The sequence below is a fragment of the Pelmatolapia mariae genome, linkage group LG3_W (assembly GCF_036321145.2).
Source record: "Pelmatolapia mariae isolate MD_Pm_ZW linkage group LG3_W, Pm_UMD_F_2, whole genome shotgun sequence".
NCBI classification, from domain to species: Eukaryota; Metazoa; Chordata; class Actinopteri; order Cichliformes; family Cichlidae; genus Pelmatolapia; species Pelmatolapia mariae.
Window position 1 is genome coordinate 52,278,320 of NC_086229.1, and position 72,089 is coordinate 52,350,408.

At 39.7% G+C, this 72,089-nt stretch overlaps 2 protein-coding genes across 3 annotated transcripts; both read right to left on the reverse strand.

Moving 5' to 3' along the window:
- Positions 1 to 6,951: 6,951 nt before the first annotated feature.
- On the reverse strand, positions 6,952 to 33,686 carry LOC134624632 (NACHT, LRR and PYD domains-containing protein 5-like). 2 transcript variants are annotated; one of them, XM_063469646.1, is made up of 12 exons: positions 33,434 to 33,686; positions 27,885 to 27,952; positions 25,909 to 25,975; positions 20,487 to 20,558; positions 20,200 to 20,295; positions 19,787 to 19,870; positions 14,809 to 15,017; positions 12,581 to 14,369; positions 12,217 to 12,390; positions 11,842 to 12,015; positions 11,205 to 11,251; positions 6,952 to 10,934 (listed from the first exon to the last, which is right to left on the reverse strand). In XM_063469646.1, the coding sequence occupies exons 3-12, from the start codon at positions 25,968 to 25,970 to the stop codon at positions 10,402 to 10,404; spliced, it is 3,240 nt and encodes a 1,079-aa protein (XP_063325716.1). In that variant the 5' UTR covers positions 25,971 to 25,975; positions 27,885 to 27,952; positions 33,434 to 33,686; the 3' UTR covers positions 6,952 to 10,401. The 2 variants fall into 2 exon arrangements, with proteins under 2 accessions (XP_063325716.1, XP_063325715.1); XM_063469645.1 differs by having other exon boundaries at positions 25,909 to 25,978.
- A 7,750-nt stretch (positions 33,687 to 41,436) lies between these two features.
- LOC134623654 (protein NLRC3-like) lies at positions 41,437 to 49,266 on the reverse strand. The gene is made up of 8 exons (XM_063468685.1): positions 49,205 to 49,266; positions 48,387 to 48,470; positions 46,646 to 46,752; positions 44,450 to 46,238; positions 44,098 to 44,271; positions 43,625 to 43,798; positions 43,051 to 43,097; positions 41,437 to 41,960 (listed from the first exon to the last, which is right to left on the reverse strand). Exons 1-8 carry the CDS (start codon positions 49,264 to 49,266, stop codon positions 41,437 to 41,439), a joined length of 2,961 nt encoding a protein of 986 aa, XP_063324755.1.
- Positions 49,267 to 72,089: the final 22,823 nt, after the last annotated feature.

A 72,089-nucleotide genomic window follows, 5' to 3' on the forward strand; every position in this document is an offset into this window, starting at 1 on the left:
TGTAACAAAGAAAAAAAATCTCTTTTAACACATAATATGTGTTGATCAGTATAATGACACTGAAAAGAAAAACTGGTGCATCTTGAAAGAGTGTAGTTGTAGAAAATGAAATGTCTGGTAATGGACAGATGCAAGTTTATGGATAATGAGGATGGTTAAACCCTAAGGCAATAAAGAGGGTGATGATAAAGTGGCAAGACAGGAGTTACTTAAACATATTTTATATTTTCAAAAGCATCTTTTTTTCCCTTCAGGCTTTTAGCCGAGTCATCATTAGTGAAGTGTTCACTGGAACCTTTTGTGGCTGGTATCTGGAATTGGTTGGATTATAGGAACTCGATAAGTAAGTATTAAATCTGGTTCTTGACATTCTTTCACTGAATAGAGAGAACACAACTCAGTTGGTCAAAACATTTATAATTATTTATTCAGTCATCTTCCGGAAGAGAGAGCCCTGCACAGCCCAAAGCCAGTTGCAAATCTCTAGCATTAGAAACCAAAAATGTGTATCATATAAGTGTTATTTTGGTCCTTTACACGTCACACATAGATTCAATAAAAAGAACTCCTTCTGGGCTGACTTGATGTGTGTGTGTGTGTTACTTAGTTCCGCTTTTTCTCTCTGTACTGGTTTTCTGTATTATATTACAGTTTTTCTCAAATGCTAAAACACAAAAGCCAATCCTCTAAACCAAATGACCAGTTGTCTAAACACATTTACTAAATCTAGCCATCATTTACCAATATCATAAACACATGTCACATGAAGACACAATTCACAGAACACAATCCTTCGTTGTCATAAATCTAAACACAGCTTTCCTTGCTAAAACACAAGTTGCAAAAGAACTCTGCTTATATTCTCAAATGAAAGCTCATGTGATGCAACATGCTTGCCACAGTCAGCAATATTTGAACACAATGAACACACTTGGCGTCATTCATTACACACAACGACTCAAAATTGAAGACACTTGTTGCTAATGCTGTGACCACATGTATAAAAGCAAGTTCAGAGTGCACGGTATGCTGAAGATTCCAAACAAACACAATGGATGAAGGCAGAGTCAGGGGCCCTGGAAGAAGAGGAGCAGGCCAACGAGGAAGAGGAGTTCAAATGAGAGGAGGAAGAGGAGCAGGTCAACGAGGAAGAGGAGGAGGCCAACATGGGAGAGAAGGGCCAGGAGGGAGAGCAAGACAACCTCGCACCATCATTACGGACGAGATGCGAGCAACAGTCATTGACCATGTTATTGTCCATGGCATGACAATGGCTGAAGCAGGACTAAGAGTCCGCCCAAACCTGAGTAGGTTCACCGTGGCCACCATTATCAAGGCATTCAGACAACACAACAGGTATTGTACTCGATTGCTTTTACAAACCTGTGAAAGCAGTCTATTGGTTTCAAATCAGTTGTGACTGTATTGTAACATATGTCAATTGACAACACATGTTTCTTTCTTTAGAGTTGAAAGAATGCCACATAGAGGTGGGAGGGTTGCCATATTTACAGCGGCACAAGAAACCCTCATTGTGGATATAGTTCGTGGGAACAACCTCATCAGACTCCGGGAGATCAGAGACAAAGTCATTGCCGATAATGTCAACTTTGAGAGCATTGACGATGTCAGCTTGGCCACAATAGACCGAGTTCTCCGGTGCCAAAAGACGTGGATGAAACAGGTCTATAGGGTTCCCTTTGAGCGCAACCCTGCGCGACACAAAGACCTACGTTACGAGTATGTGCAAGTAAGTATACATCCATGTTCACAGTACAGTTAGTGGACATACTGTGTTGCTCAGTGGCCTACATTACTTCTGGACAATACTGTGCTACCTGATTGACTGTTGTTCTGAACACCTGTGCACTTTCACATTTTCACAGAGGATATTACAGTTTGGACGCGATGGCCAGACCTCATGAGTACCTCTTCCTGGATGAAGCTGGCTTCAACCTGCAGAAACGAATGGGTTCGGAGGGGCTTGTCCACCAGCATGCTGTCCTTGGGTCTTACAACACCCAACGTCTCCTCACCTTCCTAGAGGAGCTAAAAGACATCCTCCTGGACCGCCAACAACACCATCCTGGGCCCGCACATCACATTTATGTGATCATTTGGGACAATGTCCGCTTCCACAGAACAAACCAGATCAGAGAGTGGTTCACCACCAACAGTGACCACTTTTTAAACATCTGTCTGCCACCCTACTCCCCTTTCCTGAACCCTATAGAGGAGTTCTTCTCATCGTGGAGATGGAAGGTTTATGACAGACAACCATACACAAGAGAGAACCTCCTAAGGGCAATGGAACTGGCCTGTGTTGACATCCCAGCGGAGGCCTTCCAAGGATGGATTCGCCATTCCAGGGCGTTTTTCCCGCGGTGCCTGGCGAGAGACAATATAGCCTGCGATGTGGATGAGGTGATGTGGCCCGATGCAGCTCAGCGACATGATGCTGCACAGTGATTGTGGTGTGTGTGTGGTGTGAATAAAGTAAATAAAAAAACTTCACACCCTGATCATGTTTTCAAGAGTACTGTTGTGTGCAATAGGTTCTGTTTTTGCATTGAGTTGTGTTACAGTAGTGTACGTACATGCAGGATTTTCTATAGATTTATACTCTTCATATGAAACTCACAAATCTAAATGCTTAATCCTCTGCAGAGATCTACCACGATCCGTTACTGTAAAGTTTCTAAAAATATGCATTGGCAGTTATGAAACGAAGAACCTTCTCACAAATTGAGCATTGTGTTTTCAATTGTTTTGCTGTAGTGTGTAATGATGTGTATAGTGTTTACACTTTTGAAAGCTCCGAGCTGCTCTTTTGGTGTGAAAGTTTGAGTTTTGCAGTGGGAAGGTGTGGTTGTGTTTATGTAGCTTTAGATAAGGGTGTTGTGTTTAGACATTGGGGAACATGGTGGAAACGCTTGTGAAATGTGTTTTAGCATTTGAGAAAAACTGTAATAAGCCTCTGCAGCTCTGCACTAAACTCCTTGTTTCTCAGTCTCCAATTGATCTTTCTGAGTTAACTTCAATAATTAATTCCATCAACGTGTCTTTTAGACCCCATTCCTACAAAACTGCTCAAAGAAGTCCTGCCATTAATTAATTCTTCAATCTTAAATATGATCAACCTATCTCTAATAATCGGCTATGTACCACAGGCCTTCAAGGTGGCTGTAGTTAAACCTTTACTTAAAAAGCCATCTCTAGACCCAGCAGTCTTAGCTAATTATAGGCCAATCTCCAACCTTCCTTTCATATCAAAAATCCTTGAAAGAGTAGTTGTCAAACAGCTAACAGATCATCTGCAGAGGAATGGCTTATTTGAAGAGTTTCAGTCAGGTTTCAGAGCTCATCACGGCACAGAAACAGCTTTAGTGAAGGTTACAAATGATCTTCTTATGGCCTCTGACAGTGGACTCATCTCTGTGCTTGTCCTGCTAGACCTTAGTGCAGCATTTGATACTGTCGGCCATAATATCCTATTAGAGCGATTAGAAAATGCTGTAGGTATTACAGGTACTGCGCTGCAGTGGTTTGTATCATATCTATCTAATAGACTCCAATTTGTACATGTAAATGGAGAGTCCTCTTCACACACTAAGGTCAATTATGGAGTTCCGCAGGGTTCAGTGCTATGACCAATTCTGTTTACATTATACATGCTTCCCCTAGGCAGCATCATTAGAAGACATAGGATACATTTTCACTGCTATGCAGATGATACGCAGCTCTATCTATCCATGAAGCCAGGTAACACACACCAATTAGTTAAACTGCAGGAATGTCTTAAAGACATGAAGACCTGGATGGCCGCAAACTTTCTGCTTCTTAATTCAGATAAAACTGAGGTTATTGTACTCGGCCCTGAAAATCTTAGAAGATAAGATAAGATAAGATAACCTTTATTAGTCCCATACGTGGGAAATTTGTTTTGTCACAGCAGGAAGTGGACAGTGCAAAAGTTATGAAGCAAAAATTAGAATAAAATAAAATAAGAATAAATACAGTATACAACTGTACAGAATAGAATAAAATAAAATAAAATACTATATACAGTAGAATAAAATAGAATAAAATATGCAATAAGATAAAAATAGAATACAAGTGCTATATACAACTCAGTAAAAATACAACGATGCCAGAAAAGATTATTGCACATGTGTGAATGTGTGTGTTGATCAGTTGGAGTCTTTGTTGTGCAGTCTGACAGCAGTGGGGAGGAAAGACCTGCGAAATCTCTCCGTCCCACACCGTGGGTGCCGCAGTCTCCCACTGAAGGAGCTGCTCAGTGCTGTCACAGTCTCATGCATGGGGTGGGAGATGTTGTCCAACAGGGATGACAGCTTGTGGTATATGGTATATGGTAAATATGGTATCTAACCAGATTCTTACCTGGATGGCATTACCTTGGCCTCCAGTGACACTGTGAGGAACCTTGGAGTCATTTTTGACCAGGACATGTCCTTCAATGCACATATTAAACAAATATGTAAGACTGCTTTCTTCCATTTGCGCAACATCTCTAAAATTAGAAATATCCTGTCTCAGAGTGATGCTGAACAACTAGTTCATTACTTATATAGCACCACCCCTACACTATTTATATATACACCTGGTGGAACTGTAATAAATACCAACTGTGTTCCTCTAAGCTTCTGAGTCCTGCGTATAAGTCCTGAAGCGAACCGTGACAGATGAAGGATTTTTTCTCTGCTGACACTGATTAACTCAGGCTTAACAGTAAACTCTGATCAGCATAGGAAGCTCGAAATAGACATTTCCACACCAATGTGCAAGTTTTTCCAAACACTAGTTTGACGCATGGTTCACACCCAGGTCACGTGACATTGACAAACTCCAATAATACCCTCTCTCTAATTGGGGTTTCTGCTGTGGATTGTGAAGACTAATATGGACATTTTAATCACTTAAACACTGGAATCAAAAGTGCAAAATAAAAACTCGTCCGCCCGGGCAAGCCTGGCCTGTGTTGGTAATAATGTAATAAGGCTGCAGGAAAGTTGGTGCCAGTCCCTGGACAGATCACTGGTGCATCTCAAGGCCAACATAGCATAACGTTTGCTCTTAAAGTTTACTCAATCCTGGGAGAGTGACTCTTAAGTTGCTTCTCTTCAGCTCTGCTGAGAATCATTAAAGTGATGGTTGCGATTTCCAGTCAATCAATCAATTAAAAGAGATTGTTGTGGATTTCAAAATCTTATTTGGTTTTCATATTTACCCTATATTTGACAACAGCACAATAAAACTGAAAATTCTGTTTTCGATGTGCCACCCCTACAGAAAAATTCAGGAGACACCCCTGGTGGTTATTACAGAAGCCTTTCCTGTGTTTTACTTTATAAACTGATTTATTCAACATTAAAGGTAACAGATGGAGGATTTTGCTGACGTACGCTGATCATTATAGTCACAGTTTTTTTGTCTTTAACAGTCTTAATATTTGTCTTTTCCTTGTTTTTGTGAGGATTTCTATGAACATGTGATTATCACAATTATTGGCAATCTTGTATAATAAGTAGCTTTATTTGGAGTTGTGCAGGACTTGTCTTGTGTCATTGTTTCACCAACCAGCATCATCAAGATGTGGTGAGTCAAATTGACCAGCAGATGTCACTGTGCAGCTGGTGTCAGATTGTTTCCTGCACAAATGCTTCAAATGTTTCATTGTTTTCAAGTACCTGGCGTTGCCCATAACTAGTTGATCAGCTGGTTCTGGTACAGGAAACCCACTAGCTGAACTCAGAGTTTGTTGAATGCAGAGTTCATGTTGTTTTGTTACGGCGATAAACAAAGCAATTTCATCGGCACAGACTCCAACACAATATTTCACATTTTTATTTGAAAATGGGAAACGATTTAACGATTTTATTGTGCTAATAATGAACAGAATACGAAAATATCTGTAACACGCTGTTAGGCTGAAGATGCTGGGCATAGATAAACTGTAAACTTTACTATGAAAAACCGTGAGAAACTTTGGTTGAATTTTGTATAACTTAATGTTGAATTTACAACATACTGGGGGGAAAAAGCTGTTTTGTACAATTAATCAAAGAAAAGTTTACTGCATTGAAAACTGTTCTGTTCTCCCTGTTTCACAAAGAAACAAGAAAAGCCTTATAGCGGCATGATCTTTACAAACACCTCCAGCAGCTCAAAAACCCTGCTCATGTGCATGTTTTAAATAAAAAAAAATTCTCCAGGTTCTCAGTAAGGTTTAAAGAGATTATTTAGGAGCAGATTTGTACTGGCTGGAGACATGATGTCATGTATGTAAACCAATAAAAAATAAACCTCTGTGGTGCAGGTTTGAATTACTGCTACCTAAACTACCAACTGGAATAAACTGTACTGGTCAGAGATATGGACCCATTTTTAAACAAGATGAATAATTGAATTTTATTTTGTTGGCAGCATCCAAACATTTTAACAGTGATGTGTGGGCCTTTGTAGTACAAGTAATTTTCTAAAGATACTTGCTGTAATTTCTTGTGTTTAAAAAATTGTTTAAATTGAATTAAATAACCAAAGCCGTTAGTGTATGGAATTAACCAAAACATCTATTCTGTGTTTAATGAACTGAAGCTAAACTAGTGGCACGCTGGAGTCCGTTTTGTGTAATACCAACTTGTAACACAAGATGGTGAAGTGATGACATAAACTGAAAATGTCACTCTGACAGGCATAAATAAAACTTTGAAATTTGCAGTGTAATTAAAAAAGAATATCTTAAAGCCAGATATGTAAGTCTTCTGTGTAATTATTGTTTTTTCATATTATTAAAGCTGGCACAGAAATTAATGAATGCAGCTTTTCAGTGGATACAGGATAAACTCACTTCTTATCAAAACACGTTTTAGGAATCTAATGATTTATTTTTAACTGGTACAAGAAATGCACAGTAAAAAATACAGCAGGTAATGTGGAAAAATATTTATTTTACATACTTTTAATAATAACAAAGAAAGAGACACTTAAACCGAAAGCTACTCTTTGAAGAAGAAGTGGATCAAGAAGCATTTAAAGAAAAGGATTTCATATCATTTGGGTTCTCTCTCCTAAACCGATCTCAGCTGAATCTACACAGAGCAGCAGAAGCTGACAGCAAGCAGATCATGTTCCCTGCAGTCATAAAACATACAAATATAATTGATGTGGGTGGGGGAAAAGATCATGTGTCCACATTTGGAGAAGTCCTCATTAACTTTATGAAATTTTACCTTTCACTATTTTGTCAATAATCTGTTTTTATAATAATTAGTTTTTTCTGCAGGCCTGAGTGGTCGGAGTAATCCATTGTAACAGCATGCTGCCAAAGTATTTCTTCCTCATAAAGAGTGTGTCACCTCGCTGCCTGTTCCACTTTTACTTCATGCTGAGAGAACAGCTTGAACTATCAAATCAGCACTCACATTCTGCCTTTAAAGTGCCGAAACCTGGATCTTATTTACTGTTAATATATCAAATCTCATTACGAAACATTTTATTTTTGACCACAAGTAGCAAATTTCAAACACTGCTGAAGTAGATAAGAAGTGCTTAGGAGACATTTCTTGTTTTTGCTGACGTGCATATAGACGTTATACCGTTAAACATAGTTAATGATGTAACACACGCAGTGGAAAACAGTTCATCTCTAAACAACAAAATGCAACAACAAAACTTTAAAGTGAACTTCTAAAATAGTTACAAACACAGAAATCACACAAAATACTGTTGGTGGACAAAGCAAATGATAAATTCACGAATAATCATTTTAGCAGCATGGCTCATTGGATAAGAACACCTTTGGTATTTAATTTAATGGTTCAAATTTTTATTTTAGGAGAAGCTTTTTGGAGAGATATTTATAATCGCCCATAGAAAACACCTCCTGGATTTATTTTGCTGCTGCCATTTTTAAAACTTTTGGTCTGAGCCTTATATTTCAAGTTTGTTGACTTGGTTTTACTTCCAACTTTTGTTTACTTTTGTTTAATTGGATAATAATAGACAATAATTATTCAGTCAGCATCAACTTCTAATAGCTTTTGTTAATGTGCTAAGCTAAATCTATTCAGTCATATAATGTGTCTATTATTACAGGGCTGTTCTAAGAAACACTTCCCATTAGACCCACCTCCCTTTTTCCCCAGTTCAACAAGGTGTTACTTGTTTTTACTTTACTATCATTTTTATCAGTGTGAAGTCTTAACACACATTTTCTGGTGTTGTGTGTTCCCAACAAAAACTGCTGACCAGTTTCTTTAACAAAACCCCCCCCCACAAAACCAATAAAAGTCTTAGCTTACAATTCCCATTCAACTTGTACACATTAAAACAGCCAAATAAATGTTATTGTTAACAATAATGAAGTAAAAGACAGAATAAGTGGGAAGTAAACTGCCTGCTGTCTCTGTCTGTCTGTCTCCCCTCCATATACGCAGCTCCACTTTTCTGTCGTTATCACCGCACATTTGGTTTACACCTAAATATCCTTGATTTGATCCCGAGAACAGACAAAAATCTGCCAACACAAACCTCTTCTTACAGCTCCCAGGTTTATCAACCTAAAGAGGTACTTACATGGTAGTTTACATCTATATATAATAAAAAAACTCAAACTTCAAAGACAGGACTAACGTGCATGTCAACATTGTCTCATAATACAAGAAACCAGAAGATTTGCAAATGATACCTTTTACAATAAATCTGGTTGACAAAGGTGCAGAGCTGAAAGAGTTGAACTAACAAAACTACAAAAATACAAATGTGTTGGTAAAATCCAAGCAAACACACATGTATAATGTCACTGCAGTGCATACCTCAAACACCAAGACAGGTCTGTTTGTGGTTTTATGCATATTATGTATTATTGAAGTACAAGGATTAGCGCAAAGCATAGCATTTCAGTAAAAGTAGCTGAGCTCCAACACCAAAATCCTAAACCTGCTTGTTGGCAGGTTTTCTCTCCCGATTCCTCACACTGTGCCCAGACCAGCTGACTGACACTCTCATTCATTCCTTCATTTTGAGAAGTTTACATTTTTACAAACACTGACATCACTGCACATTACTTTTTCTCTGTATACCTAACATCACTTACATATAACATATTTACAATGATGGAAACAGCAGTTACATCACCGATTTATTATCAGCTCAGAATAAAAGTCTCTAGTCTTCATCTTTCTAATTCTGTGACTCTGTGAACAATAATGCAGTCAGACTATGAGTTTCCTTCCAATAATTTTCCATTATTCACAATGGCCTAATTTTTCCAACATGACCTGAGATATTTATTTAAAATGGCGCATCCTTGTAAAGCTTTACTGAAATATTAAAAATGTATGAGACCTGTGAAATTTCTTAGAACATGTTTGCTTTAGTGATAAAACTTTACATTCATTAAAGACTTGGAAAACTGCCCTGTATTTTTTCAGGTAAAACCTGATTATTTACAGTAAGTAAGTAAAACATCTTTGCTGTGACTGTAAGAGAGTCATCATCTGGTGAAGCTGAGATTACATCAGATTATAAATGGAAATATTAAATATTAACCATTTATATTGAGTAATATTGAGTAATACATGTTTTTTAGTGAATAATTATTTAAATGGTAAAATGGCTGTAAACTATAGTAAAATCTGTTCATAAAAAATGGCATAAAGGGGATCAGGTTGATTAAAATGACTCTTTTCTTCTCCTGTTTTTATAGATAACCATCATCTTCAGCACTGACCTTGTTTATTACTTGTTGCCATGGTGAGTTGTAGCATGAGAAGGCTTTCTTTCTTTACATGCTTAAAACAGACTGAACATACTCAGAGTTGATTAAACTCGGATCGGTTGTTGTGGAAAAGGAAACTCAAGAGTTTATTTTTAAACTCAGAGTTTGTTGGTTCCTGGGAAAAGGTACAGACCAGATACATCAGCATATAAATATAAAAGCAAACAGTGATCCTGCCCACTAATCTGTAGGTTTCACCTAGAAATTAAGTATTAAGTAATTAAGCTGCCAAGCAGCTTAATTATGTGGGTGTGTGTGGAAAATGGATTTTAGTTTTAAAAAGAAAGTTTTGGGCTTCTGTTTCTGAAAGTGGTTATTTAAATACAGAATAGTTTTGGTGGTTTAAATTCGGCTTTAGGCTCCATGTTCTGGTTCAACAGGCCTACATTAAGCTGGTGTGTTGGTCCTCTTTATTTGCATCTCTAGATTTCAGGTCTTTCTCTGTCTACTTTTCTCCTGCTGAAAAGAAATGATTACTGGGAGCAATGTTTAGAGCGGACTCACTAACTAACTAAGGTTTAGTCATAGATAGTAATTGCTCCTATTTCTGTGAAAATCTACTCGTTTGGCTGTTAACCTGCCTGCAGTGAGAGATGTTTTTATGTTACCTGACAAAACAATACAGATGACTGAGGGTGAAGAGCAACAGCAGGGTAGAGGAGATCAGTGAAGGTTGTTTTGAAGGTGTGGAGGCGGATGATACTGTCAGAGGAAACTCTGTAAAAGGACAAACTTTTGGCCTCCGAATCCAGATACACCCCGACCCGACTAGAGCGCAAGGCCTGAGGAGTTACATGGACCTTCTCTTTGTTGTGCTGAACAAAAAAACCCTCATCAGCAGAAATCAGACACCACGACTTGTCATTGTGTCCCAGCTTGCAGGCATCAACATCCCCTTTCCTGCCAATGTTTCTGTATGTTAACCCAACACAGAAGGGCCCTGACACCTCCAACTCAAAGTAACAGCGTCCTTGTAGTCCCTGTTCACACAGCACCTGCTGACAGCGATTAAACCTCTCTCTGTGATCAGGATACGGCTGCTCCTCCTCCACCCAGGTCACCTTTCTGTTCCCTTCAGAGAGCAGCAGGTTCTTGTGAGATGTGCTGGAGTTCAGAGTGAGCTCACAGGCATCTGGAGGTAAGAAAACACTTATGTAATCAGTAAATACAGTTTAAGTCCACTGTTGGCAGCACTAAGTATATAGCTCCTGGGAAATAAGTCAGAGACTGAGGGAGCTGTTCTCTGGAAGCACAAAAGCAAAAGTCTGTGTGTGACAGTTAACCTGTAGAATCTGTTTAACAAATAAATACCTTGTGTAACACTGTCAATGACTCCTAAAGAACAAACCGTAAGATTTAGACATTACAACATTCAGCACTTCAGATTTACACAGATACTCACATTTCTTGAACCCTGGTTTCTTCCGGTGACTTCCACCATGTTCTAAACTGTGGAGAAAAATTATAGTAGTAAAGTATTAATGTATCTGTTGCCATATTAGTAATATGTGCATCTATTGTTTTCAGCACCCAGTAATGATATCTTGCACATGATCAAAATTTACTAACAGAAAAGTTGAAAAATATAGCACTTCACAATTTTCAAAGCCTGAAACACCAGCAAAGAAAGCTCAAGGATGTGATGTTGGACTGATTTTACTCAAGTGAAAAACCAAAAAACAAAGCCTGTAAACACTTCAGATGGAGCAAAGATTTAAGTTCCTCATTATGGGAAATGACCTATAAGTAGCTGCTAAGGCAGAGAAAACATCTATTGATTTTTGATGGTTTGTTAGAGCCCCGATTATTTTGAGTCTTGTTTGTCAACAACCACAAGGAGAAGCATTACCTTATTTTAATTTATTTGGTTATTCATTTTTTTTACCATTAAAAATGATAATTTTAGGGAACAGAGTTGTATTAGCCAGACCACATCCTTTAAAATCAGCAGAAATAGCTTCCTGGGGCGTTTATATGCTAACTGTGAACTTTGGGACCATCTCCGTTACAGTGAATGCTACATAGATACAGTTAATTACTTGAGCTGGCTGAGCTGGTATTGTTTATCATCCTTCAGCTCAGAGAGCTTCTTTGCTCCAGTTTCTCCTGGATCGTTGTAGCTCAGGTCCAACTCTTTCAGGTGTGAAGGGTTTGACTTTAGAGCTGAGACCAGAGACTCGCAGCCTTTTTCTGTCACCAGACAACCGGATAACCTGAGAAAACACAATATTTGATACATCAGAAAGTATTTTAAATAAATAAAATAATGGCAACGAAAATGAGGTTCTACATAAGAACAGATCATGTTCTGTTCAAATGTCTAAAGAACAGGCTCTGCCAATTATGTTAAATTGCTGCAGGTTTGGTGGGTTGTTAATCCATTGTGGTGTTGAATATAAGCATTAAACATGTACCTCAGAGTTTCCAGTCTGCAGCACTGACTCGACAGTCCTTTACACAGCAGCTCCACTCCTGAATCTCTCAGGTCATTGTTGCTCAGGTCCAGATGTCGTAGAGGTGAGAAAGGGAAGGTGAGACCAAAGGCCAGATGTTCAACCCACTCTTCAGTCACTTTACAGTCTGCTAGTCTAAACAGGGTGATAGGTTTTTGAAGGAAAAAAAACAGTTTAAAGCTGTACATAAAAATACATAATGAAGGCATCATTTCCATTGGGGACAGGGAGGATCTGTTCCCTCTACTTTCTATTAACATTCAAGCCAACAATCTTTCGTATTGTTGGCTTCATTAAGGGTTAAACAGTTAATCTGTTTACTTACAAGGCTGTTCTGCTGCTTCTCACTGCTGGTATCAGCCTCCATCTGCCCTCATCTGATGTGTTGTAACTCTTTAAGTCCAAGACTTCCAAATCATTCTTCGATACCTGCAGCATGTAGGCCAGTGCAGAGCAGTGCAGGGGAGTCAACTCTGTTTTTGAACGATCTGACAGTTTGAGATATTCCTGAATCTCATCTTTGACTTTGTGATCTCTCATCTCAACCATAGTCTGGAAAAGGTTGATGCAGCTGTCTGGAGAGAGGTTCTTCCTTCTGATAGTCTTGAGGTAAGTCAAGATTTTCTTGTCAGTATCTTGACTTTGATCTGGTGGAGCCAGCAGAACCTGAAGGACTCTGCGATTGGGTTCAACCAGGAGGCCAAGAAGGAATCTCAGGAAGAAGTCCAGGTGGCCATTTTTCTTCTCCAGCACTTTATCAACCGTCATCTTTAACAGATCAAGTAAAGAATATTCTTGGCTCTTTAGATCGAGGAAGCTGCTGAGCTGTCTGGTATCATTATTTATGAAACAGTGATAGACGTGGAGAGCTGCAAAGAACTCCTGCACAGTCAGATGTACAAAGAAGAAAACCTTTTTCTGGGAAATGATTTCTTCTTCCCGAAGTACTGTGGTGCAAAATCCAGAGTAGATGGATGCTTCTTTAATGTCAATGCCAAAGCCTTCCAGGTCTTCCTCATAGAAGATGAGGTTGTTCTTCAGCAGCTGCTCAAATGCAAGCTTGCCGAGTTTCAGAAGAAATTCTTTGTGTGTCTTCAGAAGCTTTTCTTTGTTTGTCTCAACCTTCTTGTCATATTTTCTGCTTCTACGCTTTGTTTGTGCAAACAGGAAGTATGACATCATCTCTGTAAGAGTTTGAGGAATTTCAGTTTCAGTTTCTCCTCCAAAGACTTCCTGGAATAACACTGCAGAAATCCAGCAGAAGATCGGGATCTGACACATGATGTCGAGACTCTGTGAAGACTGAATATGTTTAATGATCCTTTCAGCAAGACCAGGATCATGACTAAATCTCCTCCTGAAGTATTCAGCTTTTTGAGGATCATTGAACCCTCTTATCTCTGTCACCATGTCAACATGTTCTGCAGGGATCTGATTGGCTGCTGCTGGACGGGAAGTAATCCAGAGCTTTGCTTCAGGAAGAAGCTTACCCTGGATGAGGTTTGCTAGGAGATTACTCACAGATGTTACTTCCTTGACAGATGTTATAGTCCTAAAGCCTTCAAAGTCCAGCTGAAACCTGCTTTCATCCAGACCATCCAGGATCAGAACAATCTTGGTTTTGGTATAATCCACTGAATCTTTGAGTTCAGACAGTGTGGGGTGAAATAAAGTCAGGAGCTCATGTAGGCTTTTCTCTCCTTTAATCAAATTCAGCTCTCTGAAAGCAAGACTGAAAACAAAGTCTACATCCTGGTTTTCCTTCTCTTCGGCCCAGTCAAGAATGAATTTCTGCACAGAAAATGATTTTCCAATTCCTGCAACGCCCTTTGTCACAACTGTTCTGTGAGGTTTGTCTTGACCAGGCAACGGTTTCAACACATCATTTAGATTTATTATTTGTTGTTCTGAACGGTGTCTTATCAGTTTACGTTTGAGCAGCCTGGCTTCATGCTCTTCATGTGACCTTTCACTCTCTCCAGTGGTTATATGAAGCTCTGTGTAGATGTTGTTCAGTGAACTCAGCTTGTCACCATTACCTTCAGAGACTGAGGAAAATGTCTCTTTCATTGCTTCTTTTAATTTCTTCTTTGTCTCCAAAAGATCAATTTTACCTGTAATGCAGTGAAACACATCAAAGATGCTCAGCTGGTTAATACCAGATCGCTTTAATTTGGTCAGAGAAAAATGCGAGAAATTCCTGACCTGATTTGGGGGTTTAAATCTTCTTAAAATTTTGAAAAAATTGGTTTGTAAATTACATTAAATGGATGAAAATCGTATAAAGGTGCTTTATAAATACAGTCCAGTTACCAAAAACCTGATACTCTTGGATTTAATGTGTGTTTTTAAACTTAACTTAAAATGTAACATTTCTTAAAAGATCAAATGTATTTTTATTTGGTTCTTTGATTTATTTATTGTCATGCAATCTTTCTTTAACCAAGTCATTAAAGACTAAAAGATGATTCCCAGCAGTGATTATGCAAAACTCTGTTAACACATTTTTTTGCAGTAACAGAGATAGTAGTGACATAAAGTATGTCAACTTACCAATATGTGTTTTTGTGTCTGTCTCTTGTTTTAATGTTTTTCTGGATTTCTTCCCACACTGAGGACAAAGACAGTCTGCTGTTGAATCAGACTCATCCAGGTCTGAGCTGAGACACAGTTTGCAGCACCAGTGTTCACAGCTAAGCTGAACTGGATTCTTCATAACATCTTTGCAAACTGGACAGGTGGATGGCTTCTCAGTTACTGGTCTGTAGGAGGGTTTACAAATTAGACCTTAATTTAATTACTATAGCATGATTTTAGCTAATGGATAAATGGTACTGGTAGTTGAATAAATTGGTATGAAAACGGATAGATGTTTGCTCTTAACTGTGTTACAATAAAATTTGAGAGGACAAACTTTTGTCACAGACAAAATTTGGGACATTTCTCAGAAATCACACAAATTACTTTCTTAAAAGCCCCACGTAATTGTTTTTTTTTTTTTTGAAAGTTCAGTCTCTGCCCTACAAAGGAGTATTTGGGCCACATAAAAAAGTTGATCATTTTGAGATTGAAGTCGAAATGTAGAGGTTACAGTTGTTGTTTCAAGACAAACTGCCACAGCTGCTGTAACCTCTGCAAAATGGCTTGTTTAGATGAATTAGTGAAGCAAACTGATCGGCCACAACATAAACCCTCTTTATTGGACGACGCTTTAACCATCGATACTTTTGCAACTGTCCATTACCAACCATTTCATTTTATACGAATCCCCTCTAAGACGCAGCTTTCTCTAACATCTATTCATTGCCCATATATTTATCACCACACTGCGTTTATGTGCTAAAAGAGCATTTCCTTCCTTGTTGCTAAAACTGACTCTGAAGTATAATTTCACTAACTCAGAGGGTACAACAAACATGGTAGTTTATCTTGAAACAACAGAGGTATTCTCTACATTTCTTTTTTTTTTTCTAAATAGAATTACTATTTCAACTCTATCCTCAAAATGATCAACAATATGTTTTTTCCCTAATAATCCTCCGTACTGCTCTGCCTCATGTTTCCCTGTTTGATATCATTCAGCTTCCTCTCCATCAGCTCTCTCAGCTGGATGTGATATTTCCTGTTTTCCTCTGCAGTCTCACTGAGCTTAAAACAGTTAAGTCACAGTTAAAAACAGTTTCCCCTTCCCCAGTGGTTCTAGTAATAGTTGCTCATGAACAGCAGACAGTCCAAGACAATAAAGTTAGTCTAAGTCTGCAAGATGAGAGAATTATTGGAGAGAGACTCAAATAAAAAAAAGAGAACCAAGCAGGGTAAAGCAAAAACACACAAATATGATGGAACTAGGTATTTAGGAGTAACTTACATTTTAAAACCCCAAACAACTGGAACAAAAATACATTTAAACAAATGATTATGAGTAATGGCCTTGAGCTGAACTTTATGCCCACAACAAATTCACATGTAATCATTTGGTCACATGGGTCTAACGAAATCTGCGGTGTCCACTACATTTCATATAGTGGAAAATAATTATCACAATATTGCCCTAAATGACTGTGATATGACACGTGATCGAATGTTTCGTCCATACTGTCCACTTTTATCTCTAATACACGTTTCTCTGAGCCTGTTTGATTCAACACGTTTGCCTCAGAAGCAGCATGAATGCCAGTGTCGCCTCAAACCAAATTTGTGATCATTTCATTGTACATGCAATTCAATGCACATAAATTCAAACCAAACTGGATCACTGACCTGTTCTAACCTGTTCTAACTCATAAACCTAACTAATCACACTGCTCCTCCTGGACCTGGCATTAGCTAATTGTTTAGAGCTCCCTTTCTAGTGGCTGTTCTTTAAGCTTGAGTTTCAGTAGTGTGATAGAGGCCCTTAGTAACTGCGGTCTAAACACCGGTGCCTCTTTGTAAAAGCAGGATTCACAAACCCATTATTTTTGTAATCCGCACCGTGGACTCATGTTCTACTTGTCGTTCCTCAGACAGCATTCAAACCATAGCAGAGCAAAATTCAGAATTATTGCATTTCCTCTGCCTTAATGGGCTGCATCCCAATCTGCTTCAGTCATTATTAACTTTGTGGAAAGTACAGTCTTCCAATATGCCCTCATATGCTGCTTCTGGGGCAAACCCCTCAAATTAAACAGTTTCAAATTCAAGGTTTTGTCTGCTCCTCTCTCCTCGCCTTGGTGTTCATAAGGCAGAAGTGCTGAAAACATGATTACAAGTAAATTATGAATTCCTTTCGTCAGTTGCTTTGTATCCAAGCTTAAGGGTGTCCAATAACTAGTCCTCCAGGGAGAGAGCCCACTAATAATCAGGACTGCCAGTACATCTGTCAGATGCCATAGCACCAGTCTCCTGCAAGGCACTGCACTGCTCTTTAATTTAGTTCATGTGATCAGTCTTAATCTGGTACATCACATTGGACAGATTCATAATGAACACCCTCATCCCTCATAGAGACAAATACATTAACACTATGGAAGTCCATATCAAGCACTAAGTATAGCACTAAATATAACATTGTCAACCTGCTTAAGAATATTTGTAATGCAAGATATTTCACTCACTCAGTAAATCAGAATTACCTTTGTCTCTCCGTCTTACCAACGTTCACCAACGTTATTTTCAGCAAAATAACGTTGGTGAAGTCTGGAGAGGCCTCAGAACCATCTCGGGCCACAAACATCAGAACTCTCTGCCTGGGAGGGATGTGAGGTGGGCAAATGAACTGAATCATTTCTTCAACAGATTTGATTCAGCCATGAGGCAGTCTCCAACATCGGCTGCAGACTCAACCACCCCCACTGCTGCTGTTCCACCTCTGACACCTCAGACACTTCACACCTCCTCTATTCACCCTGCTCACTCCTCCCCACCCCCAACAACAGCATCCAATACACAATCAACACAAGGCTCCAGCCTGTCTCTCTCAACCACCCAGGTTAGGAGGGAACTGAGGAGGATTAATGGCAAGAAGGCAGCGGGTCCAGATGGCATCAGCTCGAGGGTCGTCAGGTCCTGTGCAGACCAACTGTGTGGGGTGATGGAGCACCTCTTCAACCTGAGCCTGAGGCTGGGAAGAGTCCCACAGCTCTGGAAAACCTCCTGTGTTGTACCAGTGCCAAAGACTTCACGCCCCAAGGACCTCAACAGCTACAGGCCGGTGGCTCTGACATCCCACCTGATGAAGACCCTGGAGCGGCTGGTCCTGGCTCAGCTTCGGCGCCTTGTGAGCTCATCACTGGACCCACTTCAGTTTGCCTACCAGCCTGGCATTGGAGCGGATGATGCCGTCATTCACCTCCTACATCGCTCCCTTGCTCACCTGGAGACCGCTGGGAGCACTGTGAGAATCATGTTCTTTGATTTCTCCAGTGCCTTCAACACTATTCTTCCCTCGGTTCTGAAGGACAAGCTGGAGAACTCAGGAGTGGACCATCACCTCACTACCTGGATTTTGGACTACCTCACCGACCGACCACAGTATGTGAGGACTCAGGGCTGTGTGTCGGACAGGGTCGTCTGCAGTACGGGGGCCCCACAGGGAACGGTTCTGGCTCCGTTCCTCTTCACCATCTACACTGCAGACTTCTCCCACAACTCCACCCAGTGCTTCCTGCAGAAGTTCTCTGATGACTCTGCAATCGTCGGCCTCATCACTGATGGGGACCACAAGGAGTACAGAGGACTGACTCAGGACTTTGTGGACTGGTGCCAGCTGAACTACCTCCAGATCAATGCCAGTAAAACCAAGGAGCTGGTGGTAGACTTCCGCAGGCACAAACATCCTCCACTGCAACCACTGAACATCCAAGGTATGGACATTGAGACTGTGGACAGCTACAGGTACCTTGGTGTTCATCTGAACAACAAACTGGACTGGACTCATAACTCAGACGCCCTCTACAGGAAAGGGCAGAGCAGGCTGTACCTGCTGCGGAGACTCAGGTCGTTTGGAGTGGAGGGCCCACTCCTGAAGACCTTCTATGACTCTGTGGTGGCCTCAGCCATCTTTTATGGTGTGGTCTGCTGGGGTGGCAGCATCTCTGCTGGGGACAGGAAGAGACTGAACAGGCTGATCCGAAGGGCCAGCTCTGTTCTAGGATGCCCTGTGGACCCAGTGGAGGTGGTGAGTGACAGGAGAATGGTGGCTAAGCTGTCATCCCTGCTGGACAACATCTCCCACCCCATGCAGGAGACTGTGACAGCACTGAGCAGCTCCTTCAGTGGGAGACTGCGGCACCCACGGTGTGGGACGGAGAGATTTCGCAGGTCTTTCCTCCCCACTGCTGTCAGACTCCACAACAAAGACTTTAACTGATCATACACACACATCCACAAATGTGCAATAACACTAATGTGCAATAATCTTTCTGGCACCGTTGTATTTTTCACTCTGTTGTATATAACATTTGTATTCTATTTTTATCCTATTGTATATTTTATTCTATTTTATTCTACTGTATATAGTATTCTATTTTTATTCTATTCTGTACAGTTGTGTACTGTATTTATTCTTATTTTATTTTATTCTAATTGTCCTTCATAACTTTTGCACTGTCCACTTCCTGCTGTGACAAAACAAATTTCCCACGTGTGGGACTAATAAAGGTTATCTTATCTTATCTTATCTTATCTTAAAAACGAAGGGCTCAAACTTGGATCTGTCGCTCCTCAGCAACATGGACCCAGACAACGCCGTCAACTGTGAACTAGACAGAAAATAATTCATATGAAACATTTTGATCACAAATCTTCACAAATGCATTTGTCAGTCTTGGTTATTTCAACCCCCCAGAATGCAGCTGTAGTCCAAGATGTTGGAGTCAGCGTACATTTGCAAGATGAGGGACTTAGTGCAGCAAGGACTGAATGGCAGTAATGACCTCGACAACAACAACCTCTCCACTGAAGATAGGAATAAATCAATAAACAACATGATAGGCTGAGAGTAGAGAGTTAGGAGTGAGTGTTAGGTACTTTTAAAATAAATGAGAATTACCTTTGTGTCTTAAAACCGAGTGGCTCAAACTTGGATCTGTCACTCTTCAATGACATGGACTCAGACGAAGCCGTCGACTGTGAACTAGACAGAAAATAATTCTATGAAACATTTTTGATAGCGATATCATTTCACTGAATGTGTCTCATTGTGTCTTACTGTCTGACAGTTCAATCAAATTATGACAACACACCCCAAACACACTTTCCATAGCTCATTCTTGTAGATATAAACATGTTCACAAATACGTCACTCTTAGCAATTTCAACCCCCTGTACTAAAATGAAACAACGACCTCCACAACAACAACCTCTCCATTATGAAGGATTAAATCAATACACCACATTATGGGCTGAGAGTAGATAGGTAGTGGTGGCTGGAAAGTACTTTTTTTTAATATAAATGAGAATTACCTTTGTGTCTTAAAACCAAGTGGCTCAAACTTGGATCTGTCACTCTTTAAAGAAATATCGCTCGGCGCTGCAGATCCAGGTCCCGTAGACTGTGAACTAAACAGAGAACAGTCTGTTTACTGACTGACATCAATTTATTTAATTTATACTGTTTGTCAGATATCAATTCACCAAAACTTTCAATATAATGAAGCATTTTAATTTTAATTTGAAGCATGTCCACAACTCCACATTCTTTTCAGAAGGTACAGTGACAAGACATTTGTTAGGGTTCATAGATTTACAACCTTTCAAAGCCGAGGGGCTCAAACTTGGATCTGTCACTCTCACTCATGCTGGGAGTGGTACTCATCTGTGAACTAGAAGGAGAAACGGTTTTAGGTCTCAAACATGCCAAAAAAACCCCCCAAGATGATCACTTTGATAAATGCCCTAATTCATAAATGTATGTTAGAGTTAGATTTTTTGTGCTGGAGATGCTGGATGAATTTCGGTAGGGTTATCTACCTGAGTGAAGTTGGCCCCCCCACCTTCTTCAAATCCAACAAAAGTGGTATCAAACGTTTGTGCTACGTTTGTGCTGGTTTGTGCTGGTTTGTGCTGCAAAAATTTTCGTTTGTGCCGCTATCATTTTAAAGATATTAATAAAAATTTCTAGAGGTCATCAGAGGTCAACCAGCCCCCCCACATTAATGGAATCAAACAAAACTGGTGTCAATCAACTGTGCTACGTTTGTGCTGGTTTGTGCTGCTAAAATTGTCGTTTGTGCTGCCTCTGTTTTAAAGATATTAATGAAAATGTAAAGGTCAAAAGGTCAACCAGCCCCCCCACATTACCCAAATCAAACAAATTTGATGTCAAAAGTTTTTGCTACGTTTGTGCTGGTTTGTGCTGCAAAGATTTTCGTTTGTGCTGCTATCATTTCAAAAATATTAATAAAATAATGTCCTGATGCGTGCTCAATCATCTAGGGAAGTAAATTCCAAAAGGTTGATTCTGTTCATCCGGACATTTTCAGTGGAAGAAACATTTTGTCACTCATCCAGGTGACTTCTTCAGTCTCAGCTGACTGCAGGTTTCCCCAAGCTTATAAACAGTACATTTGCACAGTGAAGGAAACTACCACCACTGAATGAACAATGGGCTGGGGGGTTAATTCCATGATTGTTAGTATGCAAATTTTTATGACCATTGATCAACGACTACTAATCAAAGACACAGATTCTCAAATGGCCATGAGTACCATTCACAGAGAGTTGGGGAATGGCTGCAATCACAGCATTGTAAGATGGCGAAAGATGTACCCTTGGGCCCCCCTTCTCGATTCAGAGATGGTCAGCATCCTGACAGCCTGATGGACGAAGCTGTTTCTCAGTCTGCGGGTTCTGGCCCGGAGGCTCTTCAGTATCCTTCCTGATAGCAGCAAACTGAAGAAGCTGTTGAAGGGATGAGTGGAGTCACCTGTAATGGAGAGGGCCTTCCGGATGAGGCAGGCGCAGTAGATCTCCTGGGAGGGAGGCAAGAGAGGTCCCCACAATCCTCTCCGCTGCTCTCACTACCCGTTGTCATTGTTTTCCTGCAGGACCCAGTGCAGGAGTCATACCACACAGTGATGCAGTTGGTGAGGATACTCTCAATGGTGCCTCTGTAGAAGGTGCTCATAATGGGGGTTGAATCTCTTGCGCTTCTCAGTTTGCAGAGGAAGTAGAGTCACTGTTGGTCTTCTCCACATTCAGGGACAGATTGTTGTAGCTGCACCACTCTGCCAGATGGTTAACTTCACCCCTGTAGTAGATATCATTATTGTTGCTGATGTGACCTACCACAGTTGTTTTGTCTGCAACTTGATGAAAAGGTTGGAGCTGTGTGATGGTGTGCAGTCGTGGGTAAGCAGAGTGAAGAGAAGGCGGCTCAACACACATCCTTGAGGAGCCCCCGTATTCAGTGTTGTTGGGCTCGAGGTGTTGCTGCTGACCCGTACTGTCTGCTGTCTTCATGTCAAGAAATCTAGCAGCCAGTTACAGTGGCTATTTGGCCCCCTTGAACTTTTCCACATTTTGTCACATTACAGCCACAAACATGAATCAATTTTATTGGAATTCCACGTAAAAAACCAATACAAAGTGATGTACACGTGAGAAGTAGAACGAAAATCATACATGATTCCAAACATTTTTTACAAATAAATAACTGCAAAGTGGGGTGTGCGTAATTATTCAGCCCCCTGAGTCAATACTTTGTAGAACCACCTTTTGCTGCAATTACAGCTGCCAGTCTTTAATGGTGCGTACACACTGAACACGATAGAGGCGGCCAGAGCGTCAGGTTCACATGTAAAGTCAATGGAAAGAGCGCGATGACACGCGATTGCGCATCCGGCGAAAATGCGGAAGCAGATTTGCGTCGCGAAAACGCCAAAACCCGTGAAACGCGCGTCAGTGTACCGCGTGGGGCGCGTGTGACTCGCGAAGAAAACCACGCGTGTCAGATTGTGTGTTGCATTTTGTGCACACGCTCGAGTTGGAAAATATGAACTCCGGTGTCAAATCGCGCCCCGACAACCAATCAGGAGGCCGGTGACGTGGCTGTAACTAGGTCAAAGGGGCAGATCCAGCCAAAGCCCTTCATTCGTCATTCAGTATGGAGGAAAAGCTCATCAGTGCCGTGGCTAATCATCCAGAGCTAAATGATGCTAGTTACTACTTCTACCGAGACAGGAATAAAACAGACCTAGCTTGGAGGCACATTAGTGAGGAGATTGGGCAACCTGGTAAGTTCATTCATTCTGCTTTTTAATTTCCAGACTGACCCGATGAAACCGTGCAAAAGTTAGCAAGCCCGCCTACTGTCCCGATATTTTCCCACTGATGTACAAATACCTTTCCGCTAACAAGATAATGTGTTTATTCAGAGGACATCTGCAGCACAACACATCTGGCACAACTTCTTCCCACATTTCCGGTCCACGCGCGTGGAAAGATGCAATTTCGAGGCGCGGTGGATTTTCCCTGGATACGCGTTGAGGTGCGAATGTGCACGCGTCACATTAGGGGCGTTTGGGGCGTTTTCGCTCGCCTCTATCGCGTTCGGTGTGAACGCACCGTTAGGGTATGTCTCTACCAGCTTTGCACATCTAGAGACTGAAATCCTTGGCCATTCTTCTTTGCAAAACAGCTCCAGCTCAGTCAGATTAGATGGACAGCGTTTGTGAACAGCAGTTTTCAGATCTTGCCACAGATTCTCGATTGGATTTAGATCTGGACTTTGACTGGGCCATTCTAACACATGGATATGTTTTGTTTTAAACCATTCCATTGTTGCCCTGGCTTTATGTTTAGGCTCGTTGTCCTGCTGGAAGGTGAACCTCCGCCCCAGTCTCAAGTCTTTTGCAGACTCCAAGAGGTTTTCTTCCAAGACTGCCCTGTATTTGGCTCCATCCATCTTCCCATCAACTCTGACCAGCTTCCCTGTCCCTGCTGAAGAGAAGCACCCCCAGAGCATGATGCTGCCACCACCATATTTGACAGTGGGGATGGTGTGTTCAGAGTGATGTGCAGTGTTAGTTTTCCGCCACACATAGCGTTTTGCATTTTGGCCAAAAAGTTCCATTTTGGTCTCATCTGACCAGAGCACCTTCTTCCACATGTTTGCTGTGTCCCCCACATGGCTTGTGGCAAACTGCAAACGGGACTTCTTATGGTTTTCTGTTAACAATGGCTTTCTTCTTGCCACTCTTCCATAAAGGCCAACTTTGTGCAGTGCACGACTAATAGTTGTCCTATGGACAGATTCCCCCACCTGAGCTGTAGATCTCTGCAGCTCGTCCAGAGTCACCATGGGCCTCTTGGCTGCATTTCTGATCAGCGCTCTCCTTGTTTGGCCTGTGAGTTTAGGTGGACAGTCTTGTCTTGGTAGGTTTACAGTTGTGCCATACTCCTTCCATTTCTGAATGATCGCTTGAACAGTGCTCCGTGGGATGTTCAAGGCTTGGGGAATCTTTTTGTAGTCTAAGCCTGCTTTAAATTTCTCAATAACTTTATCCCTGACCTGTCTGGTGTGTTCTTTGGACTTCATGGTGTTGTTGCTCCCAATATTCTCTTAGACAACCTCTGAGGCCGTCACAGGGCAGCTGTATTTGTACTGACATTAGATTACACACAGGTGCACTCTATTTAGTCATTAGCACTCATCAGGCAATGTCTATGGGCAACTGACTGCACTCAGACCAAAGGGGGCTGAATAATTACGCACATAATAATTCTCTTCACTCTGCTGACCCATGACAAGAGATTCAACCCCCATTATGAGCACCTTCTACAGAGGCACCATTGAGAGTATCCTCACCAACTGCATCACTGTGTGGTATGACTCCTGCACTGGGTCCTGCAGGAAAAAAATGACAACGGGTAGTGAGAGCAGCGGAGAGGATTGTGGGGACCTCTCTTGCCTCCCTCCCAGGAGATCTACTGCGCCTGCCTCATCCGGAAGGCCCTCTCCATTACAGGTGACTCCACTCATCCCTTCAACAGCTTCTTCAGTTTGCTGCTATCAGGAAGGATACTGAAGAGCCTCCGGGCCAGAACCCGCAGACTGAGAAACAGCTTCGTCCATCAGGCTGTCAGGATGCTGACCATCTCTGAATCGAGAAGGGGGGCCCAAGGGTACATCTTTCGCCATCTTACAATGCTGTGATTGCAGCCATTCCCCAACTCTCTGTGAATGGTACTCATGGCCATTTGAGAATCTGTGTCTTTGATTAGTAGTCGTTGATCAATGGTCATAAAAATTTGCATACTAACAATCATGGAATTAACCCCCCAGCCCATTGTTCATTCAGTGGTGGTAGTTTCCTTCACTGTGCAAATGTACTGTTTATAAGCTTGGGGAAACCTGCAGTCAGCTGAGACTGAAGAAGTCACCCGGATGAGTGACAAAATGTTTCTTCCACTGAAAATGTCCGGATGAACAGAATCAACCTTTTGGAATTTACTTCCCTAGATGATTGAGCACGCATCAGGACATTATTTTATTAATATTTTTGAAATGATAGCAGCACAAACAAAAATTTTTACAGCACAAACCAGCACAAACGTAGCAAAAACGTTTGATACCACTTTTGTTGGATTTGAAGAAGGTGGGGGGGCTGGTTGACCTTTTGACCTTTACATTTTCATTAATATCTTTAAAACAGAAGCAGCACAAACAACAATTTTAGCAGCACAAACCAGCACAAACGTAGCACAGTTGATTGACACCAGTTTTGTTTGATTGCATTAATGTGGGGGGGCTGGTTGACCTCTGATGACCTCTAGAAATTTTTATTAATATCTTTAAAATGATAGCGGCACAAACGAAAATGTTTGCAGCACAAACCAGCACAAACGTAGCACAAACGTTTGATACCACTTTTGTTGGATTTGAAGAAGGTGGGGGGGCCAACTTCACTCAGGTGGATTACCTATATTATAAGCTCTCTTTTTCAGCTGTAATAACACCAGCGAACAGCACAGATTGATTAATTCTCAACACACCATGTGCAACCCCAATCTTACAATCTTACTCCATAAAGTGAAGAACGGTTAATCAGAATTTGAAGAATCAGTACTTTTTTCAGACTGTTTCTCTATATGAAGATGCATTTGCTGAATACTGACAGTCTAATTACTAAAGGTCTTAATGGTTAGATCATCCATTAAGCTGTTTATTACCTGCTTGGAGTCTCACTCGATGACTCAACAGACACAGATCGCTTCCTTTTCTTCTCAGTCATTGTTGCTGCTGGGGTGGACAAACATGGCATTCATTGGAAATAGGTATGTAACACCTGTGCAGTTCTGTTCTTACCTGAGGTTTCGGCCACAGACTTGTAGAGTTATGCAACTGAACAAATATGTGGCTACTAACAATCAGCTGAGTCTGTCACCAGCTGATTTTCAGGGTTTGTTTTCCATTTTATTTACCTAATTTAGTGGTTTGCATTCTTGTGAATTCACAAGTAAATAATCAACTTGTAAAGCCCCATATCCTTAAATCCAGAATTGTAAGTAATACTTTTGTTTACACTTTATCAGAATCAGTTCTCAAATGTTTTTGTACAGTCTAGGGGAAAAAAGAATTCCCCCCCCCCCCCCCCCCCCCCCCCCCCCAAAAAAAAAAAAAAGTCTGTGAATCTACAGTTAATTGTACAATAACAAATCACAAGCCAAAACAAACTGAGTAACAGCCAGGGTCTGATCCAGAAAGCATGTTTAGCTAACAACTCTGACTTTGTTGATCAGATCTAGATCTAATCTGGTGCCCTGACACAGTCTGTATTCATTATTTACAATGGCTCATGTTTCCCGAATTATACTGAAATATCTCAAATCTAGCCAAGTAACATGTAGACAGCCGTATTAAAGCATTCACTTTCTCTAAAATGTTTGCCTTACTGATAAAACTTTACATTAAAGACTTGGTGCCTGCATGTGTTCTTTTAGTTTAATGTCTAACAGTTAATATTACTAAACTCTGACTGTTAACAGTGCCTCTGTTATCTGAGATCAGATCAAATTACAAACACACACACTGGAGAACATTAAAGAAGTGCTTTTCTGTAAATCTCATAGGTGACTTTTTATCTACTAATGGCAGAAATAATGAAATCAGTAGATTAGATTTCTGCTGAACATTAATGAAACTGTCATGAACTGCAGCAAAAACAGCTCTTATTTAACAGAAAACTGACTTTAGCGTGGATCTGTCAGTAAACTGTGTGTTTCTCCATATTTTTATTTTTGGTTTCTGTTTCCTACATTTGTTTCTGTCAGGTTAGAGCCAAAAAATAACATTCAAAAATCAAATATGAAATTTGGATTCCAGCGTTAAATAAAGAAAATTCAATGTAACAGACAGCATAAAAACATGTTACATGTTTAATTTAAAATTTTATTCATTCTATGGTAATAAAAAAGTAAACTTGACTGATTAAAAAGACTCTTTTTTTCACTCTCGGCTTTTAAGATAAATATCATGGTCCTCACTGACACCTGCTTATATTCCCCGGTCCTATGTTCTTCATTTAAACACCTGGTATCAGAGCTCCACTGATAATGGCTTTCTCGTCTGTAATCACACATGTCATTAACTCAGAGTTAATTGAACTCACTCTAATCTGCCTTTTAGGAACATAAACATAAATAAGTCATCGAACAGGAAACTCAAAGTTATCAACCTCAGATTTTGTGTTTTGTTGAACTTGCTTCCTAGAATAGGGCCCAGGAGGATAAAGGCAATAAAATGCAGTCAGAGGGAGGAAAAGACAGGGAATCACTGAAGACAACAGGAAAATATAAACAGAAAAACTCAAGATTACAAATGAAATCAAAACATCATAAATACTGTGCAAAACCTGGAACCATAACACAGTTGTATGCTTCCTGTTACAACTGTTTCTCCTCTGGAGCATGACTCGATGATTGCGTTTACTCGTTTATATATGTTAATGCTAATTAATTCGCACATCCTAACTCATTATAGCTGTAAAAGTTCTAAAACAGATGAAAAATCTTGATGCGAATGTTCACAAAGTCATGGCCCAACTGCAGGCAACCTTCATGAGGAGAAAAAAATGCTGTTTTTCTTTCTGGTGTTGCTCTTTCCTGAACGGCTGATTTAAAGTGACTTCATTCAGTGTTTTACTTACCAGAGTTTGTCGGGTAGAAATAGGCAGATTAATCGTCTAGCTACTGATGCAGTGTATTAGCTGGTTTTCTAGAAGAAAAAGAAGATCTGTATGATGATCTACAAAGAAAACTGCATATATGTCAGATCAAATCGGAAACATATTCTGATAGCTGAAACATTTGCACCTCTGCCTCACTTTATTCCTTATGAGGCTAACATTAAGTAACGTGGTTCATTCTACAGGGTATCGAAAGGAACCTGCTTATTAAACGTGGCTTATCTCATTATTGCAGCTGCCTGATTTTATCAAAGGCAAACACACCCAGGAAAGCACCAAAAAAACCCAGAACTACAAGTCTAAATGCTGCAACACCATAAAAATAATGTACACAGAAAATATTAAATGCTCTGTCTGTAAGAATAGGATATGATGAAAACAGCTTAAAACAGAATTCTGTTGTTGTTTCTAAAGTTGTGTAACGTTATGTTAAGTTTCTTGAGCATGTGACCACGTTAGAGCTGAAGTCTCCAGTTTAATCTCTGCCTGTCTGACCATCTTCGTCAGCCACTACATACTCTGCAACTGTGGTAGAGGATCTGTGGTATCTCTCTTTTCCTCTTTTAGTCTCAGAACTTATGAATTTTGATAAAATGAGTTCAGAGTTTTGCAAAACACCTTCCTGTAACTGTTTACCAATAAAACCTTTATAGTTAAAAAAAAGCATCTCTTCATAGGACTGAAATGGGGATATTTTGCTTTTTTGGTAAATGTGTAAACTGCTTTAGCTGAAGTAAATACAGTAAGTCACTGATTCTGCAAATTATTGCATTCTAACTGTTTTATACAGTATGAAACTGTAAATTCTACAGCAGTTTTCGATACAAACACTATTATCTAATTAATGCCTGTGCCTGTGTTCTCAATATATGAAATAGAAATAACAAATACAGAATTAGCATTATGATACTGTAAATCTGAATTACAGTAACTTATATTGGCAAATTAAGTGTAAAAGGAAAAAAACTAATCCTAGTAAAGTTCACATTTCCTTTTTATGCAGCACTCCAAACAATGAAAAGACATGTTCTTTATTTTAATTTGATTAATTAACATGTAGATATGAAGAAAAAAAACAATTTGACTACAGAGGACAGCAGTTTTAATGCGAAATGTTTCAACTTGAGTAGCTCCAGCTTATATAACACTGTGACAGCCTTTATTTCCCCTATATGTAATGAATAAACAGATTTGTGCTAAAAGGGCACGGTGCCAGCAGTCCTACTACAGTGCTCTACTTTAACTGGTCTTCATGTCAGTTGTTAAAATTTATTTACATTGTCCAGTCTCCATGTTCCCAAAGTTGCATCTGCAAATGTATTATTTCTAGTGCTCCATCTCTAGTTCATGCAAATTCATATGTGTCAGTATCATCTTCAGGTAACAATGCAAATGATATGTCTGTGAAGGTTCTCAGTCATCCAGGTCATCGTAGTCTAAGGAGCTTGGAAAGAAAAGCGTCTGGACTTCTTTAAGTTGCTTGAAGACGTTTCACCTCTCATTCATGAGCTCACCCGAAACCCTGGCTGATTAGGTCCCACACCCGCTTTCACACCTTGGCTCATGTGATTAGAGGATCGCCAGGGGGTCCTTTGTCCCTCTTTGGGGGGAAACTCCCACTGGGTTTAAATCTGGGACTCTCGACCATTTGACCTTAGAACTGAAGGAGCTTCTCGGATGAGAGGTGAAACGTCTTCAAGCAACTTAAAGAAGTCCAGACGCTTTTCTTTCCAATGCAAATGATGCTGATTAAGAATATTTTGAATACATTTAAAATAAGAACAGCTCTCTGACTGTAGCTCTGTTTTTGTGATACAACTCGTCATTTTCTTCACCACACTACAGACATCAGTTTGTTTTTACTGCATACATCCGCATAAAACTGTTGTAAACTGTGTTTACATCATTGTAACTTATCTGATTTAAATCTAATAGATGCTATTTTGAAAAGAGGGAGAAAGATTTCACAATGTATCACTGAGGATGGAAACAGGGTGCAGAAAATTCTCAGCCAGATCTGCTCCTTTGTGCAAGGAGCAACAGGATGAGCACTGACAGAGCTACAAAATGACCTCCAGCAGGTCACTGGTGTGAATGTCTCTGACCAAACGTTCTCTAGTGGGTCCTTCGGGCTAGGCAACGGCACACTGACTGACATTATGTATCCGGGTAAAATCCCTGGACCCACTGTCAGACTCTGGTGCAGTGGGTCCTGGCTTCCTCCTTAGACTGTCCAGCAGCTGAGTAATGCTTTGGTCCAGATCTAGGAGGAGATCCTCTAGGACACCACCCATGATGTTGTCAGGCATGCACACAAGCACGTGGGGGCCACAGAAACTACTGAGTACCATTCTGAGCTGCTGCAAATAAAATTGAGCACAATGGACAAGTCCACTGCAACCTTTTTTCAGTTTGATTTTCAGGGTGTCTTTGGATTTCCTCTGTAAATCGACTGGTTCATATATACCGCTCATCCACCGATTCATGAAAACACTTTGCTTGCACAAGTACTTTCTTATCTAACATTTAAACACATTTATACTCTGATAGATGCACTGGAGAGCAATTTGGACTAGAGAAGCCAGGGATCAAACCACCAACCTTACAATTAGTAGATGACCTGCTCTACTTCCTGATCATTTTACTTTTAATCAATCAATGTGGCATCCTTTCATTTCTAACACATTACCTGGTACGTTCCAGTTCAGCTATCCAGCATGACTGATTTGAAGGCGACTTTACCAACGAGGAAATTCAATTGAGTGTCATGCAGTGGCAAGAAGGGAGAGGTCAGAAACCCCAAATTTCCCTAACCTCAGGTATTTTAGAGAAACCTGCCTCTTGAAATAAGGCTTTGGCCTACACCGAGAAGCCAACATATTACAGTTTTTACTGAATGCTTAAACCCTAACTGTGATTTCCATAGCACAATTTCTAAAACTATTAATACTTATAGCAAAACCACTCACTGAGTTTGCAAAACTAAAAGCACAAACACTGCTTTACACTCAGTTTGCCATTTTGTAACACACACTTTGCAAAACTGTAGGCACAATTCACTGCACAACACTCTTTTTGCAGAACTTTAAACACAACTCACTGCTTACACTCAATTACCAAATTCCCAACACACTCCTAGCAAAATTATACACATGTATGGCTATCATTAACACCATTTTGCCAACTGTCTGGCACACTTTCACATGTGAAAACTGTCTTAGATAATTAGTCCACTTTGCAATCAGCCTAAGCACTATAAACAGGCCACAGGTAAGCTGTCTATGTGGAGTACAATGGAAGGAGCAGCAAGAGTGAGAAGAGTGAGAATCAGAGGAGGCCGAGGGAGAGGACGTGGAGGTGAAGAAGTTGGAGGAAGAGGACGTGGAGGTGAAGAAGTTGGAGGAAGAGGACGTGGAGGAGCAAGAAGAGGACGAGGAGGGGAAAGAGGAAGGGTAAGAAGAGTAAGAAACAGAATAACTGATGACATCAGAGCTACAATAGTGGACCATGTCATCAACCATGGATGACCCTGAGGGAAGCTGGCCAACGGGTTCAGCCTAAACTGAGCCGCTACACTGTGGCAGGCATCATTAGGACATTTCGAAATGAGAATCGGTAAGTACTTTGTAGCACTGCCATACTCTAATGAGAAACACAACAGTACCATACATGCAAAAATACTGAAATTGTTACTTCACAGAATTGCTAGACGTCCAGCTGTTGGGGGCAGAGGCAGAATGTTCACTCCAGAGCAAGAGACCCATATAGTGAACATGGTGATTGCCAATAATGCAATAAGACTGCGCGAAATACAGCAGCGCATAATTGATAATGACACCATCTTTCAAAATATACACAGTGCAAGCATTTCTGCACTAAGTCGTGTACTTGCGCGCCACAGAATAAGAATGAAGCAAATTTACAGAGTTCCTTTTGAGAGAAACACAGAACGTGTAAAGCAACTGCGATATGACTATGTGCAGGTAAGCTAGTGTCATTGGTTCTGAATTTGGAAGTGCATACTGTAGTGCTGTGCATGGGCCTGATGTGTTGCATTTGTTTTGTCTTGTCCAGAGAGTGATGGAACTAGAAGCAGATGCAATGGGACATGAGCTACTTTTTGTGGATGAGGCCGGTTTTAACCTCAGTAAAACCAGGAGACGTGGCAGGAACATTATTGGACACCGTGCCATCATCAATGTCCCAGGACAACATGGTGGTAACATAACCATGTGTGCAGCTATAAGCCAAAATGGTGTTGTTCACCATCATGCAACCATAGGCCCATACAACACTGCACACATTATTGCATTCCTGGACACCTTGCATGACATGCTCACTGTTCAGAGACCAGAGCAGACCCGATATGTCATCATATGGGACAATGTTAGTTTCCATAGGGCTGCTTTGGTCCGCAACTGGTTTACAGACCACCCATCCTTCATGGCACTCAACCTCCCTCCATACTCTCCATTCTTAAATCCCATCGAGGAGTTCTTCTCTGCCTGGCGCTGGAAAGTGTACGACCGTCATCCTCATCAACAGGTAGCCCTTTTACAGGCAATGGAGGAGGCATGTGGAGATATTGACCAGGCATCATGTCAGGCCTGGATACGGCATTCAAGGAGATATTTTCCCCGGTGCCTTGGACTGGACGATATCGCATGCGATGTGGACGAAATTTTGTGGCCGGACCCAGAAAGACGACATGATGTCGGCTGATTGTCTTTTTTTTCCTTTTTTTGTGAAATTCCTATTTTGTGTTCTGACTTTTTGTCTTGGTTTTGATGAGTGTGAATAAACACCAATACTTGAAGTTTGGATCCTTGTATGTTTACATGACACTATGACAAAAGTGTGACCTCAAATTGACATCTGTACACAGAGAAAGCAAAAGCCAGATGTGTTTTGTATTCATACCATCAGTGTGCAGGTGGCGCATTGTGTGCTTAGTAGATGATGGCTTGTGTGTACTGTTTGATACGAAAACACCATTTTTACGAAGGTGTGAAGAGTTAATCTAGCTGTGTTCGCTTTTGCAAGAGAACTACAATGTTTTGATAATTGGGTGACAGGTTTTCTTATTTGTGTGTAGAGTTTTGCAAAAATAGCCAATAGTTACAAAAAATGTGCTTAAGCAATCAGAAAAAACTGTAAATGTACCGTGACAAAAAATATAATAAATAGATAAACAAAATACAATAAAAAAAACAACACTGGTTCAAAAAAACAACACTGGTTCAACTATGTTAAAATAAGCTGGGCATGCAGACCAACTTATGCCTTGATCGTGTAGGTGGAAATCAGTCACACACGGCTAAATTACTGCATGTTGTTGTCAAGTTTCACAAATTGAGTACATAAACAGGGAAGTGGGAGGGCTCCCCGTTTATGCATGTGCGACGCTGATAGCAGGCCTTTTTACGCCTCGACTCTGTGCTGGTGACGCACTTTATAAAGCGCTCGCGACAGCAGGAAGCCAATCACGGAGTGATTTCCCGCGACCTTACCTCTTTGTTTATTGTTTTTAATCCAAAACGTGCTCGTCTGCCTCTCTCTGCTCATCAGATAAGAAACGAAGGAGAATTCCGTGGCGTGGGACACAGTTCGCCTCGACTGTTTGCAGCGGAGAGCCACCAAAAAGCCGTTCCGTTTTTATGCAGAGCTTTTGATAAAGATAAGACAAAATCCCCCGAGGGAAACGAATAAAAAGCTCCAGTGTTGCTGGCTCGGGATGTCATCCTATTCTGATGTTTACAAACGCCGCTCTGAAGTTTTGGCAAAACGCCCAGGTCACGTGATCACGCGTCACCCAGCTTCACCCACAGCCTTTCACAAAATGCATTATCAAACGTGATGACAACAAGAGTCCACTAGATGTCCCTGTGGAGATTGGTGTCAGATTATTTTGAGGCGCTTATTTGGACTAAATAAAAATATTTTGATGTTAATGGTTTTTATGTTAATATGATGAAAAGCAGATTTGTTCAGTGATTGTTTTCATCGTGTTTTTATTGCAATAACAGTAGTGCAGGCTTAATCTCTATGACAGCGGCACACTAGACACACACACATAGACGCACACATGCAGGTCTACAGGCTTATTTAGGACAATTAAAAATAACATCAACAACCACATCAATGTACTTTGTTTTAAAAGCATCATGAGTTACAACACACCCCTTCCTGTACTGTTTCAGGAAACACAGCATGGGGCCCACTTCTGGGGGTTTCAAAGTGTCACATGAACATGTTTGTGCGACACCTGGTACGGCGTTTTAGGAAGCAGTGCCTGACGATAGTTCTGCCACAGAGGTGCCATGGCAGGCTTGAGATTAAAGTAAATGAGTTGTTTTGCTCACTCTTTCTTTTGTAAATATGTGCTCACATGATCTGTAAATTTAAGACCATCGTGCTTCTCTGTAGTCACTGACGGACTCAGTGCTGTTGAGAACACACAGGTAGTAGGATCTTTTTAAAAATAACACAAATAATGAAGAGAACAGGAAATGGCCAAACAACAACACCGGGAAAAAAATCCTCTTCAGAAGACTGAAGTTTCACTGTACTTTTAATATAACTTTCACATCTAAAATGTTGAATATAAGCCCCTAAAAGTAGCAAGAAACTCAAATAAACATCAGTTTGCAATTTAAAAAAAAGATGTTGCTGTGGATACATTTACCAAATAGTTTCATAATACTTACAATAATATTGTTCATAAAAAAGAAATTACAAAGAAAATACTGGCAGCTGATTATGTTCCCTGATGTTAGTCTAATCTAGAGGGATGAATCTTTGAATTAATTAATCCTTTATTTCTGCCTTAAAAACATTTTTGAAAAAGCCGACCTGCCCCAGCTGCTATGGTTTCAAGTTCAAGGATGTTAATTATTTATTAAGGGTTCTTGAGGTAGCAACAAGGATACAAATGCTGACTAAAAAAGACTAAAAAGGTCAAAGTTTGCTTTTATTGCTCTGACTCTATCTTGAGTCACAACAGACTTCTGTAATCTGTATTTTAAAGAGCTGTTAGTGCATATCTGTTTACTGGTTTGATTTCCAGGATATGCAGAAACTCCCTACTGACCAACACTTTCGTTTTTGCGCTAAACGGTTTAACACACGGATAACTGATTGAATTATAGACTGTGCTGCTCTATGTGCTTCAGCAACTTGTTGCCTCTGTGTTTTTTTTATCTGAACATCAGTGTTTGTAACGATCATTTGTGGTGAGTTATGCTTGAGAAAAACAAACAAATAATGTGAACTCCTTCTAAGAGTTTGTTAGCACATTTCATTATACTTGAACTCAGTGTGTTAAAAACTTTATTTACCACTGGAAGACAATCACTTCAGATGGACAAACATTGATGAGGTTTAAAGCCAGCATTAACCTGATAGTACCTGAAAGGCACTGAGAGGAGAAGTGCAAATAAACATTTGCCAAAAGAAGTCACATACATGCATTTGAGACACTCACTAACAAAACTTCAAATGGAGAATGGACACTCACACTAAGCAAGCACTCTACAATTTGAGCTAACTCCCCTGTGTCCCATGTACTAGTTTGTACAGTCTACACTTTGCCCACACTTGATGTATCATCATATTAGGGAAGCGGCACAAATCCTGAAATCTGCAATTTGCCTAGTAGGGAGCTGAGAGCCTAAGGCGGATCGCTGACAATCCACTCTGATGGAAACGTGACTGAATGCCATCAGCCGTAGAGACAGACTAAGGAGTGTCAACATCCAAGGGACTGTGGACTGGAGCCACTGCTCTTTTACAGTGAAGGAAGCCAGCTGAGGGAGGTGGTTCTAATCAAGGTGCTTCCCGAGTTGCTTCCCTTGGTTTTCAGGGTAGGGCAAGTGGGCCATAAGGAACATTGCTATTCTGGAAACAGGATATCTTTTTGCTATAGTATTAGCCGACCATTCTCTTTAATGTAACCTGTGCAACATTTGTGCAACATGTATCTTTGTTTGAAGCCTGATGCTGGCTTAAAGGCTTCTTTAATGACTTTAACTCAAATCTAAACGAACTAATATCTGAACAAATCTGAAAGGACAAGAAGCTCACAAGAAGCTGATCTTATCATGGTAAGGCGCTTTGTTGTCTTGATGTCAGTGGCTTCTGTCTCTCATTTGGCTTTCTTATTATCCCAGCAGGGATAATATCACCTGCACCCACATGCTGGGTGCAGGTGATGATTGACCAGATCTTGTTCTTCCCATTTAGCTGACTCTCCAGGACTTGGCTAACTCTCTGAAGGTCTTTGGTGGTTGCAGCTTTCCTCGCAGCCTCTTTGTAACCCCCATTTGCCTGTGTGATTCCCAGGTACTTGTGGCTGTCCTCAGTGTCTGCTGTTGCCTTCTGACAATGCAATCCCCTCAGTTCTGACTACCTTCACTCTTTTTGTTAGCATCAAACTACCGTTTGATCTGCAGTATGCTAATGTCAAAGACACTTACGGAGCTAATGCCTTATCAAAACTTGGCAGATCAGACCATAACTTGTTTTGTTTTAGCAGACCTGTAACAAACCCTGTGTGCAGAGACAGCTTGCAGCTAAACCTATGGTAGGGAAATGGATACCCGATGTTACTGAGGCTCTACGGACCTCCTTTGAATGCACAGATTGGAATGTGTTTCTGGAAACAGATAAGAACAGAATGGACACTGACAGGCAGGTTGCTTGTTTTAGTACATCAGCTTCTATAGAGACACAGTCATATCTACAAAGACTGTACGCTGTTTTCACAATAACAAACCCTAGATCACAAGTGGCACAAGGCAATCCTCAACCATAAAAAGATATACAAAGAAGATAGAAAGGAATCTACAATAAAGCAATAGCTGTAAGGTGTGGAAAGGAATCAATACCATCATTGGCTACAACAACAACAAAAGACAAGACTTATGGGTGATGTGGAGGACTTTGCTGCCCAGCTGTGTCAAGCTCTCCACAGGATGTTCAGTCTAAGTTTAGGGGCAGATGCCAGCACCGAAAAACATCCTGTATTGCGCCACTACCAAAAATAAAGTATCCAGCTAAATGAAACAACTGCAGAGCACTTATCCTTACATTGGCAAAAGCCTTGGAATAGTGGATTCTTCACAGAGGTCAAAGACAAATTGATCCCCTGATTTTTGTTACTGCAGTTCACCTTAGCCATTTCTGGAGATCAGGACTGCCCGTTCTTCGGTTGGGCATCCTGGGTACATCTTATCCACTAGCAGCTGGTTAATTTGTGCTGCCAGGTGCTGTTAGCTTCTTAGCTAGTATGTGTGAATCTTGTCAGGGTCTGGTGCTATATCGTAGAGCTTGTATTTTATTATGAACTGAATAAAACAGCTAGACAAGGAAGTCAGAGAAACCAAGTGTTAATCAGTCCAACAATAGGAAGGAAAAATTCATCACAAACAAGCATGCAGTTCAAAGTTCCTTTATTATCTGATAGTATCACTGTTCCAGGATGCCATGACCTGATGGGAGAGCTGTGTATGGGGCGCTGAACGAAGCAGATCCTCAAGCAGGAAACCAAAACACTGTAAAGAAAACATTCACTAACCTGCAACACTGTGGTCTTCAGGCTGTTTACTATTAAAATCACTTACAGAAAAAGAATAAAAAAGCTGCATTTAACAGAGGTACTGTATCCTGATTCTTTTTGGTCACAAGTCATCATTTCTACTCAATGTGGCATGGTCATCAGAGAAGAGCAAAACATTCAAACCTAATAAAATAACTCAAATATAAGCAATGGATGTAAAAATAATAATAAATACAAACAGCTCTGGATCTCAAATCTGAAAACAGTTCGACGGCACAAAAATAATCAAAATTAGAAAGAAGATAGTTCAAATATCCTAAAAGTCACCTTCTTATTGTTTACTGTAGAAATGTTTTATACTAACTGCTAACTTTAGAGCAGTTTGATAAAACTGTGAGATAGAAAAATAAGAGTCTCATTCAAGACATAAGGCAAAACACAAAAAAGCTATGCAAGAGTTTGTGGAATTCTAAGATACAATTTTTAAGTACACATTAATTGTAGTTTTACATACCAAATCATATCACTTTAGCACAATTACTTATTTCATTGGAGAAATGCAACAAAATCTATAGAAGTGGCTTACAATTCAACTCAGCTTCAGAGAGAGCAATTTAAAATCTGAGCTCCATTTCGAAATGATGTTCAATTATCAGAGAAAACTGAAAACCTAGTAAACCTCAGAAATTGGCCTGTAATGAAACCTTCATGCAGTGAAGATTTCTAATGTTTACATTTTTTCCCTGTTTCATACTGAGGATTTTGTTACATGTTTTACACTCAGTTATTGTATATATTCTGTAAATTAGGCCAATTATTTTATTTATGTTATTTGTTTGTAATGTATAGATCTTTTAAAAAGGATTCTTATGTTCACATAAAGGTACCTAAACAGTTAATGAGTGTCTACACTTCTACACCACAACACTTTGGCTAAAAACTATTGTTGCACTGCTGAAAGCTCACCAGCTGTTGATTGGGTTCACTAAAACTATGCTTTTGTAAAGTAAAGATCCTGCAATAATACAAAGAAAACCTCAACAGCGAGATGATGCTGTTTGAGCAAGCCAGTTACTCACAGCGGGAAGGGAAACTCCCTTTTAAACAGGAAAAAACCTTTGGCAGAACCTGGCTCAGGGAGGGGCGGCCATCTGCCACAGGTGTTTGGGGATTGTGTATTTTTCTTATATTATTTTACAATGTAGCTTTTCAGCCATTGCGCAGCACAGCTTCAGTAGCATTGGCAGCTGCTGCTCTTTGGCCCCAGTTCACTACTGCATAACGGCAGAATTAGAAAAGAAATGCTTTGCCAGCCTGACCTGGCACAGCCTCCTGAACCCTCCACTTTGCAGCTGAGCAACAGCCACACCCCATCTCCACAGTGCTCTTACAGTTTTTCTCAAATGCTAAAACACAAAAGCCAATCCTCTAAACCAAATGACCAGTTGTCTAAACACATTTACTAAATCTAGCCATCCTCTACCAATATCATAAACACATGTCACATGAAGACACAATTCACAGAACACAATCCTCCGTTGTCATAAATCTAACCACATTTTGCCTTGCTAAAACACAAGTTGCAAAAGAACTCTACTCATATTCTCAAATGAAAGCTCATGTGATGCAACATGCTTGCCACAGTCAGCAATATTTGAACACAATGAACACACCTGGCGTCATTCATTACACACAACGACTCAAAATTGAAGACACTTGTTGCTAATGCTGTGACCACATGTATAAAAGCAAGTTCAGAGTGCACAGTTTGCTGAAGATTCCAAACAAACACAATGGATGAAGGCAGAGTCAGGGGCCCTGGAAGAAGAGGAGCAGGCCAACAAGGAAGAGGAGTTCAAATGAGAGGAGGAAGAGGAGCAGGTCAACGAGGAAGAGGAGGAGGCCAACATGGGAGAGGAGAAGGTCCAGGAGGGAGAGCAAGACAACCTCACACCATCATTACGGACGAGATGCGAGCAACAGTCATTGACCATGGCATGACAATGGCTGAAGCAGGACTAAGAGTCCGCCCAAACCTGAGTAGGTTCACCGTGGCCACCATTATCAGGGCATTCAGACAACACAACAGGTATTGTACTCTATTGCTTTCTTTGTCACAATACAGTTTTACAAACCTGTGAAAGTAGTCTATTGGTTTTAAATCAGTTGTGACTGTATTGTAACACATGTCAATTGACAACACATGTTTCTTTCTTTAGAGTTGAAAGAATGCCACATAGAGGTGGGAGGGTTGCCATATTTACAGCGGCACAAGAAACCCTCATTGTGGATATGGTTCGTGGGAACAACCTCATCAGACTCCGGGAGATCAGAGACAAAGTCATTGCCGATAATGTCAACTTTGAGAGCATTGACGATGTCAGCTTGGCCACAATAGACCGAGTTCTCGGGCGCCAAAAGACGTGGATGAAACAGGTCTATAGGGTTCCCTTTGAGCGCAACTCTGCGTGACACAAAGACCTACGTTACGAGTATGTGCAAGTAAGTATACATCCATGTTCACAGTACAGTTAGTGGACATACTGTGTTGCTCAGTGGCCTACATTACTTCTGGACAATACTGTGCTACCTGATTGACTGTTGTTCTGAACACCTGTGCACTTTCACATTTTCACAGAGGATATTACAGTTGGACACGATGGCCAGACCTCATGAGTACCTCTTCCTGGATGAGGCTGGCTTCAACCTGCAGAAAGGAAGGCAAAGAGGCCGTAACATCATTGGCCAAAGAGCCATCACTGAGGTCCCTGGCCAACGGGGGGGTAATATTACTCTTTGTGCGGCCATGGGTTCGGAGGGGCTTGTCCACCAGCATGCTGTCCTTGGGTCTTACGACACCCAACGTCTCCTCACCTTCCTAGAGGAGCTAAAAGACATCCTCCTGGACCGCCAACAACACCATCCTGGGCCCGCACATCACATTTATGTGATCATTTGGGACAATGTCCACTTCCATAGAACAAACCAAATCAGAGAGTGGTTCACCACCAACAGTGACCACTTTTTAAACATCTGTCTGCCACCCTACTCCCCTTTCCTGAACCCTATAGAGGAGTTCTTCTCATCGTGGAGATGGAAGGTTTATGACAGACAACCATACACAAGAGAGAACCTCCTAAGGGCAATGGAGCTGGCCTGTGCTGACATCCCAAGGATGGATTCGCCATTCCAGTGCGTTTTTCCCATGGTGCCTGGCAAGAGACAATATAGCCTGCAATGTGGATGAGGTGATGTGGCCCGATGCAGCTCAGCGACATGATGCCGCACAGTGATTGTGGTGTGTGTGTGGTGTGAATAAAGTAAATAAAAAAACTTCACACCCTGATCATGTTTTCAAGAGTACTGTTGTGTGCAATAGATTCTGTTTTTGCATTGAGTTGTGTTACAGTAGTGTACGTACATGCAGGATTTTCTATAGATTTATACTCTTCATATGAAACTCACAAATCTAAATGCTTAATCCTCTGCAGAGATCTACGACGATCTGTTACTGTATAGTTTCGAAAAATATGCATTGGCAGTTATGAAACAAAGAACCTTCTCACAAATTTGAGCATTGTGTTTTCAATTGTTTTGCTGTAGTGTGTAATGATGTGTATAGTGTTTACACTTTTGAAAGCTTCGAGCTGCTCTTTTGGTATGAAAGTTTGAGTTTTGCAGTGGGAAGGTGTGGTTGTGTTTATGTAGCTTTAGAAAGGGGTGTTGTGTTTAGACATTGGGGAACATGGTGGAAACGTTTGTGAAATGTGTTTTAGCATTTGAGAAAAGCTGTAATACTATGCATGCTCCCATTTCAGTGTGATTACAAGATATTGGCATCTCCATGCTGTACATAAAGAATTCAATGAGAAACTCCAGTTTTGACCATTTTGGTGCCAAATGTCTTCACCATTGGTGGTTTGCTTGAGTGCAGTTCTGATTTTTTTTTAATGTTACCTAACAAAACAGCGCAGAGGAATGAATGTGAAGTACAACAGCAGGGTAGAGAACATCAGTGAAGGTTGATTTGAAGGTGTGGAGGTGGACGAGACTGCCAGAGGAAATTCTGTAAAAGGACAAAATTTTGTCCTCCGAATCCAGATACACCCCGACACGACTGGAGCGCAAACACTGAGAAGATACACAGACCTTCTCTTTGTTGTGCCAAACAAAACAACCATCATCAGAGCAAATCAGACACCAAGACTTGTTGTTTTGTCCCAGCTTGCAGGCATCAACATCCCCTTTCCTGCTGAGGTTTCTGTATGTTAACCCAACACAGAAGGGCTCTGACACCTCCAACTCAAAGTAACAGCGTCCTTTTAGTCCCTGTTCACACAGCACCTGCTGAGAGCAATCAAACCTCTCTCTGTGATCAGGATACGGCTGCTCCTCCTCCACCCAGGTCACCTTTCTGTTCCCTTCAGAGAGCAGCAGGTTCTTGTGAGCTGTGCTGGAGTTCAGAGTGAGCTCACAGGCATCTGGAGGTAAGAAAACACTTTATTCACAAATAGCACTGATTTCTAAGGTCAATCATCTAAAGCGGTTTTCAAAAATTTAATTTCACACCTTCAGTTTTAGGGGATGTGGGTTAGAATATTCTTTAAATTTCTGGAACTCATCAGTAAACAGTCACAGTGACAGCTTTCATGTCTGAATGTTACCTGTGCTACTTGCACAGGTAACATTCAGACATGAAAGCAACAAGTTAAAAACCAGCTAATGTCCAAATTAATAATTAATAATTAAAGTTACTTTTACTTGTGATAGCACCAAACACAGTGCTGCTGAACTACATAGATTCCACTGGCTTTACTAAGTCTACAAGTACGTGGACACCAAAAAAAATATTTTTAAGTAGTGCAACCACTGAATCCAGTGTCATTTAATAATGTTCATTACATTTTTACAAAGTGTAGAGAGATACATTTACACAGTGTACACCAATATTTGCTTGACTTTACGCATTATTTCTTTTAAGGAAAAACTGGTTTGGAAGTTTATATTTCTCAGTTTACATCACCCCAATTTTTCCACTAGAAACACAAACACAGCTGTCAGAAAACTTTGTAAACTCTTTAAAATCTTTCTATTTTTATTATTTTTATTTTCCGATAAATGATCTAATTTACATAAAGAAAACCCAGTCAGGCAAATGATGAAGACATTATTATATTTATTCATAAATTTATTAAAGAAATATACAGTTTTACATTTCTGTGAGGGTCACATTTACTTCAATTTCTAGGATTAGCAGTTAAATGAAATATAAAATTAGTTTCAATCAGAGGAGTATGGGCACTCCTACAAGCTTATTATGCATGTAGATTTTTTAAAACTGTGCAAAAGCTGTGATGCAAACAATGAAGTAGAAAACCTCAATTTTTTTTCTTTTTTGTTTATTTTTTATATCCATAAAATGTTGATGGTAGGAACTTTTTTTATAATCTACAAAATACAAACAACTTCTGACTGGTATGATATTATTGGTTATTAAGTAAATAAATATCCTGTTTGCACTTTCTTACTTGATCACAGTATTCAGTCAAAAGCATTTTCACAGGTACTCACATTTCTTGAATCCTGGTTTCATCCGGTGATTCCCACCATGTTCAAGACTGAAAAATTATAGTTGAGAATTAGAGGGATGAAGCATATTAGCAATAGTCAAAATTTATAGATGCCATTTACAGCCTGAAACAAAGTGTTTTCATTGTTGCTTTTGACAACAACAACAACAACAACAACAACGCAGTTTTGCTATAGCTCAATACTATTATATTTAGTTCTGTAGCAAATCGAAAAGATGGTACTCTTTGATCATGATCTTGAACGTTTATGAGAAAGGTCAGTGAAATAGCCTTTTTCCCAATGAGCCACAAGAGGCAATTATGAGCATATATGTCTTTATAAGGTAGATTTAGATGTCAAAGATAAAATAGTGAGCAGTGTGTGTGTGTTGTTTCTGAGCAATATTTCTTTTAAAAACAAAATGTTTAAGGGTCAAAAATAAATTTCCAGTTTGACCCGCTAACCTGCCCACCTACATTAACGAGCCATAGGTTCCAAGATTTCCTGTTTTCTCTTTGGTATTTGGGGGCTGTTTCTGAAACAGTGGATGACACAGGGCCAGAATTAAAATTACTTGAGTTGGCTGAGGTTGTATTGTGGATCATCCTTCAGCTCAGAGAGTTTCTTTCCCCCAAATTCTCCTGGATGGTTATAGCTCAGGTCCAGCTCTTTGAGATGAAAAGGATTGGACTTAATAGATGTGGCCAAAAACTCACAGCCTTTTTCTGTCACCAGACAACCAGATAACCTGAGAAAACAATGTTTGGTATATATAGTTATTTTAGAACTACATCAGTTGTAGTAAAATTGAAAAGCATAAACTACAAGCACAGGAAAATTATGTGGATTGAGTTGGGGGTTGTAGTATTTCTCAAAACAAAATAAATGAAAAGATTTCACATTAACAGATGTTGGTTTTCTTAAACGGAAAATTAGACAGAAAAACCTTAAACTGTCCACATTTTCTGCGGACAGAGTTGAGTTATAACTTGCAGCAGGTTTGGTGGCTTGTCCATCTATTTGTATTATAGTATTTTAAACATGCACCTCAAAGTTTCCAGTCTGCAGCACTGACTCGACAGTCCTTTACTCAGCAGCTCCACTCCTGAATCTTTAAGGTCATTGTTGCTGAGGTCCAGATGTCGTAGAGGTGAGAAAGGGAAGGTGAGACCAAAGGCCAGATGTTCAACCCACTCTTCAGTCACTTTACAGTCTGCTAGTCTATGGAGGGTGATGGGTGTTTTTTTTAATTAAATAGAAATGCAGAATAAGTATGTAATTGCCGCTGGGGGCAGAGAGGATTTGTACCTTTCACGTTTTCTATTAAATCCTGTTCAACAGTCTTGTTGATTCAGCTTTAAAGATGAACAAATAACAATAACAATGAAATAAAACTTACAAGGCTGTTCTGCTGCTCCTCACTGCCGGTATCAGCCTCCATCTGCCCTCATCTGATGTGTTGTAACTCTTTAAGTCCAAGACTTCCAAATCATTCTTCGATACCTGCAGCATGTAGGCCAGTGCAGAGCAGTGCAGGGGAGTCAACTCTGTTTTTGAACGATCTGACAGTTTGAGATATTCCTGAATCTCATCTTTGACTTTGTGATCTCTCATCTCGACCATAGTCTGGAAAAGGTTGATGCAGCTGTCTGGAGAGAGGTTCTTCCTTCTGATAGACTTGAGGTAAGTCAAGATTTTCTTGTCAGTATCTTGACTTTGATCTGGTGGAGTCAGCAGAACCTGAAGGACTCTGCGATTGGGTTCAACCATAAGTCCAAGAAGGAATCTCAGGAAGAAGTCCAGGTGACCATTTTTCTTCTCCAGCACTTTGTGAACTATCATCTTTAACAGATCAAGTAAAGCATATTCTTGGCTCTTTAGATCGAGGAAGCTGCTGAGCTGTCTGATATCATTATTTATGAAACAGTCATAGACGTGGAGAGCTGCAAAGAACTCCTGCAGAGTCAGATGTACAAAGAAGAAGACCTTTTTCTGGGAAATGATTTCTTCTTCCCGAAGTACTGTGGTGCAAAATCCAGAGTAAATGGATGCTTCTTTAATGTCAATGCCAAAGCCTTCCAGGTCTTCCTCATAGAAGATGAGGTTGTTCTTCAGCAGCTGCTCAAATGCAAGCTTGCCGAGTTTCAGAAGAAATTCTTTGTGTGTCTTCAGAAGCTTTTCTTTGTTTGTCTCTACCGTCTTGTCATATTTTCTGTTTCTACGCTTTGTTTGTGCAAACAGGAAGTATGACATCATCTCTGTAAGAGTTTGAGGAATTTCAGTTTCAGTGTCTCCTCCAAAGACTTCCTGGAATAACACTGCAGAAATCCAGCAGAAGATCGGGATCTGACACATGCTGTCGAGACTCTGTGAAGCCTGAATATGTTTAATGATCCTTTCAGCAAGACCTGGATCATGACTAAATCTCCTCCTGAAGTATTCAGCTTTTTGAAGGTCATTGAACCCTCTTATCTCTGTCACCATGTCAACATGTTCTGCAGGGATCTGATTGGCTGCTGCTGGACGGGAAGTAATCCAGAGCTTTGCATCAGGAAGAAGGTTACCTTGGATGAGGTTTGCTAGGAGATCACTCACAGATGTTACTTCCTTGACAGATGTTATAGTCCTAAAGCCTTCAAAGTCCAGCTGAAACCTGCTTTCATCCAGACCATCCAGGATCAGAACAGTCTTGGTTTTGGTATAATCCACTGAATCTTTGAGATCAGACAGTGTGGGGTGAAATAAAGTCAGGAGCTCATGTAGACTTTTGTCTCCTTTAACCAAATTCAGCTCTTTGAAAGCAAGACTGAAAATGAAGTCAAGATCCTGGTTTTCCTTCTCTTCGGCCCAGTCAAGAATGAATTTCTGCACAGAAAATGATTTTCCAATTCCTGCAATGCCCTTTGTCACAACTGTTCTGTGAGGTTTGTCTTGATCAGGCAACGGTTTCAACACATCATTTATGTTGATTATTTGTTGTTTTGAAGTGTGTCTTATCAGTTTACGTTCGAGCAGCCTGACTTCATGCTCTTCACGTGACCTTTCACTCTCTCCAGTGGTTATATGAAGCTCTGTGTAGATGTTGTTCAGTGAACTCAGCTTGTCACCATTACCTTCAGAGACTGAGGAAAATGTCTCTTTCATTGCTTCTTTTAATTTCTTCTTTGTCTCCAAAAGATCAATTTTACCTGTAATGCAGTGAAACACATCAAAGATGCTCAGGTGGTTAATACCAGATCACTTTAATTTGGTCAGAGAATAAATTCCTGACTTGATTTGGGGACTTCCATTTTTCATTTTAAGTAATGGTTTGCAGATTGCTTTAAATGAGCCAAAGGGTATAAAAATTCTTTATAAATGCACCCAAGTTAGCAAAACCCTGATACTCTTGCACTTAATGCATGTTTTCAGAATATAATTGCTTTTGAGCTCCCTAACAAACTTATATTTATCGTTAAAAGTTAAATTTAATAAATGATTCCAACACTGACTCACTCTTGCCACTCACTCTTGTCTATATCAAGGGTTGTTTTTTTTGGGGTTTTTTTTTTTTGCAGTAGTAGAGATAGTAGTGATCTTACGTATGTAAGCTTACCTGTGTTTCCCTCCTTGTCTGTCTCTTGTTTTGATATTTTCCTGGATTTCTTCCCACACTGAGGACAAGGACAGTCTGCTGTTGAATCAGACTCATCCAGGTCTGAGCTGAGACACAGTTTGCAGCACCAGTGTTCACAGCTAAGCTGAACTGGATTCTTCATAACATCTTTGCAAACTGGACAGGTGGATGGCTTCTCAGTTACTGGTCTGTAGGAGGGTTTACAAATTAGACCTTAATTTAATTACTATAGCACAATAATGGATATTTGTTCTCTATTTTTCCATAACACTACATTGTCTGTCATCCAGGTCATGGTAGTCTAAGACGTGATCCCTTGTGGACCTGAGGTTAGGTAAATGATTGGAGCTTCCGGTATAGAAGCTTTTTAATCTCTTTAAGCTTTTTAAAATACGTTTTTGCAGTGCGGTAGCTGGTGTCATGGTTCGTATTTTGAGGAAAGGACGAACGACTGGAGGTCCCAGTAGATGTCAAAATAGTGATTTTATTACACACATATATATGTGGGGAAGATGAGCATCATTACGCTTCCAAAGCCGATCTCCCCAGAACAACAAATGAGGAGTGGTATATATAACAGTTGATGACGAGCATTATGCGTCAAAGCAGTTGGATTTACTGGAAATCTAAGTATCAATTCTCGTAATCTAAGAACACTCCAGTACATCGGACCCTTAACACCCTTTACTCCCTACTCCAGATGTTCTCTGTCTAGTAAACAGTCACGTACACTGGACAAGTCACGTAGCAGTTTTGAGCAAAACAAGTTGAGAAACTGTGTGTGTATGTGTGCAGGCCCCATTATGTGTCTTTTATCCTCCGTGACCCTCCGAGTCACCTGTTGCCGGGCAGATTCCCCTGCAGCAGATTACTGGGCCCACAGATCTCTATGCTCCATGCTGTGATGTTATTATCTGTGATGTACTGTATTGTAAGCAGATATGGAATCATCTTAACTTTAGCTTAACTTTCTCACTTCCCCATAACTTCAGACCCTCAATTAACAACTCTCTAATAAGCAATATGGATAACATGAATACAGTTAAACCTGCAATAAAAGATCATCATGTGATTATGACAACCCCTGAAATACAGACTCTAATGTGACATCAACAACTTCAAGAAATGCTCTGATGAAATGATAATGATAAATGATCAGTGATGCAACAGAAACAATAATGGTTATGAATAGTACCAGTAAAATAATTTCCTAATCTCTACACTGGGTAACTGTAGTCCAAATACTCTTTTGTTAAAGCAGGATACACATACTCCAGTGCACAGGTCATTTGAACAGGCAATGCTGCATTAAGTTAGTCAGAAGCACTGTGTCAGTAGACCATCAGTGTTCAAAACCTTCAGAATCTTGGAGGTAATATGATCAACCCCTGGTGCCTGGGTACATGAATAACACTCACGCCCTACTTGTCCTTCCTCAATCATCATCGTTTGCCAGAACTTGCCTCCAAAAGTCCCCGATCCATGGTCTTCACAAACTGCTCTCCCCCCCGGGTTACCCAATTTGAATCACTTCTGGTCACCTGGTACTACTGCTGGAGATCCTTAAGGTTTGCTTTGAACTGCCTCACAGGGACAAATGCCCTGACTATGATCATGACTATAATTATTATAGAAAGTGCCATGTTCACAAATTGTCACAAATGGTTCAACACTCGAATATTTCAAATCAAATTTCAAAATTTAGGATTTCTGTTTTAACCTTTGATCTTTAAAGCCGACTGGCTCGAACTTGGATCTGTTGCTCCTGAGGGACATCTTGCTAGGAGCAGTACTCATCTGCGAACTAGAAGGAAAGAAAGTTTTATGAGATCAAAACTTGTTAGAAGTTACTGTCACTCTTTAAAGAAATCTTCCTGGGAGCTGCAGATCTAGACGCCATAGACTGTGAACTAGGCAAAGAATGATCTATTTACCGACTGACATCGATTTACTTAATTAGTTTTGTTTGTCAGGACTTTCAATATAATAGCACAAATGGAACATTTATGATCTTACTTACAGTAACTTTTCAGAAAACAGTTTAGCATCAATTTCAGCAGAAAGGAATAACAAGACATTTCAGTTGAAGGAGAGATGTTTTTTTTATCATTTTATTTTTCTCCTCCTACTGAAACTTTCAATAGACTTGTCTGTTTTATAAGCTCTCTTAATCAGCTTTAACAGCATGACCTAACAGCAGACTATTTCTCAATACGCAATAAAAAACATCTGTCTTACAAAATAATAATTAAAAAATCTTGATCAGAATTTTAAGGACTGATGCTTTTTCAGACTGTTTCTCTGTAAGAAGATGGAATTACTGAAGACCAAAATGACCCAAGTGACAGACAGCCAAGCATCTGCTAGCATGCACACAAAAATGACAGCCAACATCCTCAAAGTTAAACATGTGAAATACCAAAGGAGATCAGACAATGTAAGAACCCTTTTTTGTTAGTGACACTGTTCTCTCTCTCTCTCCCTCTGTGTGTGTGTGTGTGTGTGTGTGTGTGTCCGTCCTATATGAGTCATTTTTACCTGGCTTCAGTCTCACTGGATGACTGTCTGAATGTAGATCGCATCCTTTTCTCCTCATCCATTTTGGCTGCTGAACTGAACAAACATAACAGTCATTAGATACAGTCATACCTCAGTTTTTGGCTATAGTGTTGACTCATAGTCAGTCTCACCAACTGAGCAAATATGCAACTACTGGCATTTGTCTAGTCCATCACTAGTTTTGTTTGTTTGCTTGTTTTGTTGTGGTTTTGTAGGATTTATGAATTTTATTTAGCTGATTTAGAAAATCATTAAAAAATGAAAACTGAGAAAAACCCAACAATCATATGACCCACTGTGAGCAAGCGCTTTGGTGACAGTGGGAAGAAATAAACCCTCCCTTTTAACAGGAAGAAACCAGGCTCGGGGGGGGGGGCATCTACTGTGACCAGTTGCCTTGAAGTGAGGCCAAAACCTAGGCTGCATCCTTCTGAGGCCCCGGCCTTCCCGGTCTATGTGGCCCGGGTCCTCGAAGACCGAAAAGGCTGGAAGTTCGAGGCTGTGAAATGGGATGGTCTAGCATTTAGATTTGCATCACAGCTGTCTCTGTGAAGTTTAATAAACTCAGCCATCTGCTCCTTGCTGTCTAAAATACAACAGGACACTGGAGTAAATTCTCGACCATCTCACACTTCTGATAGTCAGTTGTCTGTTTGACGTTTATTTAGCTGTGTGAAAACTATAACTTTAGTCTCAGCCAAACCGATTTGCTCAGAAACAAATAAAACACTGAAAAAAGCCAAACAATAATATATTTAAGTTATCTGAGTGACTCATATATCACGTTTAACCTGAGAAGCGAAAGGCGGCGGGGGGTCTGAAAACTATGAAGCCGGGAGTCTGCTATTCTCGCCGGCTCTAGTGAGCCTTGAACCCCAGCTAGCTGGTGGGTAACAGACGTCTCTGAAAACATCAGAGGCACTTTTACAAATATGTGATGTCTTGATAAACCAAGCATATATTTGAAGTTTACACAGCTACATTAAGTAAAACTAACTAGCTGTTGCCATTGTTGGAAAACTGGAATTGGCTGGGCCGTGCTATGAATTCTGGGATATGGTGGGCCACGAAGGATACACCTGATCCATCCTTCAAATCTGGGGAAGGAGGACGCATGTGCTGGCCACATTTGGAGAATGCAGCCTCAGGAGGACATTTTGGGACACAGCTTATGAATCTGGACACCCCTTCTGTCTTTCAGCTCAGTCTTGTCTGCCTGCCATGTGTAAGCTGTAACCCAGCAACTGGAAGAATGGCTCCAGCAGATTCCAGGCTCAACATTAGAGGTCTCTGTGCAGAGTCATAGAAACAGTAGAAACACTGTGCTGCTGCACGGAAACCTCAAACTGGTACTAGTGAAGGCTGACTGATATAGAAAGGAAAACAATGTTACACACCCCTTATATTATCACTGCAGCTGTCTGATTTCACAAACACACCCAGGGACAGCACATAAAATCAGTGGTAGAAGTCTCCACTCTGTAAAACAAAGAAGGAAAGAAAAGGGTCCATTTATAAAACGTATTTTATCCAGGAAAAATTCTGCAATTGCACCATTGTAAATTTGCAGTTCACCATAAACATTTTCAATAGTCAATGTTTGGCCTTATATTGGAATAAATTATTTTCAATATAAAGAAAACAGAAACAAAAGAACAGAAATAGTTACAGTACAGTGCATGTGAATTAAAGTGTTGCCAAAGTTAGTGTAGATCTCTGAGAGTGTGTTCATGTGAGTAAATGATTAAACAACAACAAAGCTGTAAAGTTCATGATTTATTTTTTATGACCTGCTCCAAACAAAGATAATGTGTTCCTGTACCTTTAGCTAGTTAAAATGTAAATGTAACTAAATCAACACTACCAGTACACAATTTCGTCACACTTTCTAATTTAAAGGTTTTTCTTTACTTTAAATATTTTCTACACTGTGGATACAAACTGAAGACATCACATGAAGCAAGATGGAAAATGGAATTATGTACCAAAGAAAAAAATTGATGAACAACTCGAAATATGTCTTATATTTTAGATTCCTAAAAGCAGCCGCCCTTTGCTTTGTTGACAGCACTTAGTTATTTCACTCTTTCTTGATTACTACATAATTCCATATGTTTTCATAGTTTTGGTGCCTTCAGTGATAATCTACAATGTAAATAGTCATGAAAATAGAGAAGAAAAAAACTAAATGAAAAGCTGTGTCCAAATTTTTGACTGGTAGTGTATAAATGAAAGATTGATTGACTTCAGCTATCAGTAGTTTTAAAGGTGGACCTTTAAAGTTACTTTTCCTGTAACTCGAGGTAGGACTTGATCTGTGTAAATCAGTTTCTCTGCAGATTAAAGTGAAATGAATGTTTTTGTTCATTCTCGGTGTCCTTTGTTCTGCAGTCACAGCGGTGTAGAACAGACTGAGCAGCAGCTGAGAATCAAGTACAACAGTATTTCTACATTTTGTGCATCACCTCAAACGTAATACATCCACATCCCGTGACCGTGCGGTGCTTTATTTTTATTATTTATTCAGTGTTAGTCGTGTACAGCTTTGAACATTAAACTTTTTCGCCTAGCAGAGAATCTACGCTACATTTAAAACATGTCGCTCCTGCCTGCTTGGATTATTGCACATAAACAGCTTACCTCTCGGTTTGTTGTTGAGAGGAGCCTATTCAGCGACAGGTTGCTTCTCCCAAAGTCAAGAACCAACAGACTTAAAAACTCCTTTGTTTCACACGCCATCAGGGGACAAAGGAGGGCGGGAACAACTGAGCTGTAGTGCTTTTTTACACTGTGCAATATTTGCAATATTTTTTCTTATATTCCACTTTGCAATAATCACTTTGCAATATACTCACTCAAATATGCAATCCTATTTATCCATATTTTATATTCTGTATTTATATATGTGTATATATATGGTATATTTATGCTTATATTCTTACTCTCATTCCCCTTATTGTATCTGTAACATGCAACTTCTGTCGGTGTTGTGCTACTGGAAACTGGATTTCCTGGAGGAACCCACCCAGTGATTAATAAAGTTTCATCTAATCTAATCTAATCTAATCGAAAAACCGCTTCTTTCTCCCAGTTAGATCAGAAACTACGGGGATTTCCGTGCTTTAATTTCCCTCCTATTCCGTAAAACGCAGCAGTGCATTTGATTGACCAGATTTATTACCGAGCTCATGATAATGTGGAAAGAGAAGCCAAAGTCCTCAAAGGAAGAATTGCCACACCTGAAACGATCCGTCTGCGCAAGTGTTAATGATGAAATACAGTCAAAAAGAATTTGGAGAAAATGTAATTATTTCATAAAAACAAACATTGATAGTTACAGTCTGTTGTTAATTTTTTAAAGTTTAACTTTCGTTTTCATGCTCCTTTTCTGTCAGCTCAATTGCTGTAATTTGGAGCATTAAAGCCACATTAAAATATTTATTATTGATCATTTTTAAAATCGAAATTCTATTTGTTGTTTCAGGACAAACTGCCACAGCTGCTCATCTGTCTACAAAATGCCTTGTTTAGATGAGTTAGTGAAATCCTACTTCATAATAAGTTTTTCTAACAAGAAAAGAAATTATTTCTCTTTTAGCACATAAAATGTGCTGATCAGCATAAAGACTACTACAGGAAGCTGCATCTTGGAAGAGTGGATTTGTACAAAATGAAAAGTCTGGTAATAGACAGATGCAAGTTTATCCATAATGAGGATCGTTAAACTCTCAGACAATAAAGAGAATGTTTGTTGCATCACAGACATGATCGTATGTTTCACTAACTCATCTAAACACAGCATGTTGTGGAGGGCATAGCAGTTTGTCTTGAAACAACAACTGAAATCTCGAAATTTCGACTTTATTCTCTTTTTTCTTCTTCTGAAGCCTTAATACTCAGCGATATACATTATAAACAGTTTTAATGCATTATTCTATTAAAATAATGTATTAGAAATTACAGTATTTTACGGGAATATGTATCATAAGATACTCTAAAATGTTTTTACAATATTTTACTGCAAAGCAAAGGATTTTTGGAAAGTGTACATTCACCCCTGTAATTTGTCCGTAGTGTAAATTATTTTACAGCAGTGATCCAACTGGGAAAAACTGACCAATAGCAACAGAGATTTCTTTCAAACTTCTTTTTTTAACCGTTTGGTGGAACTGGCGGTAAAAGGAAAAAAGGATTGTTTTCTGGAGAAAACATTAACTCAGCAAAAGTTAGTAGATTGTTGTTATGTTCTAGAAAACTAAGCTATTTTCTAGATTACTTCTACACTGATTGGCTTTCTATCAACTTTTTACAGTAAACAGTAAAAGAGTGTATCAGCACTAAATGACAAAGCCCTGCAAGAGAGACTGTGGAGAAATAAGTTTTCAATCATTTATCATTTTTTATTTATAATGATGTGTTCGTCATTAAACAGTTGATTGTCATGATTCAGTTTTTTTCTTAACATATAGTTTTTATTGTTGCCACTCTGTCATGCAGATGTGCAATACAGACACCAAAGCTGTTTTGTGTGAATGTGATAACTTGAGAATGAGGCGATGTAGGATTTTCAAATTGATAAAACTGATATAGTACAAGCTGAGAGGTACCACTAGCCACTGCCAAGTTTATTTTTGATGCTTCATAATGGTTTGTAACATTTGTAGCTGCCAGTGCTACACCTCAGCCTCCTGGCAGAATCTTTAGTCGTGGAACAGCCTTGTGTCATGTCACCCATGAAACATCTATGTCACCAGAAGCAAACATAATTTATTTATTTATTAGGTTTTATTGTAAAAACGATCTCTTAATCACAGCAAATGCTTACTTGTATTTAAACAAGGTGTATTTAAACAAATCAACTTGTGATCACGAGATTTTTGGTAAACTTCACAGAGATATGAAATCCTTTGAGATTTTCAGTAGCAGCACCTTTGCTATCAGTTTCAAAATCCTGCATCACTGTGTTCTTGAGCTTTTGTGCTTACAGAATTGGATTTTCACTCAGCCCACCCACCTGCCCGCAGGGTGGGGTGAAATACCCCCATGATAATAATAATTATAATAATACTACTAACACCACCCTGAATTTATACCCTTTCTTTCAAGTCCCAAACATCTTTGAAATTAGTTACTTGGCCTCATATCTATTAATTTCTGAATAAATTCACTAGATGCAGACCACTGTGTGTTTTACATTTTCCTCTATCCTTCATAATTCAGTTCTTGCTTTAACTTCGACCACTTATTTTGTTTTCAGCGACAACTGGACCAACACGTTTCTGAAGCACCATAAGCCATAGCAACCTTTAGCAGTTCATTAATGTCACCAACTTGCCCAATACCTGCTATAGACGCTGCACATATGGAAGCCAATCAGAGATCGTACACTGTTAAACTTCCAGCATCTGAGTTTATTATTAGCTGTTGAGGTTAAGCATTCAGTCAACACAGAAACACTGGGAAGGATGTCTTTTGTACTCTATAAGGACCCGCGATGGATGTGGGGCTGTAGCTTACAGGTTTATATTGTTAAAAAATAATTATGAGAGAATTTGTTTCAGGTCATTTTTCAGAGTAACACGAAAGTAACATAATGAATAATGTGACAAATTAATTTTTAGTAAACTACTGCATTACTTCTAAGAAAGGTGTTCTGTGTAATATGTGTAATATATCACATTTCTTGAGTAATAACCTGAACACCGGTAAGCACAGATAATTTTTGTTGATGATGAGAAACGCACTGCTCATTATGTTTTATAATTACATTTTAAAAGTCAAATGAACAAAATGTGTGAACAACAAACATTTAGCTTGATTTCAACTTCATTGGTCTCTGCAGTAACCTCTTTGTGGTAGATTTTTTTATTACTTTAACAGATGTTTCTTTTCTGTCTTCCTGTTAAACAGTCAGATATTAACCACAGACACTAAAACTGTCCTTTACCTCTGCTTCCTCTCTATTTTATGGCCTGAGTCTCACAGAGAGTAGTAGTAACATGTGGTGTAGCTTACTGATGGCCACTTAAACATGAATTCAAATTGAAATTCCCAGAAGTCATAATAGCTAAACCCAGAGATCTAAATTCTTTTGGCACTTACAACCAAGGCCTGTGAGCACCAGTCAATTTACATGAAATTAAATGAAGTGTAAAAGGTAGTATAACTGTGCGCAGTTTGTAGATTTTCTGTGAGTTCCTCATTTTTTTCATTTCTTAGCAGTCATATAATGCTTATTTTCTTTGTCACTTATTTGTGTATTTACTGTGTAAACGTTTGTAATAGATAAGTGAGAGTAAGTTTGTTGACGGTGTAAGCCTCATTTATTCCCCAAATTTCAGTACTGTTGTTTACTGTGGCTTGATTTTCTATAGAAAGTGCAATGAAGAAATCTTCTGTAATGAAACAGCACATTCCTCATTTCAAAAGTGCAAATTAAAAAAATTATACAATTCATTTTTTTATTTTATTTTTTAGAAAATAACATAATTAAATACAGAAATAAGACTGAGACTTTACAGCTCTGCACAGAATCCAACATGAGCTCGGTTAGCACCAAAGAAAAAGCCCCTTGATATGGGCCCCCCTGTTATGCTTCTCTGTTTCTGTTTAAACTTGCCCTGTTTTCATTTCCTTCTCTCCTTTTCACTTCATTTCAACATGTATGAACAGAAATGTTTTTTCTTTATTTCTAATTTCTCTTTTCTGTCATTCTTGCACACCCTTAAATCATCGCCGCACAGCAGAATGGCTGATTTCAGGTGGACATGGTTTTACAGTCAACTTTGTGCAGAATATTAACAAAAGTATTAAATTTAGCAAAAAACCAAGTGTGAAAAGAGGAAGTAAAAATAAAACCGTGTAGGGGAATGAAGCTATGGGGCCCAGTGCAGGCGGACCCCGATGTGAAACGTGAAGTAAAATTAAGGTGATTTTTTTAAGGTAAAATGCACAGAAAATTCTCAAAGTTATTGATCATTTTTTAAAATTCTTCACAGAGAAATTCCTTGTGATGAAAGTTTTTAGAGTCTGAGCTGGGTCAGATTATTCTGGACACTTGCCCACAGTTGGGCCCCCACCCAGGAAGCAACAAAGAAAACATTTTTTTTTTTTAAAGGCACCAGGATTATATTTCCTTAAATATTCAGTTTTAAAATCAATTGGGGGACAGAATTTAGTAGTTTGTTATAGTCCTTCCCATTTCTCCCCTAACTGTCCAGACTGTCTGCCAGACTCAGCTGGGTGTCTGGTAAAACTTCCAGAATCAATAAAACAAGAAAATGAAAGAGTAATAAAACACCGACCTGCCTCCTTTAAGCAAATTGCCACCTGGCAGAAAATAAACACCATAAAAATGCAGTTAATTTCTGAGTTACTGTTCAACAGGATGGTGTGCAGGCTGACCCAGAGGCTGCAGCAGCACATGTGCTCAGACTGCTTCATTTTCAGTTTTGAGATGTGATGGTTGCTTATATTTTCCAATGAGGTGGAAAAAGTTTGAGAAGCAGCATTTCAGAGGAAGTTAACCTTAAACACACTTTTATTCTAAAAGAACAAAACAGTTTAAACAGTGTCAGAGGAGGTCTTAATTTTTATGGCAATGACTCACTGACAAGAAAACTTAATTTGAATAAAATATTTTGTGTCAACACTGGCTTTGGAAACTGCACATTTACAGCTGGCAAGTTCACAAATGTTGCACGAAATTTGGCAAAGTATGAAACAGTAATTATAGCTACAGGTAAAACTAGTTTTTGGTTAATGAAAAGATCTAAAAAGTGTTTGCAGCAGTATTTGTTTATATGATGTTTTTATATTTAATTTTTACAGTGAAAAAGATCATCTGTAATTAAATATTAATAGCATTTACCATTATGTCCTCTCTCCTGCCCCTGCAGGTGCACTGAGCTGTACAACACGACCTGTGGCTGTAATCTGGGGGAGTAAAATGTGACTAAATAATACAACAGCTACCATATGTTGTGCACATGCATGGATGGTCAGACACAGCAGACCATTAAACTGCACATATTTTATTGTAATTAGAGCTTTTGAGGCGAGTATTCGAGTTGCAGGACTTATTCTGGCACATCTCCATACTGAAATATCTTGAGGGTTGACCGAGTGCTGAACTGAAATACACTGCATGTGTAAACGTGCTCTGTCTGACTCAGACAAAGTATTTGTGGGAAATGCTTTTTAAGCATTATTATTTTTTAGTTAACTGAACAGCAGCATGACAAAGACACAAAACACACCCCTAACATGCACCAACAAGAATAAACTGCCTTCAAGTTTTAAGATCAGCTTCTAAAAGTTGTAAAATTGTACTTACGTCTTCAACAAGAGGCCTTCAGCTTGAGCTTTGTGGCTTTTCAAAGCGCGGTCATCTCTGCTTATCTCACATGATCACATTAACTGACATTTCCTTCTTCTTTGTGTTCAGTTTTTTTATTGTCTAAACTTTTCAGAGATCCTGCCACACAGTGGACGAAGGGTTAACGGGTAATGTCACTGCTGAGACTCATGGCTAATCAAAAATCTTACCTGTAGAAAAGTTGGATTACAAAGATGATGTAATCTTGGTAGTTTGTAAAAAGTCTTCATATTGAAAAAAACCCACTATTGGGTTTATTGACCTTTGATTTTTTTTTAAAACATTAAAACCAGCAAGTCTGGCGTTTGATAATTTTCGAAGTTTGGTTCATACTGACGATGCAAATCTTCTTAAAATAGTTCAAATGAAAAGATCTCGGTGCTTATTTAGTCTTGTTCTTGTTCAAATCTAAGAATCGGAGGGCTTTTCTCATAGATGTAAACATATACAGTTCATGGCCCCTTCATTAGGCACACCTTGCTGGTACATCCATGATGTGACTCTCCCATTCCAGTAAATAAATATTCTACTGGATTTAAATCTGGTGACAGTAGAAGCTGTTTGGGTACAGCAAGCTCATTGTCATGTTCAAGAAAGCACTCTGAGGTAATTTGAGCTTTGTGACATGTTTTTTTTATCCTGCTGGAAGTAGCCGTCAGAAGATGGCAGTGCTGTGGTCATAAAGGGATGGACATGGACGCAAAGTGTGTGGAAATATCCCCCCCACACCATTACTATAGCTTGAAACGGTAAAACAAAACAGGATGGATCCATGTGTTCATCTTCTTTACACCAAATTCTGACATCTCAAAGTTGTAGCAGAAACCTCTACTGTGCAGTTCTGGTGAAGCCTCAGTTTCTTGCTCTTATTTGAGAGAAGCAGCACACATGGTTTCCTGCTGCTGTAGCACATTTGATTAAAGGTTCAACATTAAGTGGTTATTTGAGTTACTACCGCCTTCAGTTAAGCTCGAAGCAGTCTGCCCATTCTCCTTTGACCTCTGACATCAACAAGGTGTTTTTTCTGCTGCACATGGGATAGTTTGTCCTTTTTCAGACCCTAGATTCCCATTAAAGTCACTTCAGTCACCTATCTTCCTCATTCTGATGCTCAGTTTGAACTTCAGCAGGATAAATGCACTGATTTTCTGCCTTGTGATTGGCTGATTAAATGTTTGATTTAGGAAGCAGTTGAACAGGTGTCCTAACAAAGTGGACAGCAAGCACAGATGCCAGAATCATGTCTACATGGCCACCAGTATGCTCAGGGGGAGCCCGGCTTCATAATGCCTACATGTCTGTGGAGCCAGGGGTCTACACACAATTATAAATTATCTGAACTCACTGAATCTTTGACTGATTTTACAGAACTTTAGTTTATCACAAATTTTAAAGTGTAGGCTATGATTAAGTTTCATATTTTAATGCAGGCTTTAATACCAAAATGTTTATTTTTGTTGATAATTAGCGCTACAGTTAAAAAGTGGAAGCTATGAACATTTGATGAAGAAGTGATTTATCTAAATGATAAATGTCACATGAACTGGATTCATATTAACCACTGAAAGAAGCTCAAACCTGAGCTGGAGTGAAACTCTGTTTATGTATGCATGTGTGAAGCACGTGCTCATATGGGTGGTTAGTGTAAGCAGTGAAGTTCACAGAGAGGTGAGGTCATTACTTCTGTGAATATCAAAGGGTTTGTGTCGGTGCTTCCTCATTCAGCTGGAGTCAGTGTGGAGAGAAATTACACAGAGAGGTAAACTGGTTCACACAGTGAGGAGGTTTAAGCCAACTACACCCTTCATATTCTGTCAGTGAGTCATATGAAATTGGGATTTCAGTTATTTCACTGTATCACTCACTTTATTGATGTGCTTTCTGAGGCTGAAGCAAGGTTTTAAAATACCTTCTTGATAATTAGAATATTATTTAAAACACTCTATAAACTCACTGAAATACAGGAAAATAAGATTCCTGTGGCTCAGTATACATCTGATGTGTACAAGTGTGTGTGTCCAGTCTGCTCTCTCTCGATTTAGGACTGTTACTGTGTTTACATCTTTTTGTAAAAATCCGTTCACCTGCTCTCATTTGCTGTTTGGTGGTTGTTGAAACAGTTATGTGAGCTTTAACCTAAGACTCTGGCGTTTTTGGTAAAATACATTTATATTAAAAAATTGGTTCAGAATTTAACAAATAAATATCAAATTATTCAAACTAAAATCATTTTGAATCAGGAAAATCGATTTTTTAAACCCAACCCTACTTGTGACTGTGTCTTTGTAAAAACTGGTGAGAACTATATTTACATAAACATGGCTGCAGAGTCTTACTCCGCATAAAAGCAGGTTTTTCATTAAAAAAAATAAATGATTATGAATAAAGTGAAATCTGAGTAAATCTTGCTCACAGCAAAAAGTCATTGTTAGATTGATGCTGTTTGATTCTCAGGTAAAGTAACGATTTCCTGCAGGCTGAACATCATAGGTGCTAGAATAGAATAGAATAGAATAGCCTTTATTGTCATTGTACAGGGTACAACGAAATTGGAGTGCCACTCCCTTGGTGCAAAAATACAATAATAAATATAAATGTAAAATATAAAAGGTACAATAAAACAGACAATAGTAAGTACGATATATACAGGATAGCAGCATTAATATAATGACAGTATGAGTAGCAGCATAATAATTGACGGTGACAGTATGGTGTAGCTAAGCAGTTTCAATTGTTTTTGTGCTTATTTACTATGGTGAAGCTCTTTGTTCATGTGCTCAGGCAGTATCTAGTAATGGAAAAGGGTAATTTGAGTAATTCGAGTTCCTGCAGATTGTAAAACAAGATCAATGGTTTAGTTTTTGTGTCCTGGAGGAAAAATTGGAGACCTGAATCATCAGTGACTTCACTTTATTTATTTTCAGGTTTAGTAAGAGTGAATCTTTCCATTTAATTATTTTTATCATTGTGGTGTGGCCCTTTTAAAATGATGACGTTGTTAAAGCTAGTTCTCATAATCTAAGTATGTAGAGCTTGTGTTTGATTATTGTGTCTTTACAGCAGTTAGCTGAATGACATGGACGGACATAGAAGTGGGTTTCAGGCAGTCCAACAACAAGACTGAAAAACAAATGAACACATGGGTCAAGTTTCCTTCATTATCTGAAGATGGTAAACTTGAGTAACATATGTACGTTACTTAGTGCTTTGAATGTAGCTCAATCTCAAGCTAAATTGAAAACCAGCAAATGCTCAAACTCACAGCTTCTCTTTCAGGTAATCTGTGGAAGTGTCTCAGTGTGTTAGTAGGTAAAAAATCTATCAATGGCAAAAATGGGCATTTACTGAGAGCAGGTCTGTCGGCAATTCACCTCATTGATTTTTCTGTTTAGCTCATCATGAAGGTAGCTCATTGGTCTCAATTCACCATTTAAATGTGCCTTTTAAAGCAATGACCCTTCTCACCGTATATTTACCCAGATAAAACAAAATGAACGCCCAGAGAGATGTTTGTCCAGTCATTGAACCCTCTCATCACTGTTGCCATGTTAACGTAGTCTGCAGAGATCTGATTGGCTGCCGCTGGACAGGAAGTTATCCAGAGGTTTGCTTCAGGAAGATGAGGTTTAGTAGGAGATCACTCACAGGTGCTGCTTTCTTGACAGATGTTATAGTCTTAATGCCTTCAAAGTCCAGCTGAAACCTGCTTTCATCCACACAGTCCAGGATCAGAACAATCTTGGTTTTGATATAATCCACTGAATCTTTGAGTTCAGACAGTTAACCAAATTCAGCTCTTTGAAAGCAAGACTGAAAACAAAGTCAACATCCTGGTTTTCCTTCTCTTCGGCCCAGTCAAGAATGAATTTCTGCACAAAAAACTGATTTTCCAATTCCTTCAACACCCTCTGTCACAGCTGTGAAGTCTGTCTTGGCCCGGCAAACGTGTCAACACATTGTTTAGGTTGATGATTGACAGCTTTTCAGTTTTTGTTCTGGTAGCCTGAACACATTTTCTACACTTGGCCTTTCGCTCTCTCCAGTGGTTATATGAAGCTCTGTGTAGATGCTGTTCAGGGAACTTGTGTTGTCACCATTACCTTCATAGATGGAGGAAAATTTCTTTTTCATTTCTTCTTTTAGTTTCATCTGTACCTTCAAAAGTGGGATGTTATCTGTAACAATAAAATACAATATTTAAATATAAAAATTGCTCAATTGGTTAAAATCAGTTTGGTCATGGAAACAATTGGTAAAACCCCAAATCCCCATAACAATCGTCACTGTTTCACTGCTAGCAACAAACAAGAAACTGAAAAGATTCAGAGCAGCAAACTGTCATTTTACAAAAATCCAACACGTGTTGGCAGCCGAGTGTCAAAACATGTTACAGAGATTTTCAGATCATGACAAACAGAAGACTCGACACACACAGTGTTGCAGTACTGCAAGAGTTTATTTAGAGTTTTCTGCACATTTTTATTTGCACACTTTCCAGCTGCCTGTTCTTGTTCAAATTGCCGGCTCTCCAGTCACGTCCCCTGATCCTGTTAAGTTAGGCCAGGCCTGATGAAATGATGGCCATCAACTGTTCTGGTCAGCCTAACACCACACCCTGAACCCACTGCTCCACCCCTCCCCTGCAGCTGAGCCACAAAAACAAAATGCTCAAATGTTTCCCTCTGTATTACCAGCATTTTATGCAGTAGCAGCAACAGGTACAATCAACGTAAACTTACTAGTATCTCGCTCTGTGTCTCTCTCGTGTTTTGGTATTTTCCAGGATTTCCTCCCATGCTGAGGACAAGAATTGTCTGTTGGTGAATCAGATTGGTTCAGGTCTGTGCTGAGACACAGTTTGCATGACCAGTGTTCACAAATGAGCTGGACTGGATCCCTCATAGCATCCTTGAGTCCTGGACATGTGGGTGGCTTCTCACTAACTGGTCTGAAAGGAGCACAACAGATTACACAGCATTTTAATTCTCTCTCTGTTTGTCCATCACCTGAAGTTATATGAGTGGTTAAGAAAATGGATGCAAACTATACACTGCAAACTATACAGAAATTCCAGCCAATCAGAAGCCTACAAACAATAAAACAACACCCGCATGACTTAAATGTAAAATGGTTGCAGGGCTTTTGTGGTTATGTTTACTTGTTAGAGTTTTTGGATTTTGTGATTGCATAGAGATTTTCTGTTAGCTGTTTTCATGCTTTAAATTTTGCCAGCTGCTGTTAAAACCCCAGAGAAGAAAAAAAAAGACAAACTTCTGCCAGAGTAAAAAGTTTCAGAAGCTCCGTATTTGTGTTTATATGTAAACACATATTTTATTTTGCCGTGGCAAAGATGAGGGTCTTTATCTCTCTTTTGATGTCAGACTTTGTAGTGTGTTAGTTTTTGATATCCAGTTTGCTTCTGCGACTCTATTTTGTTTTTTGAATTTATAGACTTTGTTTCATGGACTTTTGATGCCTCAAACAAAGGTAGTGTAAAGATTCATCTTTTGCCTATTATGTGGAGTCTGTACTTGAACCCAAAATATAACTAAATGTGGCAAATGTGGTCAGGACCTGAAAGTTCGGTCACTGCCAGCCAGAATCTCTCTCCTCATGTTTCTTTGCTTAAATGCTGGTTGCTGTTCTGGTGATCGTCTCTATCATTTAGTTGCCTCTCCATGGAGTCATTAATCAGACCCTGCCCCATGCCAAGTAAAAACTCTCAACCGTTCTTTATCAGAATCTAAAACATATAGCTGCTGAGGTGCTTCTGGCACTTGCCTATTAGTCTGACGAGTGTTTGCTTTATAAATCAGGTTCCAAGGTCCCTGTGAATCCTCTTTATTTTGATCCCAACTTAGTTTTGGAGAGGTGCTGGCTTTTTCCCATGACAAACTGATCCTAGCCTCACAAAGACTCACAATCTCATTGAGAGGACAATATTTCTTTGTTTCTTTATATGAGTCTCTGAGTAATATCTTACAGTAACAAAGACTTTCTCCTGCCTCATCATTAGCCTCTGATTAATCCATCAGCAATTTAAGATATTTTCCCTTACAGAAGAAATTAGAATTACCTTCTTGTCTCCATTTCAAACCCGAGTGGCTCAAACTTGGATCTTTCAGTCTTTAACGGCATCTTACTGAGAGCTGCAGATCCTGAAGCATTTGACTGTGAACTAGAAAAAACACACTTTGATGAGTTATTTATTGTTAAACTCCAGATATAATCATGTTCACAAATTCATTCTTGACCATTTCAGTGACCAGCAGTGACAGGACATTTCCATTATGTCCACTATGTCCATTATGTACATTCCCATTAAACTGCTAAGTGCTGCATAAACTTAATGTCTAACCACAATGCTGAGACTCTGTGTGACTTCCATTCTTTTTTATATATTTTATTTTTGCTTTTACAACTGAACACAACATACTTATACAGATTCAACTGTAAACAATTACTACAATTAGCGTATGTGAACTTGTAAGCATGAAGAACAATGAACAAATGAAAAATAAAATAACTGAGGAAGTAAAAAAAATTAGAAAGAAACTATAACAATGATAAATAAATAAGTAATGAAATAAAATGGGGAAGTGCACGCGGAGGGCGAAGTATAAAATTAAGATCAATTAATTTTAAAAAATTATAGAAATGGCTGCCAAATCGTGCAAAAACGCGCCGTTTTCCCTTTCCTGTCAAATCTTATCTGTTCCACTCTGGCCACAGACACCATCTCATTAAGCCACCTCTTAAAACACAGAGCCGAAGGAGACCGACACTGTAAGAGAACACGTTTCTTTGCAGCAAGCATACCCATTGTAATTATCTGTTTTTGTGAGCAGGAGAAGGATTCTATTGAGGCAGAAGATCCAAGTATAGCCAGTGTACCATCAAGTGGAAAACCACGTAAAAATCTGGCACCAAAATACATTTAAGACTGGGCAGTGCCAAAATAGATGTGCAAGGGAACCTTCATCAGCATTACAACTATCACATAGAGGAGATACAGACTTATAAATCTGGTTAAGTTTGAGTTCAGAAAAATGTAGTCTGTGGATAACTTAAATTGAATTAGTTTGTATCTGGTGTTTATTGAGCCTTTCTGAATGCTGGACAAACAGTTTGACCATTGGTCCTCAGACAGAGAGACACCGAGGTCTTCAGCCCATGTATTCCTGATTTGATCGGAATCTACTGAAATTGTAAAGCACTTAACAAACTGGGATATCAGATGTTTAGATTTTGCTTTCAGAATTGTTTCAAGGTAAGTATGACTTAGTGGTTTCAGTGGAAAGGCTGAAAAGTTTCGTTGAACAAAATTCTTTATTTGTAGATAGCGATATAAATTTAGAATATATATATATATATATATATACATATATATATATATATATATATATATTAGGGGTGCAACGATACACAAAATTCACGGTTCGGTTCGATACTTTGGTGTCACGGTTCGATATTTTTTCGATACAAAAAAATGTTCATGCTTTTTTAATTTGTCATTTATTAAAATTATAAATATATATTTTAACTCAAAAGTACAGTTTTTAAATTTAATGTTGCTGAAACGACAAAGTAATAAAAAAATAAATATCTGATGGAGAAATCCCTCATCTTTGGAAAAGAAAGTTTATTACAGAGAAATGGCTCTTTCCAAAATAAAAGCTATACTATACGCTTCTTCTGGGGTACACTCTCAGCAGCATATTAAACATATCAGGTCCCCATAAGGAGAATCATGTGCTAACGGCTGTCTAAATGACTCGGGTAAAGTTTGTAGCATGCGTGCTTGTTGTTTTTGTCTGCTTCCACTTGTCTTTGCACTAGGATGATGTCGGCGTAAATGTGCAGTCATATTCATTGTGTTCCCACTAGTGCTGTCAGCGTTAATCTGAAATGACGTTAACGCCACAACACGGCAAATCTCTGTTAACGAGCTACCGCGGCTTGCCCCGTGTGTGGGGCTGGACGGCGTCAACACGTTAACGAGCAAACTGCGCTAACGCACTAGTTCCCACCCATGTAATTGAGCATTGCGTGGCACATCCGACATACTGTTTTACCTATGTCCATGACGCGCTTACCTTCAGGGTCATACTTCACATGAAGACCAAAATAGTTCCAAACGCCAGATCTGAATGAGGGTGGGGGAGGTTCAGTTTGCCATGTTGCAACGATTAGCTTCTGTCTTGCTAGCTTGGGCTGCGCTCAGTGGATCTGCGCTCAACAGTCAGCCTAGGCGGAGTAGTCGAACGCAGATCCACTGAGCTGTCAACACAGATAGCATCGTCAGAAGAAAAGTTGATAAAATAAATAAAAAATTTTGTATTGTTCGATACACATGCGTACCGAACCGAAAGCACTGTATCGAACGGTTCAATATCGATACGAGTATCGTTGCACCCCTAATATATATATATATATATATATATATATATATATATATATATATAGATATATATATAATTCGCGGCAAAGACACCATTCTAACTGCATTTATTTGACCAATCAAAGACAAAGGGAGCAATTTCCATTTTCTAATATCCTCTGCATAAATTATCTGTTATTGGCATGAATTCAGATTTCTCCCAATTCCCTTCAAAGGCCCTGGGACCATTTTGTGGCTTTTGCATTTTTCGATTCCAAGCCATTTGCACTGTGTTGAATGGAATATAGCCAAATTTTCCCAAAAAAAGTTTGTTATAATTTTATTTTAAAATTTCAGTCTGACTTCCTTAAATTAGCTTCAGTGGCTAAGCTACAGATACACAGTGCCCCATTGAAACCCATTATAAACGCTATTTTTCATTGCACGATCATTATTACTAATTGTAGTGGCATCCTCCAAGCAAGGGTGACATTTTGGAGTCTGGGCCTTAAAATTGTAATTTTTTTATTTGTCCACCAGGTGGCGCCCTTTTTTCATTTTTGACACCTGCTCGAAAACCCAACATTTACAGCAGTGTCTTTCTGCTTAAATGATGAGTTTTGGTCACTATCAATGTGTGTGTGTCTTAAAAAAAATAAAGGAGTGTGTGTCTAACCTCAGAATAAAAGAGTGTGGGTCTAATTCAAACGTTTTTTCTCCTTTTGAAGTCCACACTGCAATGCAAACAAATATAAAACTAAGAACCAAAGCCATATTAGATTTTGTTTTGTCTGCAAGCTCAGGTTGTTTATGCAGCTGCACTAAAGCCGTGGTTATAAGAATGAGCAGTAGCGCGGGAGTAGTCTTTTTCACAATGGCAAGACACTACAACACGGAGGAAGCTTTGAAAATGATCCTGGACCCCGAGTGCGAGGATAGCGCCTCATCATCCACCGAGGATTCGGGGGATGACGTGGAGATTTCATCGGTGGAGGAAACGGAGGAGCTGGAGTCCGGTTCCGACTCATATGGATCAGAGTCGTCTGAAATTGAGAGCGGAGAGATGGAGGAAGCATCAGCAGGGTAGATTTCTAAAAATGGAATAAAGTGGTCTCCTACAAACGCCGAGACACTCCACTATGTTCCAGCAGCCACGGGACACACCGGACCTACTCTTTATGCCACCGCTCGCATCAGTGACCCACAATCCAGTTTTTCTCTGTTTGTCACCGATGAAATTATGCTGCATATTGTGTCAATGACCAATCTCCAAGGGAGACGCACTATCGCTGAATGGAAAGATGTGGACAGCGATGAACTGCGCGCTTATGTGGGGCTACTGATTCTGGCCGGTGTTTACTGTTCCAGAAATGAATCTACACTCAGTCTATGGAGTGAGAAATCTGGCCGGATGGTTTTTCGGGCTACCATGTCCGAGAAAAGATTTCGCTACATCAGCAGGGCTCTGCGATTTGATGACAAACTTTCCAGACCAAGACACCGTGGTGACAAACTGGGTCCATTTTGTAAAATCTGGGATATGTGGACCCATCGCCTCGAGATGATGTTCTGCCCAGACAAGGAAATTTGTGTGGATGAACAACTTGTTCCTTTCAGAGGGAGGTGTGCCTTCAGGCAGTATATGCCCAAAAAGCCAGTCTGTCAGTAAGTCTGAAGGTATGGGCAGTCTGCGACGTCGAGACGTCTTACGCCTGGAGACTGCAGCTCTACACAGGCAAAGCAGCCGGCGAGCGTGCTGAGATCAACCAGGGGATGCGAGTGGTTCTGGAACTGACAGAGGGGCTCCAGGGACACAGCGTCACATGTGACAACTTTTTCACTTCCTTCCCTCTGTCAGAGGAGCTGCTCAGGCGAAAAATTACCCTGGTTGGCACCATTAGAAAAAACAAACCCGAGCTTCCGCCACAGCTGCTCCAGACAAGGGGGAGAGGGGTGTTTTCCTCCGTCTTCGCTTTTACTATGACGCACACGGCCGTGTCTTACGTCCCCCGCCGCGGCAGAAATGTCCTCCTATTGAGCTCAAAACACCGCACTCCAGGAGTAAGTGATGACCCGAAGAGAAAGCCCCAAATAATAAAGGATTATAACAAATCCAAGGGAGGTGTCGACAAACTTGATCAGGTAGGTGTCATTACGCATCAGTTGCGCACGAATTTATTCATTCTTGCTCATATATTCTTGTGTAAAATATACGTAGGTTTAATGTTTTTTTGGGGGGTGTGTGTTTTGTTTTTTTATTAGGCTGTTGCCACCTACACGTGTAGGAGGCGAACGAGGCGGTGGCCATTAGCCCTTTTCCACCATCTCATCGACATCTCGCTTTATAACGGTTATGTCCTGTGGACCGCGGTTGACCCAGCCTGGCAGCAAAGCAAAGCATACAGAAGGAGGATGTACATCGAGGAGGTTGGAGAAACTTTAGTTAAACCGCACATTGCGAAGAGAGAGCGACTTCCCCGCTCGTCACTCACAGCAGAGTTTGTGAAACATGCGCAGGGAGCTGCTGCTGCTGCAGGTCCCTCTGCAGGCCCCTCTGCAGCCACCAATTTGAAGGGCAGGAAGCAATGTGACTTTTGCGCAGAAAAAAGAAGAAGAGTCGTTACCACCTGCTGCAAATGTGGGAAGGGCGCATGCAAGGACCACAGCCTGACCATCTGCAGCAACTGCTCCACCTGAGCAGGACTGCCCCGCCCGCACCCACCCCCATCTCTCACTCTTTAACTCTTCCTCATATCTCTCATACCTTTTCCCATTCCAAACAGTATATGTTCATTGTTCTAAAGTTCTAAAATAAATGTTTTCTGGTTCAAAGTGATCTTGTATTTTTATTTTCATATTTTTTTATTTTATTTTAGAACACAAGGTAATACGCATTTAGTGGTAATAAGCAATAAGTAAATAATAAGTGCTAATAAGCAGTTAACATAATCAAAAAGTGAAAAACATGATCACCATTATATTACATTTACTGTGCTCCTAGAAAAAATAGTAATTGATCAGCATGAATGTTGGTGCCAATCTTTGGACCCTCTAAAGGCCTAATTATAATAACAAACGAATATTACTTCAAATGTTTTTTATGGAAAATATTTAGTTTTTTTGTTTTTGGGTGCTAAAAAAACAGTGCACTCATGTAATGAAACTGGGAATTAAAGGGTTAAAACAACGAAAATATAATTAAAACCTTATATAAAAACTTTATATTTCCAAATCTGACTCCCTGTATTCCTAGGTTGGTTTCTTATGTTAATAGCAAGGGGTTCCAGAGCTATGTCAAAAAGAAGAGGTGAGAGGGGTTCCTCCTGTCTCACTCCGTGTTGTAATTGAAAGGGGGAAGATTTATCTGCATTTGTGAGGATGCAGGACACCGGACACAGATAAATCATTTTAATGCAATCCATGAAATATTCCCCATAACCAAATCATTTAAGGGTTTCAAATATATAAAACCATTCAATCTGGTTAAACACTTTTTGGGCGTCAAGAGAGAGCACAGCTATTTTTGCCTCTTTTCCATAGCTTGAATACATTGTGTTTAGTAATAAACGAACGTTATTAAATGACCATCTACCAGGAATAAATCCTGTTTGGTTGGGGTGTATAATTGTTGAAATGTGTTGTTTAGTCTTGTAGCTAAAACTTTGGTTATGATTTTATGATCACAATTTAAAAGAGCAATGGGTCTGTAATTTGCTGGGTACCTTCCTCCTTTCCAGTTTTGTGAAGCAAGCAGATATTTGCATCATAAACTGAAGTCGGTAAGCTTTTATTTTTAACGGAGTCATTTACCATCCTAAGCATGAGAGGAATAATTTTGTTTTGAAAGGATTTATAGAATTCATTACCAGGTCTCTCTGGGCCAGCTTTCTTTCCAAGTGGTAAGGCCTGAATTACTCTTAAAATGGTTTTTGGAAATAGGGGAATCAATTTCGTCTGTCAAGGCTACATCTAGTTGGGGAATAGATAATTGGTCGAAGAAATTGCAGAAGTCGATTTCAGGAGATTTAATTTTACTAGAATACAAATTTTGTAGAATTTAGTGACTTCCATTCTTATGCTCTGCTTTGTGTAAGTTATGCACCAGGACCCTAATAAACTAAAAGACACCAGCCCAACATAACCAATGTCATAAAATGCAAAGAGAAAGAGAGACATTTGGAATTTAAGGTAAGTCCCGGGTGTACCCAGTAGTGATGTGTCGTTCGCGAACGAAACGGCTCTTAGAGCCGGGTCTTTGACGTGAACGACGCGAGCCGGCTCCTTATCGCGAGCCGTGGTTTTTTTTTTCTTTCTCTCACCCTCTCTCTCGCACTTTTTTCCGCTTCACTCCGCACGCGAGCCTTGTGCTTTGCGCTGGGCAGAGGGGGGAGGGGCAGTAGTTACACTCAGTAGCACACGAACAGCCAGGGACAACAACGTCACATTAGAAAGGTATAGTAATCATCCACAACTATTTTCAGTTGCAGATGATAAAGGATTCAGAAAGTTTATTCATGCAGGCCCATATGACAGAGAATGTGCATCTTCTTTTTGTTTTCATATTTTAATTTATATTTAATTGTGTTGTGGTTTGCAGTGTTTTGTGTTGTTTCACTTTAAATTTGTAAAAGAAAAAAGCTGAAAATTTAAATAGTTAAAAGTTGAAATGTGAATAGTTGGTTTTTGTATTATATGATTTATTTATTACATTTTATGTGGAGAGAATAAATAAAAGTATATTTACGGTGGCCCCTACAGACAAAGCATGTACAAACTCCAAAACACGTGCAAACTTCAAAACACGTACAAACTTTGAAGCACGTACAAACCTTGAAGCACGTACAAACTCCAAAACACGTAAAAACTCCAAAACACGTAAAAACTCCGAAGCACGTACAAACTCCAAAACACGTAAAAACTCCAAAACACGTAAAAACTCCGAAGCACGTACAAACTCCAAAACACGTAAAAACTCCAAAACACGTAAAAACTCCAAAGCGCATACAAACTCCAAAACACGTAAAAACTCCAAAACACGTAAAATCTCCGAAGCACGTGAAAACTCCAAAACACGTACAAAACACAACAGAAGTGCTCCAGGATGCTAGGCGCAGTGTTGAGCTTTTGTTACCAGGAATAAATCCTGTTTGGTTGGGGTGTATAATTGTTGAAATGTGTTGTTTAGTCTTGTAGCTAAAACTTTGGTTATGATTTTATGATCACAATTTAAAAGAGCAATGGGTCTGTAATTTGCTGGGTCACCTTCCTCCTTTCCAGTTTTGTGAAGCAAGCAGATATTTGCATCATAAACTGAAGTCGGTAACCTTTTATTTTTAACGAAGTCATTTACCATCCTAAGCATGAGAGGAATAATTTTGTTTTGAAAGGATTTATAGAATTCATTACCAGGTCTCTCTGGGCCAGCTTTCTTTCCAAGTGGTAAGGCCTGAATTACTCTTAAAATGGTTTTTGGAAATAGGGGAATCAATTTCGTCTGTCAAGGCTACATCTAGTTGGGGAATAGATAATTGGTCGAAGAAATTGCAGAAGTCGATTTCAGGAGATTTAATTTTACTAGAATACAAATTTTGTAGAATTTAGTGACTTCCATTCTTATGCTCTGCTTTGTGTAAGTTATGCACCAGGACCCTAATAAACTAAAAGACACCAGCCCAACATAACCAATGTCATAAAATGCAAAGAGAAAGAGAGACATTTGGAATTTAAGGTAAGTCCCGGGTGTACCCAGTAGTGATGTGTCGTTCGCGAACGAAACGGCTCTTAGAGCCGGGTCTTTGACGTGAACGACGCGAGCCGGCTCCTTATCGCGAGCCGTGGTTTTTTTTTTCTTTCTCTCACCCTCTCTCTCGCACTTTTTTCCGCTTCACTCCGCACGCGAGCCTTGTGCTTTGCGCTGGGCAGAGGGGGGAGGGGCAGTAGTTACACTCAGTAGCACACGAACAGCCAGGGACAACAACGTCACATTAGAAAGGTATAGTAATCATCCACAACTATTTTCAGTTGCAGATGATAAAGGATTCAGAAAGTTTATTCATGCAGGCCCATATGACAGAGAATGTGCATCTTCTTTTTGTTTTCATATTTTA

What these genes read in the sequence shown, in the direction of transcription:
- LOC134624632 (XM_063469646.1), bottom strand. Translation starts at nt 25,970, where the DNA reads ATGACTGAGAAGAAAAGGAAGCGATCTGTGTCTGTTGAGTCATCGAGT. An exon ending in GAGCCCCTCGGCTTTGAAAG is followed by an intron (nt 20,296 to 20,486) that starts GTTGTAAATCTA and finishes TTCTCTGTTTAG; the next exon opens with TTCACAGTCTACGGGACCTG. An exon ending in CTCGGTTTTAAGACACAAAG is followed by an intron (nt 15,018 to 19,786) that starts GTAATTCTCATT and finishes ACCCTCCTACAG; the next exon opens with ACCAGTAACTGAGAAGCCAT.
- LOC134623654 (XM_063468685.1), bottom strand. Translation starts at nt 49,266, where the DNA reads ATGGATGAGGAGAAAAGGATGCGATCTACATTCAGACAGTCATCCAGT. An exon ending in GTCGGCTTTAAAGATCAAAG is followed by an intron (nt 46,753 to 48,386) that starts GTTAAAACAGAA and finishes ACTGTGTCTCAG; the next exon opens with CTCAGACCTGGATGAGTCTG. An exon ending in TGCAGACTGGAAACTTTGAG is followed by an intron (nt 43,799 to 44,097) that starts GTGCATGTTTAA and finishes TTGTTTTCTCAG; the next exon opens with GTTATCTGGTTGTCTGGTGA.